Consider the following 72089-nt stretch of genomic DNA (forward strand, 5'->3'; position numbering starts at 1 on the left):
TAGAACATAATAAATAAACATATACTAGAACATAATAAACAACATAGATTTTAAGAATGAAAAAATCCAGATAAAATAAGAGTGAAATTTGCCTATAAATAAATGGTAGCACAAATAACAAATGTAACCAAATTTAATTCATCCTACAATCCACAATGTTATTTTTTCTTAAAAGTTATTCAGGTTGCTTTGTAAAATTTTCAAAAATTTCAAGTCACTGAAAGCATGTTTTATTCATATCTAGATAATAACAATTTAAGCAAATTAGTAATCACAGGAATGGTGACTACTGAACAACACCAATGGTCTGTCGTGGTTGTTGTTTTTAATAATATACAAAGTATTTAAATAAATATAATTGTTGTTCTAAATAATTTTGAAATCATAATTCACTAGCCCTCTGAACAATAACTCAAGCCACTATATGGTTACAAATTTCAAGTGACACTCACTTATCCACTCAAATTTCACATAGAAGAACAAAATGACTACTGGTACTACTTTCTGCTTCTTCTTCTCTGCAAACCCTACCAAACCCTTCCAATTTTGGTCCCCAAAAACCCATCCATCATTTTCCAAATCTAATTACAACTCCTTTTCTTCCCCAATTCCTCGTTTGGCTTCCAACAATTTCGCCCTTTCCAAGACACTCAATCCCGTTATCTGTAAAAGCACTTCTACAATCTCCACAAACACGACCCATTACGAGGTACTTTGCTTTCGATTTCTCATTATATGTTTTTGTCAAATGTAGGAAAATAAATGAATTTTGAAAATTTTGAGTTCTGTTTGGAAGCTGAGAATATTATTTGAAGCGAATTTTTGTCTCTCGTTGCACTAATTTTGAAATATTTAATAGTTTTAGACTTCTATAATGGTGTTTTAATACTTTGCGCCTGATATCTCATAATTTGCGGTTGTGGAGGGTAGGAAAAGAAAACAATTTTGAAATTTTTTTTATTTTTTATTTTTGTTTGGAACCTGAGAATATTAATTAAGATGAAATTTGTATCTGACTGCACTATTTTTGAAATCTTAAATAGTTTTAAATTTCTATTATGTTGTTTTTCTCTCTCAATTCATTTTCTGGTATAATTCATGAATTTCTATTGGCTTCAATATATTCAGTATTCTGATATAATTTTGATTTTTTGTTGGAACCTGAGAATATTAATTAAGATGAAATTTGTATCTGACTGCACTATTTTTGAAATCTTAAATAGTTTTAAATTTCTATTATGTTGTTTTTCTCTCTCAATTCATTTTCTGGTATAATTCATGAATTTCTATTGGCTTCAATATATTCAGTATTCTGATATAATTTTGATTTTTTGTTGGAACCTGAGAATATTAATTAAGATGAAATTTGTATCTGACTGCACTATTTTTGAAATCTTAAATAGTTTTAAATTTCTATTATGTTGTTTTTCTCTCTCAATTCATTTTCTGGTATAATTCATGAATTTCTATTGGCTTCAATATATTCAGTATTCTGATATAATTTTGATTTTTTGTTGGAACCTGAGAATATTAATTAAGATGAAATTTGTATCTGACTGCACTATTTTTGAAATCTTAAATAGTTTTAAATTTCTATTATGTTGTTTTTCTCTCTCAATTCATTTTCTGGTATAATTCATGAATTTCTATTGGCTTCAATATATTCAGTATTCTGATATAATTTTGATTTTTTGTTGGAACCTGAGAATATTAATTAAAATGTATTTTTTTTTTTTTTTTGTCTGATTGCACTATTTATAAAATCTTAAGTAGTTTTAAACTTCTATAATGTTGTTTTAATCTATGAATTCATTTTCTGGTATAATTCGTGAAATTCTATTACCTCAATGGAATTGGCTTCAATATAAAAGTAAGAATGTGAAAAAATGTGATGCAGTTTTCTGATAATTCTGATGAGGTGGAGTTGAGATTAGAAATTGGGGGTCAAGAAATTCCAAGTTCCAGAGATGTATTTGTGGATGCAGATGAGAGTTCTTTGACAATCAGAGTAAAGCACACTGGGTCTGTTAAGACTCTCATGGAAAATACTTGTCTTTACGAGAAGATAAAGCCTGGTGAAACAATATGGTCAGTGGAATTGATCATATACCCATTTTCATTAACAACAGTGGTTGATTGTTTGTTTCGAGCTCAAAGTTTTTCTTTTTTTCAATTCTCAGGTTTATAGACGAAGATCAACTGGTTGTTAATTTGAAGAAGCAAGACCCAGATTTAAAATGGCCTGACATCATGGAGTCTTGGGAGTCCCTCACTGTGGGAGTTATGCAACTCCTAAAAGGAACATCAATCTACTTAGTTGGGGATTCAACTGAAATAAACCAAAAAATTGCTCGAGAACTGGCAGTTGGTCTTGGGTACGAACCTTTCCTCCTTTTGGGTTCTAAGGCAAAAACAATTGGGTGGTAGTGGTGTATCCGTTCGTCTGACACCTTGATGTTAATGATTTGTCAATTCGTTATCGCTTGCCCTTTTTGCGCAGCCATCTGGTTTTTATGGCGTATTTCATGTTTACTGCATTCATCTTCACATGACTTTACTACATTATGTTGTTAATGACAGTCAAGATAACATTATATTGTTAATGAACTCACCAAAATATATATGATATTGAGCTTGTATACTGGTTTTCGTGCATGTATGCTTTCCGCTTACAGGACTCAATCTGGATTTAATCATATAACTGTTTTCATGGTTCTACAGTAATCATGGTACTGAAATTCCTATAATTTTAGTGGTCTTTAAGAGCACCCTATATGTTATGTTTTTAACTTATTTGCAGTGCTGACTCAAATATTTTAATCATATCACTGATTACACGCTTCTACAACAGTTATCATATATTGTAATTATGGAACCAATTTTCTATAATTTTTTAGTGGTCTTTAAGTGCACCATATAGTAGTGACTCAAATACTTCAACTAGACTATGGTGACTCAATTTTGGATAAATAATGGAGTCTTTCCAGTACATTTCTATGTTGCCATGGCTTTTCATATCTTGCTATGTCCTAAGAGTTTCACTGGTTTATATGGCTGTCAGGTATACGCCTCTTAATACAAACGAACTGATGGAACAATTCGCCAAGCAAACTATTGATTCATGTAAGTATTATTGATTGTACTGGCTATTCATCAACGCTAATTTTCTGCCTCTACTAGGAGCTCATTATATAATTCATTATTAGAACCCCAATAGTCTGCGATAGTTTAAAGCTTATGTGAGTATGATTGTACTGGCTGTTCATCAACGCTACTTTTCTGTCTCTGTTACTAGGAGCTTAGTATATAATTCATTATTAGAACCCCAATAGTCTCCGGTGTATTAAAGCTTATGTGAGACAGTTGAACCAGGTCTTGGAGAGACCTCACAAATGTTTCCCAAGGACTCTTGCGACCATATGAATGGGTCTTGAAAAAAGAGGTCTATGGTTTGCTCCATAGTCTTTGCTACATATATATATTTATATATCATCATCATCATCATTTTCATCCCATTTAAATCTTAGTTGTTTGTCGTTGCTTGGTGCAATGGTAAAAATCCAGACAAACTGTGGTAGCCATTTCGAATCTGATAGGAGCCACTTTATGCAAGATAATGCTATATGTTAGTCATGTCTCAAGTCTTCCCCTTCAACATGCTTGTTGACTGGATATACATGGGGTATTGAACATTATCATTGTAACAGTTATCAAATGCGGTATGTTTTGGCAGATCTTAATTTTTAAGCAATTTAAGAACACCTAAATTTGTCATCATGCATTTTCTTGTTACATTTTGGAGTGCGATCAACTAGCCATTTCTTTTATATGTTTACTTATGCTCATCCTTTCTTTTCTTTATTTTCAGTAAGTTGTTAATCCTTTTCATTTAAATACAATTGCATTGATAATGAAGATAAACAAATGAATTGTGTAATACTGAAGATTTTATTAAAGGAAACCTATCATGAATTTGTTGTCACTAAGCTCGTGCCCTCACAATAATAATTGGGTCGAGAGGCTGGCCTTCCACAATCTCTTGAGTCTTGATCCAACGACTATGAGATGCGAGCTTAGTGAGAGCCCAATCATGATAGACTTGCTCTTTATTAAAACTTGTTCAGATTACAAAGACAATAAAAATGTCAAGTGACCTCCTCTAGAATGCTCAAAATGATTTTATCCCTCGTCTTTCAGTGCATTAACAAGTCTAATCAATTCCAGGGGTGATTGCAGAGGGGTCCGGCTCTGTTGCAGAAGCCGAAAGTGCTATATTAGAAAGCCTTAGCAGGCAGGATTTTGGCTTGAATTGGTTATTATTCTTTTCTTAAGGATCAACACATCTTACATAGGACTTGGTTGGTATTGTAGTCATGTTCGTGCTGTCGTTGCGACATTAGGAGGGCAGCATGGTGCTGCTGGAAGGGCTGATAAATGGCGGCATCTTTATGCAGGATTTACTGTCTGGCTGTCACAAACTGAAACCACGGGTATGTCTTTGATATTCTGTTTGTTGTTTCATTTGGGAGGCATCTTATATGAGTTATTATAATTTCAATTATTTGATCTTGTTTTAATTATCTTTGGGTGCAACAGGAGTTTACATGTGAAAAATCATCCTTCATCTTTACTTTATTTATTTATTTTTTTACTTTTTCTTTTTTTTTCTTTTTCTTTTTTGTTTGGCAAATATACTCATATACACATGCCTCCCCTTTGTTGGTATCTTGACTTTTTGTGATCACATTGCATCACATCAATAGAAAATGAATACAAATCAAATCATAATTGCTAAAGAAGGAATTTACTTCAAAAAGGTGAATTTTGCTTTTCCTGATTGGCATATGAAATACATCTCATTGCATGGTTGTCGGATGTAAACTACTTTGGACTATGTATCTAGGATTGTCGTTATTACCTTAAGGGTGATTTCAGAAGAATGATAAGTAACTTAACTGTTTTTCTTCAAATCCGTGTTCTTAAGCAAGGATGTCGAGATACTAGATAGGAGTGCTAGTTGTTCCTGATATCAAATTATTGGATTACATAAAAAATTATTCTAGATTAGACAAAATGGGAAACAATTTAGTAAAAAATTGGAAAAATTGAACTAACTAAACATTCAGTTCACTTTTAACTTTTAAGATTGTTGGGAAGATAATAGTTGGTGCTATTTTAACAATAAAACAATAGATTAAAGTAACTATAACAACCAAGAACTTTTAATATAAATATAAAATTTGAAAGAATGCTCATCAACCAAGGCATAGAAACTAATATGCTATTCTTAAAAAATAAATCTCACCCCCACTAGGATCGCATTACTCTCGTTATGAATCCTCTTTGTAATACGAAGGCAATTCTGTTAGAAGAACAGTTAATCATGTATGGCATACTGCACCTTTGATGATATAAAAGTACTGGTCTACACAATTAAGAAAGCAATGCTGGATACTTTCCATTTTTGTATCTTGATCTTTTTTAGTGGTTTTAGTTGTACTGGTGTCTCTAATGACTTCAGTATGCCCCATGCATGCATTAGTTGTGCCTGTTTTGAACGCTTCTTCTGTACTATATAAATGTTTACTTATTGGTGTCCCCCTTGATACAGATATAGCTTTACATTGTCTTACATGAAAAAAAATAAAAAGTAATAATAGAAAATTAAATTATAGTCCCATTTTTCGCAAGGATAGATAAGGAGGTGAACTCTGCATATTTCCAGTACTCTTACAGTGAGTTTTCAATTTGTCGCCCATAGATGCCATAGATGAATTGTTTTCAGCAAAGATAATGTGGATACCGTTTGGTGCCTTAACTGCTTTGGTTGGTCAGCAGTGTCTGTATATATATACATACATATATATAGATGACACCTTACCGCTAGAAAGTGCTGGAGCTCTCCAGTTCTGCAATCTCCTAATATTTTGCTACACTTTGCGTTTCTGAGAATTCGCCTCTCAGATCATATGGTTCAGGCCTAACATAGTTGCACATATTTTAATCAGAAGGAAGACATATTAACTGGAAGCACATCATGTTGTCATTGATAAACCATATGTTAGAACAAGAACCAACATCCATCACATTGAAATCAAGGCGTCGTTCTGCTTGTACTCCAGTTGATATAATCACGATAGTGCTTTTCTTTTCTCGTAAAAAGAAAAGCATACATGCAGACGCTAGTTTATGTATGACTTGTGCATCTATTTAGACCGTCAAGAAAGTCGAAAAAAAGCAAAAAGGATAACTACTTTAGTATCTTCTGCTGGTTATATGAACAGTTTGTGAAGTATTTTATTATTCTGACGACCTAAAGCTTTAGTTTTGTGAAAAAACTTTCTAACAGGCCAATTTTTTGTTGTATTCTGTGCCGCTATATATTTTTGCAAGATGTCTGGCTTAGTGCATAGAGACTGTTATTTCAGCTTTGAAGCTCGGATGGAGCCACTCCTTGCTGTTATGATGTGATCGGGGACTGAATTTGTATTCAAGATTGTGATTTTTGTTTACTTCTATGGCAGATGAAAATTCAGCGAAAGAGGAGGCCAGGAGGCATATCCAAGATGGTAGTCAAGCTTACTCTAATTCGGATGTGGTAATCAAGCTTGGGGGCTGGGATCCCGACTACTCTAAAACTGTGGCTCAGGCTTCCTTGAGTGCACTTAAACGATTGATTCTGTCAGATAAGAAGCTCCCAGGTACTCGACCGTTCCTTTTTAATATCTAATGCTGACATTGTACCATAATGCATCATAATTATCATTTCAATATGGATGAGCTTTTGTTGACTACATTTCTACTAGCAAAAACTGCAAACATAAATTACAGGTCAATGTTGAAAGAAAGTGACTATTATTCTTCGGATTTCCACCCCTGGATATAATTCAGCTCAATTATAGCCACTCTTGTCTTTGTTTCTCATAACAAAAACAAATAAGATGAAGTGAAAACTAGAGAGATTTTACTAGTCTAGTTCGTGTGACTGGAAAAAAGAGAGGACTTGTTATCTTCCAACCTGAATTTTCGAGAACAAAACTACCCACGAAGCTCTGGTGTATTTCAGTTTTCAGTTTTCAGTCTATACTCGGGTTGATTGATTTATATTCCAAATTATTTCGATCCCTTATCAATAGTGATCTGCCTCGGCAAATTTTAAGGAAAGGATTTTCCTGATAGATAGACATGACATCGGAAGAAACCCTACTGCGAGGTTTGGGAAAATGAATTGTTTTTCAATAATGTAAACCAGAATACAACCTGGGAAAAAAAAGATTAAGTTTCCAGTATGATTTTGCAATTTTAAATTTATTTTTTTACTTGTATAAAATTAATATATATATATTAATCCGTTGATTAACCACTAATTTATTTTGCAGGTAAAAAGAGTCTATATATAAGGTTGGGATGTCGGGGTGATTGGCCAAACATCAGACCTCCTGGGTGGGATCCATCAACAGGAGCTGAATCCTCTCCTTCAACATTGTAGCACTGATCATAATACCAAAAAAAAAAAAGGGGGAAAAAAGAAGGAAAAAAAAAAAAAAAAAAGTCATAACAAAATGAATTTTGCTTTTCCAAAGCATTTGTGATCATCATCCTTGTAAATGCATATAGAAAAATCTTCAAACCCTGCCCTCATAGGATAGATCACGTAATTTTATCGCGCGGATTTTCCTCAATTATATACTCTAAAATCTCATATTCATGTTGTCTATGTTGTTATCATTATAGATCTTGGAATTTTTATTGTATTTTATTTATCTCATCAGTTTCCGAATTGGTGTAGCCATGTTCTCTCCCCATTCCCAGTTTGGGGGGAAAAAAAATTGAAAACGAGAACAATCCAACTCAACCGCTCTAGCAATGTGACAACTTTAGCTCGTAAACACAAAAGTACTGTGTGCACTTTTTTGAAAAGATTTCATTACGGAGGAAAACAAAAGAAAATTTGTAAGATGGCGCACTTCAGCCGAACCCAATTCTCCTTTCCAAACAATGCCCAAGACGGACTGAACATCACAACCTGAACACCATGGATTCTGCTACAGTTGCAGTCCCAACCTCACTTGTAGTAAGTCGCTGCAACAAGCACCATGCGACCTGTGTTGTCCCAAAATTCCATCCCATCCCTCAACATTGCAATTGAGCGACCCATGGATTGGATTGGTTTATCACACCTATTTACCTTCGGAATAGCTGACCTTGGTGACAACCTGAAGGAGCTCTTCAAAACACACTCCACCATTTACTCTCAACATCCTACCCATGAGAATGGTTAAAAACTGCTTCATTTCAAAACTTCCATTAACATACAACACACAAGCAGCAACACCAAACATCGCGCCAAACTGGGAAAGCTTTTCGCATTCAGCGGTTATATCTATTTGCAGGGTGAGAGCTTCCACGCCATGACAGCAACCGGACACCGAATCAACGAATATTCCACACTTTCTTCTTCCAAGCTACAAAGTTATTAACCACATGATTTCTCTGTTGTTACTTTTTATTTTATTAGAAGTTGTCTTTCAAGGTCTTTTCTAACAACTCATCTTGTGAGAACTTCTACAGCAGCAATTCAAACATGCCTGGGTGCTGACAGCCAATCATGGATCAAACAGTTATTTACTCCACCCAACAAGGAGATCCTAGTACTGAACTATATATCAATTGAATCTCTCTCAAACCTACTAGATGTTTCACTTTCAACCCCAAGGTGAGACACTCGCCGGAAAATTTTCACTGGAAATACCACATTGTTTGGGCTCAATCGGCTTGCCTATCATTTCATTCGAGGTTAACTCCCAGTTTTGACCTAAACTTGAAAACCACAACTCAACTCGTTTGTGGCCCGAAGTCAGACATCAAAGAGAGAAAAATAATTGGGCTCATCCCACGCAACCAGGTCAGCAAACATATTGTAGCATAATATATTTAAGGAAAATTAACAAATGTAACATTCAGAAACATAAATACCTGCAACAGACAGAGTTTGCATCAGTTGCGTACCCACAAGTACTACTACTAATTACCATGTATCAATCTATAAAGTCGGATAAACATCCATTAACAAAACGGAGAGGAAAGTTCGGACAGTTCCCAAACACCAAAACCTAAAACGATTCAACCATGTTCACTAAGATATTTCACAACTTCAAATCTCCGCCACAGAAGCATCAAAACACCTTGTCTTCAAGTATGTAAAGCGGTCTTTTGGAACCTACCATACCATATTGAAGAAAGAAGTGATTTTGATCATTCAGAGACCACCGGGACACTCTAGCTTATTTTTAGGTGCATCTGCTTCACATGTAGGTTTTGATGGTATCTGCAAACAAAAAAATAATAATATTAAATTCCAAAAGTTTGACACTCAGCAGAACCAACACACTTTTCTATATCATTCCAAAAGTTTAATTTTAGGAAGTAATAGAAATCATCAGAAAGCTTATTAACATTCTCGACACCTCCATTAAGAGAGTGTAGTCAGTCAAATGTTGTTTTAGTTAATTCCTCGATTCCTTACTAGAAATTATTTATTGCCTTTTTTACTAAAAAACACAATTCAATGTATTTCACCGAGGGTTTAACCGAGTGCCCTACTGCCCTCCGAAAACCCTCCATTAACAAACCAACATGAAATGCATGGTAGTAGCATAAACTGCCAACAAAGTTACTGCAGCAATAACCACAGAATCTCAAATAAGGATGGCTCACTGAACCCTATTCATATAAAAAAAACACGTGAGCAGATTATACCATGCTATCAATTTTAAAGAATACATTTTCTTTAGCACATTGATTCGCTAATTGGGGGGAAAAAATCATAGAAATTCCACCCCTTGGAGTGTTATCATCAAACAACCATTCTTGCCAAGTGCCAGCAATCTAGGAAGCAAAAACACGTCGAAAAGGTCAAAGTAGCCATGTTAAAAATAGCATTGCGTTACACATGGACACAAACACGCTGACAGACACACCCAAAAAAAACAAGTCCAAATATTTTTCCTTAAATAAAAGGACAAGCTGCAAATACATGTAGTATTCTCTTCACACTACGGGGTTCTTTGAAAGTATTCCTATTTTATGAAGTATTTTATAATCAACTTTCCAAATAAGTCCTCATACTTTTAGCCTTTTTATGTTCCAACCTCTCCATAATTTTGAAGTATGAGGACTCTTTGAAAAGTTCCAACAAAATAGAGGTGAAATATAAAAAAATTTAGTAGTTTTCTATTTTAACTTTAATTCAGTAACATCTCTATTACTTTGTTCAAAAGAGTAAAAGATTAAGAAGAGTAAACTCGTCCAAAAAAAGAAGAAAAAAAAGAGCAAATTAAGAGTCACTCCCACCCGCAACAGAGCGTCTAAAGCTTGGACACTATCGACTGTCGAAGCTTGACAGCCGCAAATCTTTTTCAACTTTAACAAATCAGTCACCTCCTCCATTATTCTTCTTTCTTTCTTTTCCTGTTCCATCTTATTCCATCACAAACCCCCCATTCATCCTCAGTAAATACTCACTTTAATTATCAATTAAGTCATATTTTTTTTCTAAACAGAACCCCAAATATCTCCCACTAGGGTCCATTTGGTTAACCGGAATTGATGTAAGAAAGTGAATAGAAAAGAAAGTGAAGTAAAATAAGATAAAGTGAGGTTTCTATTATGCATTTGGTTAGCATGATATTCTTTTGAGAAATTTGTGAGAAAATATTGTTTTATAAGTTTGGATAGTATGAAAGTGAAAAGAAAATGATTTCACGTACCAAAACTAACCTTATGAGTTCAATACTAATATACATTTGTTTTTTAATATACATCATCATGCAATAGGTCAGGTAAAAAAGGCAAAAAAAAAATGATAATAATAATAAAATAATATATAAAATTGGTTTACAAATGAATATATATGTGTGTGGAAATACATACAAATATATATATATATATATATACAAATTGGTATATGAATGAATATCTACATGAGTGCATGTATGTATATGTGTCCAATTACATACAAACATATATATATATATGCTAAAATTATGGATAATTTGGGTTTGTTATTTAAAAATATATTCTTTTACTGTATGTGTTTGTGTGTATATATATATATATTTGGTACTTGGCTCTTTAGATTTATTATTATTATTATTATTTTAAGTTCTCATTATATATTAGGACTCAGATATTAGATCGACTCACTTCTTTTGTGAGTCTGGAGACGAGTCCTAAATAAAAGAGAGTCCATAAGTTGTAACATAATAGTAGAGTCCTAATTTATCGATGAAGAACACTCACTTCTTAGAAGAACAAAGAAAAACAAGTAACAAGGGTATAACAGGAAATTTAAATATAACGATACAACTTTCACGGGAAACTAAAATTTTCGCGTGTTTTATGGAGGAAACTTTTTCTGGAAAATCAACTGTTATGAGTATTATTAATCAGAGAAAATGGAGTCAAAGCAGAATTTCTAATGATGGAAGATATACACTCCCTTTGGTTTTCATTACTATTTATATTACAAGATTTGCCAAACAAGTGGATACAATCAAGGAGGAGTAATTACAGTATATGTAAAAGGTAAATCACCTAATCAAATCCCATAATTACAGGAACTATATTAAGGTAGGTCAATGTTAGCTAATACAATCCTAAATGTAAGGCATGATTATTGTCACTATTTACAATGAAAATCCTCATTACTGTTTTAAATTTTCTGTTTCTTTTTTGTAGAAACTGAAGAGAGAAATGAAGATGGAGGCTGTACAATTCTCATTACTCAACCCTAAATAAAATAAGGGATATTTATAAATATAAGAAAGGCCTAATTTCATTATGGCCACAAACTATAAGTAATTACAATTTGATCCAACATATATATATATATATGTAGTCTAACACTCCCTCTCAAGTTGGAGAATATATATCATATAATCCCAGCTTGGAACAGATAGTTCTTAACCGATTATGACCCAACACTTTGGTAAACATATCAGCTAATTGATCTTCAAACTTCACAAACGGAGTGGGGATGCTCCCACGCAATATTTTTTCTCGAATGAAGTGACAATCAACTTCAATATGTCTGGTCCTCTCATGAAACACAGGATTGGATGCAATGTAAATAGCTACTTGATTATCACAAAACAACGAAATGGGAGTTTTGACTATCAAAACTCACAAACGGAGGGGAGATGCCCCCACACAATATTTTTTCTCAAATGAAGTGACAGTCAACTTCAATATATCTGGTCCTCTCATGAAACACAGGATTGGATACAATGTAAACAATCCAAGTTCCTCAAGAAAATGTTATAACCATGTCAACTCACTAGAGATATGGGTCATGGCCCTATACTCAACTTCAAAACTACACCGTGCTACCACTGTTCGCTTTTTAATTCTCCATGTAACAAGATTCCCTCCTACAAATATACAGTAGTTTGTAATAGATCTCCTATATGAGGGATACTGGGATAAATTAATTTCCCAACAAAGATATCTGCCAGCATCATTAAATAAATCACCCTCATTTGACAATAGTTTTGTATTTGGGTCCATAGGAGCATTAACCGGACAACTACCTAACATACATGTTTCTTCTAATAAGTCCAACACATATTTCCTTTGAGATAAACTTATTCCTTCCTTAGATCTAGCAACTTCAATAACCAAAAAATATTTGAGTTTCACCCTTAGTTTGGAACCGATTTTGCATAAACAACTTCAACTTGGCAATGCCTCGAGAATCATTAACATACACCGTAAGAAAAATGAAACTAGCTTTAGTGTGTTAGTGAAATACCGAATGATCTTTCTGGCATTTGCTAAAGACTAAATGCTAATGCTGCCTATGAGAATTTTCCAAAACAAGCCCTTGGAGATCGTTTCAATCCATACAAGGCCTTTTTAAGGCGACAAACAAGATGAAGGTACTCCCCCTGAGCAACAAACCTATGTGGTTGCTCCATATAAACTTATTCAGCAAAGTCACCATGTAAAAAGGCATTTTTCAAATCTAATTGAACTAACGGTCAGTTACGATTGGCAGCAATGGAAATAAGGACCCGGATAAAAGAAATCTTCGCAACAGGGGAAAAAGTCTCATCATAATCAACACCAAAGGTCTGAGTGTACCCCTTTGCAACAAGACGAGCCTTCAAACGCTCAATAGACCCATCATAAAGGTATTTCACAATATAGACCCACTTACAACCAACCGGTTTGGAACCAGAAGGTAAGGGAACAAGATCCCATGTCCCATTATGATGAAGGGCATCCATTTCATCTATCATTGCTTTACGCCAATCTGAATTAGAAAGAGCATCTTACAAAGTCTTGGGAACAAAAGTAGTAGACAGCTTGGATAAAAAACAGGATAAAGAGGGTGAAACATGATTATATATGAGACAAAGTTAGAAATAGGATGTGCAGTAACACAAGAGCAAGTACCTTTACGCAAGGCAATAGGAAGATCATCAGCAAGAGGATGAACCTCAATAGAAGTAGACAATTTGGTGGGATGCTTCTTGTAGTCGTCGACTATACATTTGAAGTGGTTTTGGTGTGACAGACTCAGTTAAAGTAGACAAAACACGCAACTGAAGTAACAAATCAATAGTTAAAGACGAACCACGTGAAGAAAAATAAAGAGTGTCCTCAAAAAAGGTGACAAAAGCACTACAAGTGCTAGGATCCCAACATTTATAACCCTTTTGAGTTCGAGAGTAACCAATAAAGACACATTTAATGGCACGAGGAGACAATTTATCAGTGTCAGAACGTAAGACATGAGCAAAGTGCGCACAACCAAAAACACGAGGAGTTAATGCAAATATCGGACGAGTAGGAAAAACAATAGATTAAGGGCATTTCCAGTTAAGAACGGAAGATGGCATACGATTAATTAAGTAGCAAGCAGTTAAAACAGCATCTCCCCAACATGCATTTGGAAGATGCATGTGGATCATTAATTTCAATTAAATGTCAATTTTTTCGTTCTGCGACGCCATTTTGTTGAAGAGTACAAGAACAAGAAGTTTGGTGCAAAATACCACAAAAGTCACAAAATTGAGAAATAGCACCTTTGACATATTCCATGGTATTATCAAATTGTAAAGTTCGTATAAAACACCCAAACTGGACCTCAATTTCTTTAAAAAATAATTGAAATATAAAAAAAAAAAAGTTAAAAACGATCCGTCATTAAAAATATTCAAGTCATCCTTGAATAGTCTATCAACAAAGGTAACAAAATATGAAAAACCTAAGTGACAGACATGATTCACATTCTAAAGTAGACACCGACTCAAGAAAAGGTAAGGCAAACTTCAAGTACCTCGAGGAGGGATGACCCAACCCATAATGCCACTGGTGGGCAGAGACCCGTGAATGGAGGACCATAACACCAGTAGACGGCTCACAATCCAAGTAATATAGACCATTTTTCACAATGCCGCCACCAATTGTCTTCTCTGTTTTGAGATCCTCAAAGACAAAAAGATGGATAAAAGGTCACAGAACAGTTGAGTGTTTGAGTCATCTTACTCGTAGATAATAAATTAAAAGGGAATTGAACCAGTTGCACAGAAGATAACGAGATGGAAGAAGTTAGTGGAACTGTACCCTCTTCCACTAATGGGACGAGTCCTACCATCAGCTAAAGTAACAAAAGAAGGAGAATTAAACTTGTGAAAATCAGAAACTAAAGATTCATTACACATCAGATGGGTAGATGTCCCAGAGTCAAGAACCCAAGTGGAAGATAAAGACTTGAAGTGTCAAAAACTCGCAATTGTACCTAACTGGGCAACGGTAACAACACCGTTAACAGATTTTTGTTGTGCCGAGTTGACTAAGGAATGGAACTCGGCTCGGGATAGTGTGACACTATCAGTGCTGCAGATTCTGACAATGTAGTAGAAAAAAAATGAAATGAACCAATTTTTTTTTTTCCCCACAGATTCTTTTTCCTTTTCTGTTGTTGTATTTTCTGGCAACACCAAAGATTGAATACAGAAAAGAGACAAAGGGAAGAAAGAAGAAACTCAGAAGTCAATACAAAGAAAATGTACTTTACTGCGAAGAACTGTCACAAAATATGCGCCTTCAAACATTGTTGTCCCAAGAAGAAAACAGAATGCACAAAGGAATGAGCCTTCAACCAAGAAGGCAAGAAAAATCTGAGATAAACTGGGTTAGATCAGACGGATCCAAAATTCGGGTCGACAAAACGGGTTAGATCTGAACCGGGTCAGGATAGTCTAAAACTGGTTTGGGACAACCATACGCCAGTAGCCAAACACCTCCTTCCTCCAACACAACAAACAGACGGGCGAGCCACAATGGAGCAACGCAACAGCAACAATAAAAGCAGAATCTCTGCCACTCCTAGTCAACAAGACAGAGTAACGATGAAGCCTCACCGCTGCAAACACCGGCCAACAAAATTAGTCGCCGACAAAATCAGTCACAGTGACAACACAACTCGCAACAGCCAACGGCCGACATATCAGAAGTAGCTCGAAGCTAGCAAACACCTTCACCGTCAACGGCAAAGTAACAAAAATGAGCAGTGATGACGATCTGAAATTTCATGATACAAAACAACTATGATGAAGAAGCCCCCACACAGGCAACGACACCCTCTTCACAGCGATGTCAACGAACAATTTTGGGAGGCACCGATTGGTGCTCTGATACCATGTAGAAATTAAAGAGAGAAACGAAGATGGAGGTTGTACAATTCTCATTACTCAACCCTAAACAAAATAGGGGATATTTACAAATATAAGAAAGGCCTATTACATTATGGCCACAAACTATAAGTAATTACAATTTGACCCAACAAACATCTTCTTTTCTGGCTATTTGATGCTAACCAAACGAACCATTAGAGAAATCCTAAACAAGTTGAACAACATTGAGTGTTGTGACCTAATCTTCTCTTTCCTTCGAAATGGAAGTTAGTGTGTTGAGTGTGTTATTTCTATCATATTTTCTTTGACGAGGTGAGCTGCTACAAGTCGATAGAAATTGTTATATACATGGAGTGACCAGATTGTTTGAAGAGGTGCGAAGAGCCAAGTGAAGAATTGAGAGTGAAGAAATAGAGTAAGAGAAAAGAGAGAAGAAAAATATAGTGGTCCAAAGAGTGAGTGTATTTCTCGAGTGTGGAATACCTTTTAGTGATCCATTGAGTGTTGTGAATTAATCATCTCTTTCCTTCGAAATGAAAGTCAACATGTTGAGTGTGTTATTTCTATCATATTTTCTTTTTGTTGCCAATGCATAATTGTTGTGTGATATTGGGCAAATAAATTCCTGACAAGTGGTATCACAGCTGATACAAAGGAATTAATTCATAAAAATACTCTGCGCCACACTAAGTGCAAAAAGCAATTGAATCAGTATGTGAAAACCAATACTACTCTGAGGTGGCCTAGCCTCCCTCCTTAACAAGCTTCTAGCCACACTGTACTGCTGCAACTTTGCATCTTCCTTCTCAGCCAGAAGCTGAACCTACTCATCATTCAACCGATGAGGAACATTCTCTAACCTACTTGTTTTAGCTCCACCTTCTCCTTGATACCCAGAACCCTCATTGAATCAACTACCTCCTTTTGCGAAGTAACCATCGCAGACTCATGAAAGGTCACACCCTGCAAACAAGTATATTCTTTCCTGACCCTGGGCTCTTAACCAAAAAAATATGCATTTCTTAGCTCTCGGTACAAGCTTTCCCTCGTTAACATGAGCATACGCAAGACACCCATATCTTCTCAGATACCTCCTCCGGAGTCTTTCAGTCAATAGGAATTGATGGAGACTGGTTCACCAAAACAAGCTGTAGAAACAGCTTCAACCTAGAACACTTTGTCTAACCTAACATTGGACAACATACATTGTGCCCTCTCGAAATTTTTTTGTTCATCCATTTTGCAACTCTATTTTGTTGTGGTCTTCCTCATTTTGCAGTGTCTCATAATCCCGTGAGCCTTTAAAACTCATTAAATTCTCTGTCACAGAATTCTAAGCCGTTGTCTTTCCTCTTTGACCTGTTTTTCCAGTCTGTTTCTCAATCAAGATCTTCCACAACTTGAACGTGACAAAAGCATCATGCTTGTGCTTCAGATTATGAAACCATACTTTCTGAGATAAATTATCAATCAAAGTCATCATATATCTACCACCACCATGTGAAGCAACCTGAGAGGGACCCCATAGACCAGAATGGATATAATCCACCGTACCCTTGGTCGTGTAAATTCTAGTACTGAACTACATTATGCACTATTTTCCGAAGACAATGCTCATAGAATTCAAGCTTCCCGATTTTCCAACCACCAAGCAGACCTTGCTTACTCAAAACATCCACCCCCCTCTCATGCCTCACATATATGACCAAGCCATATAAACCATGCTTCTTCAATCCCTTCATTGCCACGAGAGCAACTTAAAACCCCGAAGGGAATCCAGTGTACCCAGGGATATCAAATTCTTCATCAATTCTGGTACATGCTTGACATCAGTCAATGTCCTCACTATACTATACTGTCAAGTATCTTGATTCACAATTGTTACGTCTACCTTGATCATTGAATACGAACTCCTCATCATCGGAAGAATCATCGAAATAATCCGCATATGATAGAGGCCTACGTGGATAAACAAGAACATAACCTATATTCGGTTGGTTGAGAGACACATCATCAACGCGAACACGAACAGAACCACGAACCTGGTTGCCACCAATCCCAAAACCAATTGCATCAAACCGTTTTTTAGTTTGCATGGCTGCCCAAGGGGCCTGCACTCTCCGATCAACGTCGCGAGAGCGGTTGCTGCCAATACGATCAATCATCATCAGCCCAAGGTAAATCAAGGCTCTAATACCAACTGACGTAGTGGAAGCGATAAAATCGTTCACAAGGAACGGGTTTACCTTGAATCCACAAGGTGGTGTAGTTTGAATCCACAAACTATAAGAAAATTCGTAAAGAATTCTGAAATATTATTGATGAAAAAGTTATATTCTGATCTTGCAGTACATAAATATTTATAATAAAGAAACCCTAATGATATAAAGAAACCCAGCAGCAAAAAGGAAACTAAAATAAAAATAAGCCTAAAGATAAATTCTCTCTAAAAATCCTGAAGTAAATAGAATAAGAAATCTAATTACTAAAAACTACTGAATATAAAATTTGGTATGAATCCAACTTCGTTAAGGCCTCGAACAAAATTCCCAAAATAATAAGCAGGCATACTATAAAATAATAAAGCGCAATTTCGGAGCCCTAAACGAAGATTTTTAGCGGAAAACCAACATGGCCCACAAGCTAAAGCTAGTGGGTTTTTCTCAATACACGTTTCCACCCAAAAAAACTCTCTAACCGGGTCAAAAACGGACTTGTCAAACTGTTCACCATTCTGTCTAGAATTCTATCCTGCATCATGATGTTAATATCATGTTAATTTATGTACTACATTAGGCCCTTTGTTGTTGATGGAGTATTTACCAATATATGGGATGTTTCAAATCTCTATTCCACATACAGATGCTGCTTATTCTACTTCTACAACTTAGTACAACTGTTCATTGGATGTTTCAAAGCTCTATTCCACAAACTTTATGACAACCTTAGTTCACTTTAATTCATCTCCATTGTTGTTAAGGAAAAGGAAGGGTTCACTTTTCCATAGACTTCATGATCTTTCCTTTCTCTAAATGCCTCGTTTCAATCACCAGTTAGCCGCCAGAAATTCGTGAGTAGTTTCCAGCATCCCTTATAGTCCAACCCCTTCACAATGTGTTCTTTCCCTTTCACATTTATATAAGAACATTTAACATTAGCTTGGCATCCTCGATACCGGAACCCTTTGATTTGGGAACCCAAATCCCCTTCCAAGGATAAACATCCATCTTGAATATGTACCATATAAAGGTGCATACGAGAGACTTCCAATTTTTTCACCCATAAATGTATTTTATTCCAAACAAGGAGCAAAGCTTACAGACAAAGGAAGGATAAGAACCTTCTCAGGATGGGACCTTACATCACACTGAACAATTCTAAAGAATGAACAACATGAAAACAAGAGCATACAAACAGATTTAGTAAATTGATACCCAGAAAATACACAGAGAATCAAAAGGACCAAAACTCTATTGAAGACATAGGCCAACCAAAACCACATAATACTAGAGAGCAAACAGCTGCACCAAAGATCAAGTCTTGATCAAAGAACCCAGATCCTGAAACCAGATACCCATAGGGTCCAACACATTCCAAATGATCTGCTTGGCAGTCTTAGCAGCACTTGGGGAAGCACCACTGTGAAGTGATTGATTTCTGCACCAGCAAATTTGCCAAATGGTCGCTGTAAACACAATTCCCAGTAATTTATAATTCTGATTATTTCTGGTAGATTGATCAACCAACTGATCAAAACTCCTCACAGAAGCCCAATTCCACTGAAAGAAGTCAGTTAACCATTTCCACACTCCCTGAGTAAATGCACAACTGAAGAAAATATGCTCTACTATATTAGAGTACCTCATACAATTATGGCACACAGGCACTACACAGATACCTCTATTCTAAAGTTTAGACAAAGTAGAAATTTTATTTTGAAGACCCAAACAACCTACACAGCTGGTCCACCTACATTCCAAATTAGCTTTGACCAAGATTTTTTAGGGAGTTGGTACCTACACTGCTTCCAAAGGATTTGAAAGAGGCCTTGCCATGTTTCCAGCTGATCTGATCAGGACCTTGAAAATTCTGACTTCAGAAATTAAGTTCCAAATATTCTCACAGCTGCAGCATCACGAAGCTCAGGTTTCTTCCAATAACCATTGAGAATAACTTCACTCAGCAAAGCAGTATTTGAAAGGTCAAATTGTCTATAAATTTTATGGCCAAAAGACTAAGAGGTACCATTCCACCAAAGGTTTAAGAACAGCCTCAAGAGTTTTCCCATTTCCAATTTTAAAATTCACATTTTCAACCATGATTACCTGACTTCCATTAGGTTCTTCCAGAACATAGAATGGTTATGATACAAGGCCATATCCCCCATGTCTAGTAGAAATGAACAAGAGGAGGATGAAACACCAAAACGTTTCTTTTTCTTGTACCTCTGAGACTGTCCCCTACACGGTTCAGCGAGAATTAGTTCCTTTCTCCACAGGTAAAATTATGCATGTAAATAATCTATTTTCCTTGGATCCAAATCTTGTATGCAATTAAATTATGTCATCACTCACTAAAGAAATCAACGGTGTATTCATCTAGTAATAAATACAGATTGGCCCCCGTTGACACCACTCATAGCATCAACTGGACTTAAATTAATTGTCATCTCAATCGCTAGGCCAAAATAGCTTTTCCTCGCCCGCAAAAGCCATCATCGTGATAGAAACATATATGCTATCTTATTAACAATTCCACTAAAGCACACTTTTACACTTCTCCTTTTGGAAAAAAATTGAAATTCCTTTAAATTCTTCATCGAAGGTGATAGCTCCAACGTCAAATTTGACAAAAAAAGAAAAAAGAAAAAAAAAAAAAAGGAATGACAGGCCCTTGGAGTAACATGCACGAAGGCAGGGAGATTTTTGTTAAAATTCTAAATTAACCTCCCTCTTGAATAGATAGATCAGCCAGCCTACCACCCAGGAAAGAAGTTTGTAAGCCAAGAGAGAAATGAGCAGGCCCAACAGCTTGAATTCATAAAGCCCTCAACAAACAATAAGCTCACACTTGTAAATGAAATTAAACCTATATAGAAGTTTGCTTATCAAAAAAAATAAAATTATCCTAGGTGTGCAACTTATTGGTATTCTCCAAATTTCAGTGAAAAGGTTGATGACATCATTGAAATTTCAATTGGTAAGAATGACAAGCCAAACATACCTATAGATAGGCCACAAAAAGAAACCTCCCAAAACATCTGACGAGAATGAGGACCACAAACAACTAAGCAAAAATTTATTTGTGAAAAAAACATAGCTAGTCAGGAAAGGTGCATTCAGTAGTTCAATATTTAAATACCCTTTAACCATGTAGAAGACAAATTAGGTCAATTAACAATCTCGTCTATAGTAGCCCAGATCTCATACATAGCAAATGTTATGCTTAAGAACTTGGAATTATTAATTTAATGTGAAATATATCAGAAGCGATAGATAACCACATAGTACAACCTAAAAGAAAAAAAAATCACACAAATTAATTCACAAAAGAGTACAGACCCTACCTTGCATTGAAGGTTTGTAATTGTAGACCTCAACAAAGTGTCTCCGACTATCAACCTCAACTTTCTAATAAAGTCATCCCGACTCATCTTCTTTTTCTGAGAAATATCAATAAATTTTTTATTTAAAAAAAAACATTTAAAAAGAAAGAAAGAAAGAGAAAAAAAAAATGTCAAGGAAGAATTCAACCCAAACAAGAGAAGGAAACAGATAAAATCTCACTTGACATACCTTGAACACCTCATAATTATAACTAATTAGTTCCATATTTTCAGGGGAAACTTTAGTGGAGATGGCAGCAAACAACACAGGGAATGGCATCCAAGGGGATTTAGGAGTGGTCCTTGTACCAAGATTAGCATCTTGTTTTGGTGTTCTCTCGACTGGAACCTGTTGGAAAGAAAGACAGACAGAATGCCAGATGTTAAACAACAGGGAAAGTTTTGCAACAATAACATCAAATCCTACAAGTCACAGACCAAAGCCATCATTAAGTATCAAGTGAACATCAGATAAACAAGTACTGGTGATGGGACAGAGAAAATGATTGTCCAAACAACTCTAGCACGAACACTCCATGCATGTAAACAATGCACAAACTTCCTTGTGATGGTTAGAATTTCAGAACAGTTCCAGTAAGCAAAGCAGTGAGGGCTGAGATTAACCAGAGCACAGCCTGAAGAAAATACCAGATCAGAGCTTGGTACACCCTCAACCAAACCAAAATGAACTTCAGGCAGGCTGAAGCTCGACAATCAAGCAATTAGTCTTCTGTATTAAGTAACTGTGCTTCAAGCACATGCCTTTTTGACCCAAAAAGAAAAGATATTGCTTTGGTCAATTAACAAGAGTTAGTACCCTAAGCATTTGGATGCAATATACAAATAAGTTTGTGCAAAAGTAATTGCTTTGGTTAATTAACGAGGGTTAGTATCCTAAGCATTTGGATGAAATATACAAATACGTTGTGCAAACGCGAACATAATCATATCGCATTCAGATGTATACACGCTCGCGCGTGCGCATGAGAGAGAGAGAGAGAGAGAGAGAGAGAATGGAAAAGTGGATTTAGTTTAAACACCAAACCACTAATTTACCGCTTAGCTATATTAATCTTAAGATATATAACAAAGACGCGGTATTATAAAGAACATTAAGACGTGGTACTATAAAGTTCCTTGAAATTGAAAAAAACTACCACCATCCCACACCTTATTTTCCACATCCAATTGTTACTGCATTGACATTTATTCCACACATTAAAGCATATCCAAAGTACTCCAACTTCTCACAAAGATCACGTATAGTCCCCATCTTCATATAGGACACCTAGATTATACCAAGAGAAGGGGAGAAGAGAAAACAGAGACCCAGGCAATAAATAAGTCATATTAAGACAAACGAAGAAAATACATCACTAATATTCTTGGTATATAACTAGCAATTAAGTTTTAACTAATAAAGTTCATTAAATTTGAGCAGGAATCAGGCCAACACGCCTGTTAATTCATAGCACCTCCCAGCACTTCACCACCTAATACACATGTTTTACCAACAATATCAAATGCCTTGAAAACGAAAAAGGGAAACCAATCCCTGATGCAACAGGATTTTGCATTTCCGTGCAAGGCCTGTGTCATAAACACTAAGACTTCTCAACATATTCAGACCATTTAACATAATCCCCAAAAAAAAAGGCCAAGCCAGCAGCACTCAAACCCACAATTTAAATCCAGCCTATGGATGCTGAGCTCAGCAAATCATCCTTATGAACCATCAAAGCAGCACATCTAGTTTACTTGGTATTAATAAAACTCATACTTATTATAGATCCTCATTCAAAACTTTGCATTACAAGTCAAGAGAAAAAATAAGAACTAGAAAAAGAACAAAAAAGAAGATGAAAGCACAATGAATTTTTTTTCTGATAAATCAGGGTACTTACTGAATCAGCTGGAGAATCAGCTGGAGATGAACCTAACTGTAACTGAACCTGAGGCCCCTTACAACTAGAGACCCCTGAGACATCAAACTCGCCCTCATTTCCAACCGGAAACCCTGCAGATACAATACAAGTACAAGTGCTCAAGCGCTAAAAAAGAAATCAAACAAACAATAATATATACTAGGTTCAGGTCCAAAGACAAAAAAGAAGGATACAATCTTCTACACAAGACATAGGCCACTATCTCATTGATCCAGGAGATCCATTGAAGCTGCATCCCTCAAATGAAAAAAATCCATAAGCCCAACAGAGGTGATGGAGGAAAACCCTGATTACAATTCCTAGGAACTGAACTGAACTTTCACCATCAAAGTTTATTAGACATTTGAGTTAAACTAATTGGTCTTGGACAATCCAAATTATGTTTGCATGTTGCAATCACATACAGCTTGACTTTATAGCATATATAATATTCGACATAAATACCAGACTTGGCAGGGGAGAATAAATGCATTGACCATCAAACAAATGAGATTTTTTTACGGTAAAATTATCACCTTCAGCATTGGAAGAGACTTTGAAACTAACAACAAACTCTGGGTAAATATGGGTGTTCATATTCATATTCCATACTATATAATGTTTTGGATCTTGAAGATCATCGACTCCACTATCAAAGTCCTCGCTACTGGGATGAAACTGCTTTGATCCAGGCTGAACAAGCTCCATGTTTCCCATTATTACGTGACAGAATACCATGTATCGTACCCCATTTTCGTCAACATCACAATACCTTGCACTGTAGAAAGAAAAAAAAAAAAAAAAAGAAATACAACCCTTTACAAAAGCTACATATTAGAACACAGCTACATATTAGAACACCAAAGAGAGAGGAAGAGAGAGAGAGAGAGAGAGAGAGAGAGATAACAAAGAAAGCAACCAACAATAAAAGTTCCATGGTCCTCAAAAGGCGAGTGGCCAAAAACAGTGCTAAACACGCAAACTGTTGGTAGTAAATAGCAACCACTTAGTCATGTTAAAGATCTACAAAGGGGCAAGCGAATCCAATGGGTTGATCATGTCCAGATCAATGTTTATCAATTCAAATGACCAAATAAGAACATGAATCAAGATGACCCCCATCCCCAGCTAACCATAACCAAAATAAAAGTTAAGATGCTGATATTATTTATTAAAAAAAAAAAAAACATACACACACACACACACAGATATAAACCTTATCATTCTACCAGTATTAGTTAAGATTATACATGTTAGATGCGACCACGTAAAAGGTAGTGGAATATCTGGCAGTGTCAGTAGACACATACATTCTGGTCTTAATCTGCACAAAGATCCAACTAAGCCATGTCCAAATCCAAGAACGACAAGTCATCCTATTATACCGATTTATGTAATATATTACTCTAGTAAAAATGAACAAGGACTAATACCATACCCACAACAGTGCTCTAGCTATACTACTATAATAACCCAAAACTGCACTCACTCCCAACCTTTTTTATGATTTGATTAATCATTTTTGGTAGAATTGGGAAAGAGGGGGGAAATCCCATATAGCACAATATATCAAACAAGTCGCTCTATACATTGATCAAATATGCATCTTCCTCTCCAAGGCCTTGAAAATATACTTTTCATTTTTATTTCCTCGAAAATATTTCACTTTATTTAAATTTTATTTTCATTTTTGGACTAGAGCAACAATGCTATCTGAACATGCTGCAGGCCCCAATGCCTTATACGAATTCTAATCCAAGTTACCTTGAGCCGGACTCAAGTGAGGGAAATCAAACTCAATACTTCCACATTATATTTAGTTCTTTACCAACTCTTCCACTCCCTTGGAATTAGGCTCTAAATAAACTGAGCCATAGGCGAACAGCTCAGACTCGGCCTTGACATAGGTTCGGCTTGTGTTCTAAATGAACCAAGCTTGAACAAAATTATTAGGCTCATTTATTAAACAAGCCAAGATAAGCTCAAACATATATATAATCGGCTCATTCGTTCGTGACCAAGCTCATTTTGGACTGTGTGTGTGTGTGTGTGTGTGTGTGTAATTATATAAAGATATGAGATATGTTTAGCCCAACATATGAAAAGGCCCATTAAATTTTAAATCATCTTACACTCATCAGTTGAGCCCAACAAAATCCAACACAAACAGCTTCATTCCTCTTAATAGTTAAAAACTCACGGGTCAAGCCCATGACTACTACTCTCAAGCCTCAAGCCCATCATATATATTTAATATGTAATCCTAGTCTTATCACCATTTTCAATCCTTACAAACCAATACTAGCCACACCCCAAACAGAAGTTGTGCCTGTGAAGCTTCCCTTGGTTGGCAAGTCGAACACCACTCATCGGTGACCGCAACATCAACTATACTCCATCAACTATACTCCATCAACACTACAACAACTTGAAGGTTAGCTCGCTCGCTCGCTTGCTCTCTCTCTCTCTCTCTCTCTCTCTCTCTCACACACACACACAGAAATCTTGACCATCCAGCATATACACGCATATTAAATATATATATACACACACACACATACACACACGCACAGATTGCGTAAATTTACATTCAAATGAATTTGCTTGAGTCGAACTACTACTACATTCACGAGCCAAGCTTGAACAAGCCACTACACCGCATATTATATATAAACACGGGCACGCGCGCGCACAGATTGTGTAAATTTACATTCAAATGATTTTGCTCGAGTCAAACTACTACTACGTTCACAAGCCACTACACCGCTCAGCTTGACTCATTTTCAATCTTACTTGCGGTTACCCATATTTTACTTTGATGTCATGAGAAGCATGGACAAGCCTAAAAGGTAGAAGTGTCAGACACACAAGTCGGAAACGGCCTGACATGTGGGTTACACGCCAAAAAAGTGTCCGAATATTTTTCTTTTTGAACACATTGCGGAGCTAGGGACACACCCTGAACACGTGAGGAACATGCCTACACACTGCGGAAACAATGTGGACACACCGCCAACACGCGTGTGTGAATAAAAGAGGGTTTTTGAAAGAACAAAAAAACGAAAAGGGTTAAACTATAAAGCATGTACAATTTTTCAAAAAAGGTTAAAATATAAAGTATGTACAATTCTTTGAAAAGTTTCAACAATATGGAGGTCAAAATATTAAAAAAAACACAATGCTTTTTAAATGTAACTTATCAAGCATGAATTTTTATTTTTTTTTGACAAGTATCAAGCATGATCTTTCTATAGTTATTACTGTTTAAAATTCTAAGAGATCACAAAGAAAATGGTAAGAATCTCTCTCTCTCTCTATTTTCAAAAATATATATAGAGTTCAGAAATTATACTTCAGCCCAGACTCTACTTTTTTCTCTTCTGCTGTTGTAGTTTATAATTATTGTAATATGGAATATTTTATTTCTAATATATAAATATATTTATTCTTCCCCGTGATCCATAGATTGAAAAAACAAAAAAAAATCATTAAGGCTAATCTTGATAACTTCCATATCGGAACTCATAATCTTTGAAGCATTGTACTCCGACTGAGTATGCTAGCTCAACAATAGAATCTGACTGAGCCTAAAGCGTAAGTGTATATAGCATTCATAAATCCTATAGCCCTTCAGTAAGCTAAGTAGTATTTTTATTTTTTGGTGGATGTAGCAAGTTCCTCCAAGAAGACAGTTAATCTCCTTTCAGGCAACTGCCATGAGCATTGCAAATATTAAAGAGAGTTTATCTCCTTGCAGGCATATGCTACAAGCACTGCAAAAAATATTTGCACACAACTCCTACAGTTTAAATAAATTTGCAGATAAGGAAAACTCCGACCTAGTGTGAGTGCAGTTTGCAGGTGCGAGATGAACACCAACGCCGTAGGCCGGCTTAAATTTGGATGGTCCGGGGTGCCCAAGCCCATATGTCATAAGGCTAGACACTGCTTCTCCAGAAGAAGGAAGCCAAGCATACTGAACATTTGCATCCCCACGATACTTTTTGGTGATCTCAACCTGCTTCTGGAACATCTCCAACCGAGCTTGCAATATGGTACTTGAACCACAAAATATTTCAACAATACTTGCTTTGGTAAATGAGCTCATGCCCCTGGAAAACATTTCCCGCACACTATTGGAATCCAAAACTCCATGTGCAGAGACCAAGTTTTCTTCTATCCGTTGATTTTGCCCAAACGCCTCACAGACTTTTGCCACAGTTGCTCTGGGAAAACCATCGACTTCTACATCACAATGATTGCGAGTAGGCTGTTTATCAACTTCAATTTGTTTAACAAGAACATTTGACTCGCCACTAGATTCCTTCAACTTAGAAAATTCTGATCCATTTATTTCGATTTCCAGCTTCAGCTCGATATCATGGAACCCATGCGGATCTGAAAACTGGTTCTTGTGATCATTCTCACATCCATGGTAGCAGCTCTTGTGGAGTTCGTCATCATGAGAAAAGATCTCTGGAAAGAAGCAGTTCCCTCCATCATCAATCCACGCGATGGGCTGCTGAAGACCAGTCTTCAGATCCAGCCGCATCATATGCAAAAAGTCAAGCAGAAAAGAATGACCATTATACTCCACCTCAGTGGCTTCCTTTTTCACCTGAAGATCGTTCTTAATTAAACAAACAAAATCCTGAGGAAAATCGGTCCATTTGCCATTCTGATAAAACAACAATCGTTGTGGGGGGCCACTTTTTGTAAAATTTGAATAATTTTGAAGCAAAGATCTTCTAAAATGAGAAAGACAGTCAACAGACTTGATTTTGGTACCATCCAATTTCCTCTGCTTGCCAAGATTATGAATGGAAGAATTCAAGGTGGACTGCAGTGGCAACACCATGCAAGATGCTCCAGGAAAATTTGCTTCACATCGGGTTGGCCGTTTTCTCTTCAAGTCTAGCATAACACGACGGCCATTATCCAATACCTTTGCGAACTTTGTTTCCATTTCTACCCACAGGATCAATCCCTATCCACGGAATGAAAGCCAAAAATTCAAAGATAACCGATATACAACACTCTGTTTTGGATCTGTCTTAGAGAAACAATTCAATTGATGATGACTGGCAAAACCCTGGCCAATAACGACTCCGTTAAAACATACAAGAAATTTTGAAATAAACAAATTCTTGAGATGGTATGTACATAAGTTAGTGATAAATAAGGATCAATTGTTCTCCGCAGATTTAAAACCAAAAGTAAAATATAACAGATAGATAAAACTTAATCTTGGCAATGTCTCAGAGAAACCATGCCATTGACAATTATTGGAAAACCTCAGGCAACAAAAACATATACCAATTAATGATCACTATTAGTTGCAACACAAATAGATGTTGTCAATTCCAATAAAACTTGTCGGTAAACCTTGGAAAAAATTGCAGTAGATTACTTGTACTTAACCCTCCTTTAGGAGAGAGAAAAAACATTCCAACAAGTGGCATCATGAGTGTGATTAAAAATAACAAGCGGACAACAAACAAGATGCTTGATAGAAACGAGCAATGCAATGGTGCTTGGTGCTAATGGCAGAGAAGGACTTGGGTAAAGGGAGTTAGCAGTATAGCAATGGTTGTTAAACGCGCGCCTAGGCTCCAAAAAAACCCCAGTCTCATCAAGGCTCACCTTGAGCGCCTCAACCTACCACAGGCCAGGCTCCTTCAATCAGGCTCACGCTTTTTAGTAGGCTCCAAGCTCAAAAAAGGCATGTCTTGTATTTTTTAATCATTTATTCATTTCAATTTCTTTTTTACTTAATGACTACTAAATTAAAAGGTTCTATATCATATGTTGTATTGTTTAACCTTATGAAATATTTGACAAAATTCATAAATTTATGGTTCACTACTTACATTAACTGCAATTACTCCTTGATTCTGAATATATATAATAATATATGTTTAAACATGCATTATTATATACACGCGCCTTACTTCGATCAGGCTCACGCCTTATAGGGCGCCTTGCGCTTAGGCTCCAAAAGGCCGTTGACGCCTCAAGCCTTTAACAACTATAAATGGCTCTAAATGAGCTAATAGTAGTGATTAAGCTAGAGACATGTGATGATGTGGGGTTTCGGGCACAGAGGGATTGCAGCTATGTAGCACGAACACGGACACGAGATACAGACACGATACGAAACGGATATGTCGACACGTCAAATTTTAAAAACGTAGGACACAGATACGGCGTGGACACGGCTCATAATCATTTAAATTTTTAATATTATACATCTATTCAGTAATAGTATTATAAAACTTTAATTCATTTATAATTTCTATACTAAGAGTTGCTCTGAAATTAATTAGAAAATAAAATTATCTCATTATTGTAATAATTTTTATATCATATATACCATCATTTCATTACTTTGCCATGATAGTATTCATATTATTTTCAAGATTACTGAGTAAACTTGTGTTAGAAATGTCCGATAAATGTCGACGAAGTGTCCGAAATAATAAAATTAATTTTTATTTATGGACACGTATATGACGTGTCGGACTTGTATCCGAGGAGCGTCGGTGTCCGACATGAGTACGGCTCCTTCGTAGAAGTGTCCGTGCTTCCTAGGATTGCAGTGATGCTACCAAACTTGCTAGTAATAGTTATGAGTTGGACCAAAAAGCAGTAACACAGTGCCAAAGATTAAGCAGAAATCTAGATTAGATTTTCTTACGAGCAATATGATGGCTTTACCCAGCAGAAAAAAGTGAAATGTCAACAGACAACCAGTATGCTTATTAATAGTTTACTAAGGACAACAGGGGGGGGGGGGGGGGGGTTCGACACAATGCAGACCAGGGCTACCATTCAAAGTTTAAATGCATTTCAACAACTATGCATTTATCTGCATATCAAATACCAACCTACTTCTATTTGTATTTTCACACATTTTATTGTCTGATCCGGAGCAGATAGGTATTTCAAAGAGAACAATCTAAAAACAGTAATACAATTGTCAATATTTCCTTGTTTGTTTTCTATTGTTTGGTTAATAAATTGCTAACTCAATGAAAGAATACAATTGTCAAACAAAATAAAATGAAAAAAGTGTGACAATTACATTTCCTCACTAGAAAGAAAAAGAAACAGAACTAATTTTATTCTTCTAGTCATTGCAAAGTCTGACAATTACACTCCTATCCACATTAATCCACATTTGATTTCTGTTAGAAGTTATATATATAATAGTGGATCGTTATGTAATTATGTTTAGTTAATAGGCTGTTTGTGTTATTATGTACTTGTAACATATATAAGCCTGCATAGGCTTATTAAGTTTTGTAAGTTGTTTTTATATACAAAGAGAATACGATTTTGCTCTCTGTGTTTCTCTCTTGATTAAGAACATGGTCTCAGAGCACAATGATCATGAGTGTGAGAGTTAGTAGGTGGGTTGGTGGTGAATCACGATTCCAATCGTGATTCAGATCGTGAATGTGGTTTTGATGTCTCTGTCGGCAATTTCTTGTTCACCGTAATCAGATCTGAAGTGTGTTCGTCGTTTCTACCTTCTTCATCGTCACCGGTAGCTCCTCTTTGGTGGTCGTCGTCTCTGGCTTCTTCGTCGTCACCGGCAGAAGCTTCTTCATCTCGATTTGCAGAGGTGAGATTGGTTTTCGGCCGGAAGTTGATTCGGCCGCTGCTCGTGGTTGGGTTGCCGTCGCCTCCGCCGTATTGTTTACCGGAGTTTGTGACAGAGTGAAGAAGAAGACCCGTGTTTGGCAACACGGTTGTGCTATTCCAATCCCGGTTTACTAAACCAGGGATAGTCCAGATCTGGTCCGATTCCAAGATCCGACCCGTACCAGGATCCGATCCACTTCAGGATCCGACCCGGTTTCAAAATCCGACCCGTTACAGACCTGCTTCCAGGTTCGGCCAGAATACAGAATTTTTGTTTTCTCTCCTTTTTCTTCTCTATTTTGCTGGACTCAACATGGCCTCAAGTTCAACTTCAGATTTGCTTTCACCCACGAACAGTCTTAATTCTCCCATGACTTCAGTTAAGCTCAATGGGAAGAATTACATATTGTGGGCCAAATCTGTAGCCATTTTTCTCAAAGGCAGAGGTCTTGGTTCTCATTTGACTAAAGAGAAACTCAAGGCAACTGATACTTCCTTTGATGCATGGGAAAAGGAAGATGCTCAGATCATCTCTGTGATGATAAACAGTATTGAACCCCAAATTAGTTCAACGTTACTTTATTTGGATACAGCCAAGGAGATATGGGATAGATTGCAGCAGTTATATTCTAGGATAGGTAATATCACCCGTGTTTATGAGCTATGTAACAGTACTTCAATCTTGAACAAGGTACTCAAAGTATAGAAGAGTATTATTCCAAAGTTATAGAAGTCTGTGAAGAGCTGAATATGCATCAACCCATCACTGCTAATGTTTGCAGTATACAACAACAGCGTGCGGACTTTAATGTTGTCCGTTTTCTTACTAGTTTATCATCAGCATATGAGCCTTTTCGTGCACAGATTATGAGCAGTCCAACACTTCCATCTCTTGCTCAGGTGTTTTCTCGACTTCAGCGTGCTACACTAGCAAGTGATACCTCAAATTTGAATACTGGACAGAGTGGTGAGCGTTCAGCATTGGTAGTTTCAAAGGGTGAACATAATACTTACCATGGAGGTCGTGGGGGACGCTCCGCCCGTGGTAATCGTGATTCACGTGGAGGACGTGGCCGTGGCAGGGAATTAAGAAAGTGTACTCATTGTGGTCTTTCTAATCATACTGTGAACTTTTGTTGGGACCTTCATGGGAAACCATCTAGTTATGCAAATCAAGTTTCCTCTTCTCCGAATGATGTCGCTTCTGGATCGCACAATGTAGCTGAATCAGATACAGTTCATGTTCCACGGGATGAGTATACTCAGTTTTTGTCTTATAAGCAGGCATCTAATTCATCTTCCACGGCTACCTTTGCCCAGTCAGGTACTGCACACGCATGTCTATTGTCTTCCACTCGCAATCCTTGGATCATAGACACTAGAGCATCTGATCATATGACCGGATGTTCTTCTCTTCTATCTGATTTTCATTCTGTACCTACTTCTCAAAGTGTTACTCTTGCTAATGGTTCATCCATTCAGGTTTCAGGTTTGGGGACAACTCAACTTAGTGATTCATTGTCTCTCTCGTCTGTTTTACATGTTCCGCAGTTTCCTTTTAACTTAATGTCTATCAGTAAGCTTACTAAATCTCTCCAGTGCTCTGTTATATTTGATCCTACTTCTTATGTGTTTCAGGATCTCAAGACGACGAAGAAGATTGGTACGGGACATGAAGCCGGTGGCTTATATTATTTTGATTTCGAACCTTCTCCTGTGGCTCTTCAGTCTTCTCTGTCTCCATTCCAGTGGCACTGTCGCCTTGGTCACCCATCACTTCAAGTTTTGAAGCGTCAAGTTCCTAGTCTTAGTTATTTGAAATTCTTGTCATGTGAAGTTTGTCAACTTAGTTAGCATCATCGCGTGTCTTTCAAGTCTAGGGTTAATAATCGTGTTTCTAGTCCTTTTCATTTGGTTCATTCAGATGTATGGGGTCCAATAAAACATTCTTCAATCAATAAATTTCATTATTTTGTGACATTTGTGGATGACTATTCTCGCCTGACTTGGTTGTTTCTAATGAAAGATCGTTCTAAGTTATTTTTAATTTTTCAAAAATTTCGCAAAGAAATCAAAACTCAATATGGATGTCCAATTCGTATTCTACGTTCTGATAATGCTAAGGAATATTCTTCAACTCCCTTTGATACATATCTTAGGCTTATTATTATGTAAACCTTGTAACATATATAAGCCTACATAGGCTTATTAGGTCTTGGTAATATGTTTTTATATACAAAGAGAATACGATTTTGCTCTCTCTGTTTCTCTCTTGATTAAGAACAATTTCAATTTACAAAATTCCTATATCCTAATCAGTTAGGCACTGTTAACAAATAACAAATATTGGAAAAATCATATTACCAAGACCCTTGCATAGGAATTAGATAAACTTCTTGAGCAAAAGTGGCTAGCATTAAACAGTAAACACACGAGGACACCAACATCCATTGTACTGAACATCCTCTACCATTAGCCAATTGTCAAATCCAGAAGTATATTAGTGAGCACCTGATTGTGAAGGGCTTACATCATAAAATCAATAACAATATGAAATCAATAAATAAATAAATATATACACGTATGAATGTATATATTTATGTTTGCACTTGTGTGCGCGCTTGCAGAAATAAAATTTTGATCCAGTTAAATTATTAGTCACAAAAAACTAATGTCCCTTCAGATACTAAAATCAATAAATGGTTGGAATAACCATGGTAACAAATAAGGCCCAATTTTCATGTTACCTGAAAGCAAGATTTTTCTGCTATCAAATATGCACCTTACCTGAAATGTACAACAGGGAAGACGGGGCTTAAATAAAAGACAAACTGACATATAAAGTAGCTTAAAGATAAGATTGGTATTCTTCTCCTTCACTAGAGGATTGATGAAAAAAGAAACACAATGATTAAAAGGACAACTTATTCACATCTAGAAGGAAACCAACCATGTAAGGCCCTCCGTTTACTTTCTATTTGCCTTAATCATATACTGATACTTGGAAGTGCTTAAGAAAGATGGTGTGTCGTAGCTTAAAAAAAATTTTGTTTAATAGGACCATAATAACTAACCAAAAAGGAGAAAAAAAAATTATGAGTACCTATTTATAAAAACAAGGGGTTTCAAAAATGTACAATTATTATGGTATTGCAATAATGAGTGACACAACAAAACTACGGAAGAGTGATTAAGCAACAACTAAGACTTGAAGTTAACAATTAAAACTATTTACTTAATTTGAAGACAAATGGAAACCGGAAAACGTGTAGAGAAAATAAAAAAGATATCCAAGTGGTTATTATGCATCCAGAGATGACCTATAAGGCGCCTACTAAAAATAAAATGGTGGGTTTTAGGAAGGAAAAAAGAGAGAGAAAGAAGCAGCAGCCACAAATAGATGTATCCACAACATAGAAGGATATGAATGGTGGAATTGTATCTATTGTAACTATTGTAACAACAGTTGCAGGATAAACAAGACAAATTCCAATTAATGAAGGTGCCACGAACTCTTTGCTTCTATAGGTGAAATGACAAAAGCCATTCAGTGTGAAGTTCCATTTTTTGTGCTATTTACTGATGATAGTGCTTCAATTTATGAAACTATAACATGTATATGTACTAAAATAAAGTTAAGTAGGACTAATACATATAAGAAAATTAGAAACACAAATGGGTTGGGTATATTCGCAAAAATCAAGGGTCAAGATAAGCCAAAAACTGAACAATTTCATCAAAAAAAAAAATTTATTTTTACTTATCAAAAAAAAAAAAACTGAAACAATTTCGTTACATAGACTAACTTATTCATAGGGGGGATTTAAAAAGTGAGGGCATACACTGGATAAAATAAATTGCTTTCAAAATAGTGTAATAAATAAATATACCTCCAAAACTGTACAGTAAATTCCATAAAATACTTGCTAGACCATCCAATGTTGTGCGGCTAAGAAACAACATGCCCAAAAATTAAGTGAGCCTGAATTACAAATTTTGAGATGGACAAAAACAAAATCAAATAAGTACTTCAATTAGAGTGCTGAGAAGCATCAATTGGTCAAAAATGACAGAAAATCAACAAAGATAGTTTATTCTTGTACCACAAAGACCAATAGCAACAGCAGTGAGACGGTGAAATAATCCGCATTGACATAACACTAGGGAAAGGAGAAGAGAAAAGCTGACAAAGGTTCAGGGAAAAATGTGATACCGTTAGTTTAAGTAAAGTTACACCTTAAGATACAGCAGAAAGGAAAAAGGATTCACGTAGCCAATTCCCCCCACCCCACCCCAAAACACACACACACACACACACACACACACACACACACACAATAAAAATCAGAAGACGGATTTGTTGAGTACAGAAGAGTTGTATTGGTCTTCAAACATGCTAAAGTAATTTTTTACCTTTTCTCCCAGAATCGTAGGTCCTGTTAAATTTAATTTAAAAAAGAGGAAGATATGGGTAGACATTGGATGAAAAAAAACTTTGGAGTTGACAAATTCAATGATATATTGATACCACATTCATGCAATCAGGGACCAAATCAGGTACTGGTCAATTGCGGTAACATTTCCATGACAGGACAAAACATCAAGTTTCCCTAAATAATCAAAATCAAAATACAAATAGACTTGATTTACAAAAATAACTAGCAATTTAAGTATTTATCAAATGTCATTAGTTACACGTACGGTAGGGGGGGAAAAAATTTTGACAAGACAGAACCTATAGCGAGTAATAACAATATTTTTTATAGAACAATATTCATAAGTGAATTTTTTTTTTTTTTTTTCGGAAGATAAATTCATAAGTGAATTTCATTTCATAAAGAGAACAACAGCATAACGCTACCCATATAACTTTTATCTTGGTGAAAACTGCAAGGGCACAACTACTAATATTCTACACCGCTGGTCATTTAATGTGATATAGATATCCTTATCCCCAAAATTTCCTATCCCATTAGGTCCTGCTTCATTTCACTTAAAGCCATCTAGGAAGAGATAGATAAGAAAAAAAAATACAAGAAAATTCATAAGAAATATTAGGGGCCGCCAATTTAAATAATTTGAATGAAAAAAAAAAAAAAGCAGCACGTATCAAATCAAATACTACCCAATTGTGGTATTTTCCTATGGTGCTACCAAATTGTGATTTGGAAGGAAGGAGAACCACATTGGATCCGTAACCTTATGCAGCTAGCCAATTGTGGAACTATTCCATGGCCTAACCTAAAACCATTAGTAATATTTCTAGATAATAACAACAAAACATATAAATATTCAAGAAAAAGTATCAAAAAAACTCAAGGATTGACTTGCTCTTTATTTGAAAAACAAAAAAATGAAATAAAATAAAATTCTTTAATGGGTCAAACAATTTGGCCGCACCTTTAAGGCACAAAGTAGTACATGAGCATCAGAATCTATTGGTAGAAATAACAGTATTTATGTGAACTTCATATCTGAGTCTTCACCAAGATAGCAAAATGAGATGGATCTACACTAGAAAAACAAAAGGACTGTGAACATTTAGAATCACATTAAGAAAGAAGCAAAAGCAAAATCTTTCAACATGCGAAATTCAAGAAGAATAACAAATAACTTTACGATTGCATCAAAAGAGACAGAATACCTGTTCTAACTTTGAATGAAAAGATACACATAAAAGTTTCTTAAAGGCCATAACACAGATTCCAAATTTAGATGAAAAAATGCATATAAAAGTTTCTTAATAGGACGTATTTTAAAGAAAATTTGTCCCATGCCTCACAGTTACACCAGCCAGCCAACCAATGATGTGATACTGGGTTCTTCTACTTCATCCTTTATTTATTTTACTTATTTTGTTTATTTTATTTTCAGTATATACTTTTACCACTCTTATTTATTCCCTCCCATCAGTCCTTAAGACGCATAGGTTTGATCTTGCTGCAACTCTCCTAGCACCCAAAATCTGCAAGGCTAGGAAATCACATTTTCCTTTTTTCCTTACGCTATTTCCTTATTTTCTTCTTTTCTTATTTTCCTTCCTTTTTTTTTTTTTGGAAAACCAACAACTAGCTATCTCATTTTATTGCACATTTCCAAAAACTGCTTTATTCTACATTTACATGAAACAGCCAGTTACCTAAAGGACAACATAAATAAAGAAGACAAAAGCACTATCAAATGGTGGCAATGGAACGCATCTATCATCAACCATCATGTCTAACTAAACTTGTTTTCCTGCATTCTAGGAGCTGTGGGTCTAACTGCTTGGCTATAGGGATACATAATTATAAGAATTATAAATAAATAAATAAAAGAGAGGTAAAATTAGAATTCTTTGTCTTTCCAGTAACCATGGTAAAAAGAACTCTCATTCCACAAACTTTGACTCCTCAAACACAGGACATGCATCTATATCCAAATTTGTGTTATACGTTCACTAATAGAAGAATTGATGGTAAAAATATGAAGGTCAAAATTTCCAGGTTTTTTAGCAAAGCACATCTTATCACTTTCTCCTGCTATTTCTCCAATGAAATCATCCACATTACCCAAAAGTAAACTCCACATGCTCTAAAGGAAAGTGCAGCGAAAAAAAAAATTGATGAAACATTTCTTTTTGCATTAGCAAGAAACTCACGCACACTCTGGGAAGTAGAGGAGATACCACTATGTTACAGTCTTTGATGGTAACTAATTTCATTTTTCTTAGGTTGTCGGCTGTATGAAGAAAATATATAGAAGATAGAATATTGCACCCTCCTGTTATCACAAGAACTGCCAAAATTTTTGCACCCCTTTAATATATTCTGAGGTACAAGCAAAATGAAATTGGTTCTTCCAATAAGTAGAGGAATATTGGTGGAGCCAGCAAAGAGTGATCCTTTTTATGACGTAAGAGACCACTTCAGAAAAAGAGCTTAGACGGAAGGCTGCTAACATTAATAATTGTTATTTTACTTATTTAAAATTACACGTCTTAAAAAATTGTAAATTTATACAATAATGCTCTACTAACGACCTAAGAAGCACGGACACTTCCACAAAGCGCCGTGTCTGTGTCTGTGTCTGTGTCCGAAACTAACACTACATGGACACTTCTGGACACGTGTCCAACACTTTATGGCCGTGTCAAAATTTAAAAATAATTTTTATTATTTCACACACTTGGCCGACACATCTTGGACACTTCGCCGACACATCTTGGACACTTGGGTAAACACATTTTGGACAATTGACCATCACATATTATATAAAACAAACATATGACATCCTGGAGACAATATTATCAACATACATCAAAGTGTCAAACCTCTTTTTCTTTAGAAATACTAGGGGTGACCAAGGATCGGATTAGGCATCAATCCTAATCCAATCTGGTCCCAATGGATTGGTAAATTTTGAATCCGCCACCAATCCAAATAATGGATCAGATCGGATCCGTGGAATAACAGATCAGATCCACACATTGAAGTTTTCCAAATAGCCCAATATTGTTATTTTTTTACCATGGCACAATAGATAAAATTTCAATTTATCAACATTAATTCATACATTTAAATGATCATTAACTAATACATTCTTAGAAGCCATTAAATGATCATTAACTAATTTTAATTTACACGATCATTAACTAATACGTTCTTAGAATATATATCTCTCTCACGGATCGGGTCGAATTTTTAACAGCCTGGCCCGTAATTCGATCCGTGAACTATGGATTCCAAATTATTGAATCCACCACCAATCCGTGAGTCTAACAATCCGATCCGATCCGAAAGCATCGGACTCGCGGATTGGCGGATCAAATGCCCACCACTAAGAAATACGTCACTGTAATGAACAAAAACATAACCATAACGACATCAAAGTCGGCTATGGTTCTGATTTCTTCAGGAAAGTTATGCTAGTTTGCACCAAAATCTTCTACACCTCTTTCTCCTCTTCATGGTTCTCATATAGAAGACCTTGGTATTTTAATCTCCACCTGTTTTCTTGCCAGTATTATTCTTCACTCTTCCAGACTTCCTTCAACTGGAGCTCCATGTCATCCATAACAGCTTTATCAAATGATACGGACTTTCTTTTAACTTGGCCATCTTATGTTCTATAGTTGCTTTATTTGCCAACCGAAATTCCACTATTTTTGTTTGAACCAATTTTTTTTTTTTTTGAAGTTTTTTATTTTCGCCTCCACACAAGATAACATATCTAATTCTTGCTCGCCTTACCATGCTTCAGTATCATGGAGCCATCTAGCATTGAAATAAAATTAATGGATTCCTTTATGAAGGAGCATTTCAGATTTTGGTCTCAGTTTTGATTGCCAGCTAGTGTGTAGATTCCAGACTGCCTAGTGGGTTGCCCCACCAAGTACTTTGGCAGCTCGCAAGGATTGCAATGGTGGGACACTCGTATCCACTCCTATTTATTATGGCGATGCAGGCTCTCAATAGGCTAATGAGGAGGGTTATTGAAGATGCAAGAAAATGTTATTCTATATTAGGAAAAGATTTTCTCACACTCCAAACAATCTGCCTCTCTTTCCTTTTCTAGCTTCTATTTATAAAGGCTTACACTTGCCCTAATTTCTTACATTTTGCCCCTAGGTTGTAGGTTGGTGGGCCTTCTTCCTTTATGGGGCAGTCCGTTTACACTAACTAGTTGACTAAATACAATTTGGGCCTAAGCTATGGATCTTCTTTTTTTTTATAAGTAAAATGTATTAAAGAGCGTTCAAAAGGGGAACGCGTCCCAAACTATACAAAGACAAAACGAAATCCATGAACTCAAAGAGCCCATGAAGTCAACAATCTCCTCAAGAGAGGAGTAATCTCAGCCCAGTCGGTCGGATCTGTTGGGCTGTATTTGGCCCGGCCCAGACTCGTTCGTATTTCTCAACTCTTCATCTGCCCCTTTAATCTCGCCATAATGATTAGGGCGAGATTAATATGTAATGACGGCGACAAGGGTTGTGATAGGACATCACGGTGTGGGGGGATGTGTACGGGCGAGACGTGCTAGGTGCTTCGGTTTCTGAAACGCCATCATTGCTTTTGACTCCTGACCTCCCCACGTGAACGCCTCAAGCTTCTATAAATAAATTGAAGGTTGCTTTGTCCATCTCTTGTCACTGTCAAGTTCATCCTTTGCAATCTCTGTAGTCTGTACTCCAATCCTCAAGCTTCCCTCCGGCAAGAATCTGCGTTTTCCGGCAATCTTTTCTGTCTTTCTGCTTTCTTCATCTTCAAGGTTAGTTTTTCCTCTTTGCAGTCTCTTCTCTTTTTCTTTCACCCTTTCCCCATTACCATGGGTATCAGCATCGAAGCCCTTCGTATTCGTTGTAACATTCCTGACGATGTCACCACTCATCTTTATTCGAACGACGAGGGTGTCAGCACCGGGAGGGGCCTTGAAGACGATGAAATCTTGTTTACCCCCTCCCAACTTTGTGTGGTTAGGTTTCCCCTTCATCCTCTATTCCATTCGGTCCTCAGTGTCCTAGGATTGGCCACACTTCAGCTGGATCCTAACTTTTATAGGAGATCCTATTTGCCATGATACTCTTAAACCTAGAACGAGGTCTTCAACTAGACGCGTTCGACCTTTTCTTTTGTTACGAAATGATTAGGACAAGAAAAATTGCCGTTTGGTACCATCTCCATCCAATCACCGATCTGAAGATCTGCATTGACACTTCTGATTTGGACAAGAATTGGAAGAATAATCCTATTGTTATTAGGGGCAATTGGAAGTCGCCTCAGACCCCTCTGCCTGTCATACCTAGGGAGTTTGGGATGAGCGCCCTTCCAAACTTTACTCCTTACAAAAAACACACCTATGAGTGCACATGTGAAAAGTGCCTTCCACATTTTTGTGGTTTCATTGCCCATCACCTGGGTTTTCTTCTGATTTCTTTGACTTCTAGATTTGCAAAGCAAGGCTTAGGATTCTGCAGTCGTCCATATGGAACAATATCCCTAAAGTCTCCATTCTCCTAGCAGAAGAGGCGTTAGGGAGGATTGTAGCTACAGCAGGACCAATCCTACCAACGGAAGATACTTCTATTCCCATATTTGGCAAGACAAGGAGGAATGAAAGGCATGCACTTGTTGATCCGAATGGCTCTCCTGCCCCTCCATCTCTCCCTGCCTCCACCCAGACCACCTCCACTCAGGCTACCCATCCCCCCTTCTGCTATTTCTAATAAAGCCCTAGGCAAAAGGGTTGCCGAAGGAGATGCAAGGGGTGACGACAAAGAGTTAACCCAAAGGCAGAGGGGGAGTCAAGGGATAGTGATCAGAGAATGTCGTTCAGACGAACCCCCTCGAGGTCCCAATGCCGTCTATCCCAACGCCGAAGCTACTATTCCCTTCAGGCAAGTCTTCATTAGAGATTATGGCTCCACAGTGTCTCTCGATGACACCATGTTCAGGGATGGGCCTACTGCTTTGGCCTACTACAAGTATATGTGCACTCCAAAAGACTTGGAGGCCCAAGCTAAACTGAGCAGGGAGGAGATGTTTCGCCAGATCCCCCTTAGAGCAGTTGAGGTATATAATGCCCCTTCTCTTCTACTTCAATTCATAATTCTTCTTCTCTTTTTTTTGGATTAACCCATTGACTTATTTATTTTAACTCTCTAGATGCCTTTATTGGCCTTGCAAACTCTGTTCGGCATTGCAGCCATGCAAAGGACGATCAAGCATAGTGACAAAACGGTCAGCCGGCTAGCCTCCCGAGTAAAAAAGGATGAGGAAGATCTGAAGGGGGCTGAGACTCGGGCCCAACTGGCTGAAGAGAAGTTCACTGCCACAGACAATGCTCGGGCTGAGCTGGTTGGTCAGCTAAAGGCAGTGAGGGCTGCTCGTCTTGCCTTGGAGCAAAAGAATGATGAACTCCAAGGGGAGAGAGTCTGTCTTCTTGAGGTCCTGGGCTACACACGAATAGTTCTCTCGGATTGGGACCATTCTTTATGCCAATGGTTACAGAGATGGGTTCATGGACCATAGCGATCCAACTGACCCTGGTATGGCATATGATGGTCCGGATGACTGTGACCAGGATCTGAAGATCGACCCCCTTGGCACCTGCGTGGATCCTCTTCTTAGCGATCTTGAAGAGCTATTTGCCGAGTGCAAAAGGTGGTTGAGGCTGCAGATGGCTCTCTGACCCCTCCCCCTCCTTATGCTGGAAAGGGTGATTCTGCTCCTGCCCCTGCTACTCCTATCCCTCATGATCCTGATGAAGTGGAGGTCATTGAGGACACGGCCTAGCTTCATTTTTTCTCTCTCCTTTTTTTTATTTTCTTTTATCTCCTCTCCCTTTCAAGATGTAAGAGAGAGAAGACTACATGTAACTCTGATCAATTAACAGAAGAATTTTTTGTTGAATCCAAAGGTTTATAATTCTTATTTGACTTTCCTGCCAAGTGTTTTCGTTTGAAAATTTTCAAAGTGGTTGGCGATGGGCTATTTTGCCACTTGCCACTTCACTTTTATTGAAAATTTTCTAAGTGTTTGGCAACAGTTATTCTACCACTTGCCACTTCACTTTTATTGAACAAAAAATTAAGTGTTTGGCGATCGGCTATTCTGCCACTTGCCACTCCACTTTTATTGAAAATTGATCGGCTATTCTGCCACTTGTCACTTCACTTTTATTGAATTTTTACAAGTGTTTGGTGATCGGCTATTCTACCACTTGTCACTTCACTTTTATTGAAAATTTTCTAAGTGTTTGGCGATCGGCTAATTTGCCACTTGCCACTTCACTTTCATTGAAAATTTTCCAAGTGTTTAGCGATCGACTATTCTGCCACGTACCACTTCACTTCTTTTTGTTTAAAGAACCTCTTTTCTCAACAAAAGGCACGTGCCTTCCTTAATTTTATTCATGCTAAAGGTGAATACACAAGTAAAGGAAGATTGAACACAATTTAAATCAGTTGATGATGCGATACTACTAGCAGTACCTTTTGAGATAGATTGCATTCCATAGTTTGCCAACTTGCCCTCCGGCCAACGTTTACGATGACTTCTGCGATTCTGTAGGGCCCTTCTCATAGGGGCATCATCTTTGGGACAATGCCTACTACCCTTTTTAATACTAGCTCTCCGAGGGCGACGCTCCTGTGTCTTACCCTTTTGTTGTGGCTATTAGTCAGAGTTTGTTAGTATGATGCAAATCTAATTGTTGTTACATCCCTCTTCTCCTCTATTAGATCGAGGTTAAACTCTAGCATCCTGCTATTCTCGTTCGGGCTCAATGTTATGCTCTGGGTGGTTGGTACAACCTACTCAGTCGGTATCACTGCTTCTGTGTAATAGGTCATGGCAAACGGACTCTCGTCAGTTGGCCTTCTTGGGGTCGTCCTATAGGACCATAAGACGTTGGCCTTCTTGGGGTCATGGCAAACGGACTCTCGTCAGTTGGCCTTCTTGGGGTCGTCCTATAGGCCCATAAGACATTCTAGAGCTCATCTAATCAGTTGCCCTTCTCTTTCTCCAATTTTTTCTTTATGCAGCTGAAGATCGTTCTATTAATGATTTCAACTTGGCCATTTCCCTGCAGATGGCTTTACTGCAGCAAGTTTCTGGTTTATCCCATGCTCGTCGAGTAGCTTTCTCACATGATGGTTATCTAGGTTGGTGCCGTTATCCATGACGATCGACCTGGGTACCCCGAACCGTAAATTGTGTTGTTCCATATGAATCGTCTCACTTGTGTATGGGCAATGTTGTTAAAGGCTCGTGCCTAGGCGCGCTTAGGCTCGAGACTCAGGTTTAGCGCCTGTTGTCATCCCAGACTCATTGATGTTTACTAGGCGCGCACCTCGATTGCACCTCATCCTATTTGTGAGGCGCGCCTCTGATATTTGTTTAAAAAAATACGATTGTTCTATTTCTTAAGCCAAAAAGGGTACTTTTGGCAACTTAATAAACAAAAAAGAAAGCCCAAGCATACGATAAAAGGAACTTTTGTACAAAAGAATAAAAAAATAAGAAAGCCCAAGAGTCAAAGTGTTAACCGAACAGCGATAGAATGAAATTGTGAGACGAAGATGAAGCCCTAGTTGCAGACATGAATGACGAAGCCACGTCAGTTCTTTCTTTCTTTCTTTTCTCTCCTCCTCTAGATCTCCCTTCTTCTTATCTTTGTTTACATTTCTCTCTTCGTCTAGTTCTCCTCTCTGTCTTTTTTTTTTTTTCCCTTCTTATTAACAATTTTTTTTTTTTATTTTATTTTTATAAGTAAAATGTATTAAAGAGTGTTCAAAAGGGGAACGCGTCCCAAACTATACAGAGACAAAACGAAATCTATGAACTCAAAGAGCCCATGAAGTCAACAATCTCCTCAAGAGAGGAGTAATCTCTCCCCTGACCCCAACAAAAAAGGGTACAAATAATAGAAAATTTCAGCATCCCAATAGAGGACTCCTTCCCATCAAAAGATCTACAATTCTGCTCTTTCCAAAGGCTCCACCAAATCCAAAAAGGGGTCACCCTCCAGAAGACTCTCGCCTGAGCCCCCACCCATTGGCCCCTCCATATATCCAACAACTCCCGAGAGGTCCGAGGCATGACCCAATGAATTCCAAACAATCCAAAAATCAAACTCCAACAATCATGAGTCACTAAACAATGCAGCAGAAGATGGTCCACTGACTCCCCATTGCTCTTGCAAAGACAACACCGATTCACAATTATATGCCTTCGCTTCGTTAAGTTGTCCAAAGTCAAAATCTTACTCCAAGCTGCAGTCCACACAAAAAAAGTTACCCTAAGAAGCGCCTTAGACATCCACACCGTCTTCCATGGGAATGTGGTACCATGAAAATCAGATAGGCACATAAAAAAGGACCGAACCTGGAACATCCCCCGAGAAGAAGGCACCCAAATCAAGGAATCTGTACCAGAACCCTCCACCTCCTGTCTGTAAAGGAGAGCTAAAAACCCAGTGACATCATCCAACTCCCAATCCTGAAAGGCTCGCCGGAAGCGCACATCCCAAAATAGCCTTCCGCTATCAAGGTGATAGCAATCAGCAACCATAGCATGTTTGTCAACAGCAATCCTGAAGAGACTGGGGAACAAAAGAGCCAATGGCCTATCCTTGCACCATGAATCCTCCCAAAATCGGATATTTCTTCCATCCCGAACTCTAAATCTAATATGATTGGAAAAAGCATCCCACCCCTTTCCAATGGCCCTCGACACCCCCACTCCACTGGCAAGCCCGACTGGTCTAACTGACCAACCTCCTCTCTCCTCCCCAAAACGACACGAAATAACCCTTTTCCATAATCTGTGTCTTTCACTACCAAATCTCCAAAGCCACTTGCCGAGAAGAGCACTATTGAACGGGACCAATCTTCTAATACCAAGCCCTCCCAACTGAATTGGCCTGCAAACCTGCTCCCATTTGACAAGATGATACTTGAACTCCTCTCCACGACCCCCCAAAGGAAATTCCGTTGAAGCCTCTCAATTCTTCCAACAATAGAGACTGGAATCCGAAATAGCGAAAGGAAGTACGTTGAGAGACTTGACAAAGTACTCTTCACAAGCGTAACTTTACCACCCTTTGACAGATATTGCTTTTCCATCCAGCTAATCTTTTCTCAACCCGCTCAATCACCGGGTTCCAACTTCCCACCCTCCTGGCCGAGTCCCCCAGCGGCAAACCCAAATACAAGATAGGAAAACTTTGCGTCCCACACCCTAAAACAGCAGCCAGGGTGTCCACCTCCTGAACCTCCTCCACAAGAACGATAACGCTCTTTCCCACGTTAACTTTCAAGCCAGAAACTGCCTGAAAGCAAACCAAAACACATCTCAAATACCTTAACTGGGACATCTCTGCCTCACAAAAAACGATTGTGTCATCCGCAAAAAGTAAATGAGAGATCTCCATCTGCTGAGCTGAGGCAGGGCCAATCTTGAAACCCCTAATAAAACCCAAATCCACTGCCCTTCTCATCAACCTACTAAGAGCCTCCATAACAATAATAAAAAGGAAAGGGGAAAGAGGGTCCCCCTGCCTCAACCCACGAGAACTACCAAAGAATCCCGAAGGAGACCCATTCACCAACACTGAAAACCTAACAGTGGAAACACATGAAATAATCCATTTTCTCCATTTCTCACCAAAGCCCATCCTCTCCAACAAATAGAACAGGAAATTCCAGCAAACATGGTCATAGGCTTTCTCGATATCCAGCTTGCAAAGAACACCCGGAGTCCCACTACAAAGTCTAGAATCCACACATTCACTGGCAATAAGGACGGAGTCCAGGATCTGTCTACCCCCAATGAAAGCATTCTGAGACTCAGAAATAACTCTATCAAGAACCACCCTCAATCTGAGGGCAAGGGCTTTTGCGATGAGCTTGTAGATACACCCAATCAGACTAATAGGTCTAAAATCCTTAATATTAGAAGCACCACCCTTCTTAGGAATAAGGGCAATAAAAGATGTGTTAAGCAATTTCTCAAACCGCCCCGTGGAATGAAACTCATGAAAGGTGCCCATAATCTCATACCGAACCACCTCCCAGCTTTCCAACAAAAATCTCATCGTGAATCCATCAGGACCTGGGGACTTATCACCATTGCAACTCTTCAGCGCCTTCAGCACCTCCTCCTCCGAAAAGGGACTTTCCAACCCATCCCTTTCCAAGACAGAAATAGAATCAAAGTGAAGGCCATCAAGACGTGGTCACCAACGAAGAGGCTCTGAATACAGCATTTGGTAAAAAGAGACGATGCCACTTCGCACCTCCTCCTCCGAAGTCAAAACCGCCCCATCCACACACAACCGCCCACTATGATTACTCCTCCTATAAGCATTGGCAGTTCTATGGAAAAACTTCGTATTCCGGTCTCCCTCTTTGAGCCACAATGCCCTAGATTTCTGACGCCACGAGATTTCCTCCAAAAGAGCAATCTCCACACATTCTGCCTGACAAGCTGCTCTCCTACTGCGTTGAGATTCAGAGATACCACCCTCCCCTTCCAATCTATCAATCTCAGCCAAAGCCCTGTTCTTCCTCCACACCAAACTCCCGAACACCTCCTTATTCCACGTTTTGAGATTATTTTTCAGGAATCGAAGCTTTCCTACAAGAACATGGCTCGACGTACCCACCACCAGATTATCCTCCCACCAAGTATGCACAAGACCCTGGAAATTATCTGCACGAAGCCACATGTTCTCGAATCTGAAAGGAGTGTTGCGAGATCTCAAACCTCCACAGTCCAGAACTAAGGGAATGTGGTCCGATGTCACCCTAGCCAAAGCAGCCTGAATAACATCCGAGAACTTCTCCTCCCATTCACCAGAAACCAAAAATCTATCAAGACGAGAAAAGGTTAGAGCTTCCCTTCCACTGGACCAAGTGAAATAAGCTCCCTCAAGAGGGAGATCGATAAGCTGGTGACCATCAATAAAATCAGAAAAGTGCATCATGGCCCGAGTCCACGGACCATCTGTAGACCTTTCTGCCGGGGATCTAACCACACTAAAATCCCCTGCCACACACCAAGGAAGAGACCACCTCCCCTTCACCCCACTCAACTCCTCCCACAAACCATCCCTTGCACCATCGTCAACCGGCCCATACACCCCAGAGAAACCCCAAGAGAAGCCATCTTCATCCAACACAAACGCACAAGACAGAGAAAAACTTCCTCTGCAAACATCCACCTTGGCCAACCATCTCCTGTCCCACATAATAAGCACACCTCCTGAAGTCCCTACAGCATCCAGCGCCTCCCACTCGACAAAATGATTGCCCCACAAACTTTTCACCACTCGATCAAACATAGAATCAACCTTAGTTTCTTGAAGACACAGCAAATGCACCCCCCATTTCCTCACCGCCATCTTCACCACCCTTCGCTTGCCCGGGTCATTTAGACCTCGGACATTCCACAATAAAATTCGAAGCTTCATAAGGAAACAATCACCCCCTTACCCCTCCCTCCACCTTTAGCATTACCCCTCTCCTTCACCCCACCAATCACCCTGTCATAATTCACATCACAACACAAATTCCTTAACTCCCTTTCCCCTTTCCCCGGAGTAAGGTTTTTCATCTTCCTACTTCTTCTTCTGGAAAATTGAATCATCTCCCCTTCTCTCCCCTCTGCCGTGGGCTGAAGGATTGCTAAGGCCTGATCACGGTTGTCCTTGCAAGAAACACCCAATAGATCGCTAGTAACCCCAATATTAGCCTTGACCCATTCCATTCCAGTGTCCTCGCCTTTCTACCTACACACCTTACTGCCCAACTCCTCTGGATGAAAGTGGCCAAAGGGTTAATCACCCCCAAATTAGCAAGACCCTCCTCCTCCCACACAATCAAGTCGAGAGAGTTGCCCTGTTCCAACCTGCTACCATCTGTCACACCTTCCTTTGCCTTCACTGCCTCCTCAACAGGTGACATGCAGTCCTCTCCATAATCCAACACGCCGTTCTGGGTGAACAGGACTGGGTTGCAGTCAACGATTTGATCATCATACGAAAATCTATGCTTCTGTAACTCCTTCACCAAAAGGGAAGCTGATTCCTCACCAAAGCTAATCGGAAGTCTTTACCCACACAGACAGTCACCACATCAGGCACATGACCCTTCAAACAGGCCACTGGGTCTCCCTTAAAGGCAGGATACAACCCTTCCGAACCCCCCAAAAGAGACTTAACCGTCCCACCCATCTCCTCCCCTGAAGAGTCATACCGAGAGGCTGAAGAAAACTCCGAACAAGTCTCCGCAATTCCGACACAATCAAACTCCCTGTCACCAGACAAGCTAACTGTCCCATCCCTTTCTGACGGCCCAACAGTCCCAAACTTCGAGCCAACCATAGACCCTTCCACCGCATCAACTTCAAGAACAGGCGAAAGCACATGCTGTCTCCCATCAAGAACCTCCCCCCCTTTACTATTCAACGACTCACAAAAAGGAGTAGAAGCAAAGATAGAAACAGATGAAGAATTTCGATCGTAGGGCGGGACCGACATACCTGGACACGAAGGATGATCCTTCCAAGCTACCCACTTTTGCTTGTCTTTCCTAGTCCACTTCTTACTAGGTTGCTTAAAGAGATTCCGAGAGGGACCATCCGTCTTTACGGAGACACAGTCGCCTTTCTCGTCATCTCCCAAAAACCCCGACTGAAGAGGCTCAAATCTATTACCCCGGAGCCGGTTCTGACAGCACGACCCACGTCAGAAAATCTTCGGACAAGCCCCATCCCCTTTCTTCATACTCGAACTCACCTTCACCCAATTCGCCTTCTCCTTCCTCGACCAAAAACGTGAGGTCGATCTCCTCTGTATCATGTCCGAAGCAGGTTCTAGAATGTCAAGATCATGAGCCACCTCTGAAGATGGGTTGAGCTGCCCACCTTGAACTGCAATAGAGAGATGATTATATGGGCCCCATTTGACCATCCTGTCCTTAGCCAACCTTGGTTTCACCGGATCTGGTCCAGAAGAGAAACGAAGCCCAGATCGCTTAGATTGACCCTCCCGCTTAACGGGCTTTGCAAAATACCCTGGTACAGAAAGTGGCCCAGGCCCACCCCGATCCTAAGAGTCCTTCCCATTCACTTTCGAGCCCACAACATGAGCCCCACGCGAGCTAGGCCCAAACCCTTCCGGCCCAACCGAAGTTGAATTCAAATAAACTTGAGGAGCACGTGACTCGGCACGAGGGAGGGCAGCTGTCTTCCACTCACAACGGCCAACATTTCCCCTCCAACCACGTATCCCAGACGCAGCCTTCCCACTTCCACTCTCCTTAGGCGCGTGACGGTTCACGCATCCCTAACCTTGAGCCTAGCTTTTCTGCACCTCTTCCTTTTGGTACTCCGACTTAGGTTCGATCCCACCTCCATGACTGTGTGACAAACGAGGAGCACTAGCCGACGCCACCGATGGGCCCAAATCACCTTTTCCGGAACAAATCCCAGTCAACGGAACCATAACCGGATCAATTTCTTCAGATAACGAAATTCTGAAAGCCCACCTCCCATCCTCCACAACGACACTCGCCGGAATCACTCCGCCACCAGTCACAGTAAGCACGATTATTTTCGTATCACTCATCTCAACGGCCTCCACGTCCCTAAACCCACCACACACATCGCCAATAGCAACGAACAACTTCTGACACCAAAGATGCAGCGGCAGACCATACAAAATGACTCGCCGGAAGTTATGTCTCAATCTCAATCGAGAACATCCAACCCTAAAGTACCAGGGATCGATAAGAAGTTGGGCCTCGCCCCAAGATTTCTTACCCCAGTCCAGAACCTTACAAGCCTCCAACACCAACGGGAACCGGAACAACAAAAGCCCGTCCGGCAAGGAGTTGACCCTAACTCCACCCGAAATCAACCAAGTCTTCGTAGCCCAATCTTCAATATTTTACAAAGACCCCACCTCTCTGTCAAATCTCCCAACGAGACAAGGCCTAAGAACCCGTTCGCGAGAAGAAGTGCTGAGATTATCCACCCTAAACACATGATCCCTCGAAGAGGAAACCCGTTCCACCTCCCCTTTCAGATCCAGGCGAGGTAAACGAGTAACCTCCAAGTAAGACTGCTTCTCTTTGTGCTTTGTTTTGTCATTCAAAAAAACACATTTTGCTTTGCCTTTCAAGAAAACAAATATGTGCTCTGTTTTATGGTTGTTGGATGCTTGATTGCTTGTACAATTAATGGATTTACTTTTTTATATTTGATATTAATTTTTAGAATATTGATATGACTTACGAGATATGAATGCTATTATGGTAGTTTAAATTTTCCATTGTGCGCCTCACTTCACTCGGGCGCGCGCCTCGCCGTATGCCTCGCGCCTAGGCTCCAAAGGACCTCTAGCGCCTTGGGCCTTTAATAACACTGTGTGTGGGTGACACTAGGATAAGCTTCTGCCTCTACCCATTTGGTAAAATAGTCTATTGCGAACAGGACGTACTGATTTTAGACCTCGCCTTTGGTAGTAAACCAACCACATCCAACCCCCACTATACACCCTCGTGAATGGACCTCTCTGGCTTCTGATGCGGTGATACATTTCAAGTAGGGCCCGAGAATGATCTCGGAAAAAGCTGGTTATGAAGGAATGCATACTTCGCGGCATTCATTCGGACTTATCTTGCCACTCCCTTTGACTCAGGAAGCACGCCATCCCTGATGTATAGCGTGACAGGGTCGATCCAACTTGGCTCATATGGTATCATGCACACCTGCAAATGGTCAAAATGGGATGGAGTGACGGATGGGCGGTAGAGGATGTCAATTGGTATGACCCTAGTCAGTAAATCAGCCAAACTGGATGCACTGCAAGCCAATTGATCAGCCTCAAAGTTCTCTTCTCTAGGTATTTGTATGAACTTGACCTGGTCAAACCCCTCGGTTTCTTGTTCGACTGTCAAGCAGTATGCCTCCATCATAATGTCCTTCATGTTATACTCTCCCATCACCTGCTTCACTATGAGTCGTGAGTCGCTGCACACACGTTCTTGACTCTAAGCTCCTTAGAAAGTCTCAGCCCTGCTAGCAGTGCTTTGTACTCTGCTTTGTTGTTCGTTGCCACGAATTCAAGCTTAATTGCCAGATGCAGGCTTGTTCCTTTGGAAGTTTACAGTTTTATTCCTACGCCTACCCCCATCTAGTTTTATGACCTTCATGTTATACTCTCCCATCACCTGCTTCACTATGAGTCGTGAGTCGCTGCACACACGTTCTTGACTCTAAGCTCCTTAGAAAGTCTCAGCCCTGCTAGCAGTGCTTTGTACTCTGCTTTGTTGTTCGTTGCCACGAATTCGAGCTTAATTGCCAGATGCAGGCTTGTTCCTTTGGAAGTTTACAGTTTTATTCCTACGCCTACCCCCATCTAGTTTTATGACCCGTCAACGTAAAGCTTTCATGGTGGCTCTTCCACCACTTCCTCTTCGTCTTCGGCCTCACACTCAAGTAGAAAGTCGGCTACAGCTTGGCCCTTTATGGCCGTTTGAGGCTAATAAGTGATGTCAAACGAACTCAGCTCAATTGCCTATTTAGTGATTCTGCCAAACAAGTCGAGCTTGTACAGAATGACTATTATTGGATAAGTGGTAAGGACGTTGATTGGGTGAGACTCAAAATACTGCTAAAGCTTCCTTTTGGAATGGACTAGTGCAAGTATGACCTTCTCTGCCTTCGAGTACCTTGTCTCAAGGTTGGTCATTGTCTTGCTCACGTAAAACACTGGGTATTGCTTTGTTTCTTCCTCTCTAATCAGCGCAACGCTTGTTGCAGACTTCGATACAGCAAGATAAAGATACAGTCGCTCATTCTGTCTTGGTGCGGAGAGAATTGGTGGGATTCTTATATACTATTTCAGCTCAAACAGGGCTTGTTGTTGCTCGCTCCCCCAAGTCTGTCTACCACTTCTTCTGATCGTATTAAAGAATGGTCTGCATCGATCTGAAAGTCTCGAGATGAACCTGCTGAGTGCTACTATTCTCCCCGTTAGGGTCTGGACTTCTTTAAAGGGTTTTCGGCTCCTCGCTCCTTATTAATGCGTCTACCTGGGTGGGACTTACCTCAATCTCCCGGCTATTGACAATATGCCCTAGGAACTGCCCAGAACCTACCCCGAAAGAACACTTGAAGGGGTTCAATCTCATTCTATGCTCACGCAATGAGTCGAACACTTCTTGCAGATGGGGGAGATGATCTTCCTTCTTCATACTTTTCACCACCATATCATCAATGTATGCTTCCACCGTTTTTCCCATTTGGGCCTTGAAAACTTTGCTAACCAATCTCTTATAGTCCGAGTACGCATCTTAGAAAGACAGGCGCTTATATCCAGTGGTTGCATCTATCATTTAGTCGATTTTGGGCAAAGGAAAGCTATCTTTGGGACAAGCCTTATTCAAGTTAGTGAAATCAATGCATACTCTCCACTTTCCATTCTTCTTCTGAACAACCAACACATTGGACAACCAGGAAGGATATTGAACTTCTCTAATGAACCCTGCCTCCAATAGTCTGTCCACCTCGTCAGTAATGATCTGGTTTCATTATGGGGCGAACCTTCTTTGTCTCTGCTTGACTGGCTTGGAATAAGGGCAGTGACGTTACAGAGATGGATCAACTCCTGGCATATCTAGATGGCTCCAAGTGAATATGTCTGAATTCTTGGTTAAGATGTTGACTGACTGTCGTTTTTCCTCTTCGGTCTGCAGTATCCTATCTTCGTCATTCTTGTGGGTTGCATGAGGTCGATTTGTACTTCTTCCAATGGCTCCATTGTAAGGATTGGTTCCTCCACCCTCAACTTCTCCTCCTGGACGAAGGGATTTGTAATTGCTATTTTGGGCTCGTAGGCTGGGCAACTGCCTTGCCCTTCCCATTGGCGTTAAGTGTCACCACATAGCACTCTTTAACAGCAACCTGGTCTCCGTGGATGTCAATCACCTCTTTCCCGTCTAAACTTAAGCATCGCATGACCTGGTACAGAGTGGATGTTGTACCTTGTGGATCCACCCTCTTCCCATCAAGAGGTTGTATGAAGGGTGCACATCAACTATGACAAAGTTCTCCTTCGAGTTCCGTCGTGCAGCGCACACGGGCAGCTCAACAACTCCAATAGGTTCTACTCTCTTACCGTCAAAACCCACTAAGGGAATCCCTGTAGGTTTGATCTGCCTTGGATCTACCATTAGCTGTTCGAACGCCACCTTGGTTATGATGTTGGCGTTGCTGCCCGAGTCCACCAAAACCCTATTGATCAAGCAGTTGGACGCCATGACACTTATCACCAATGGATCCTCAGATGGTGTTTGCACCCGCTAAAGGTCGTCCTTGTCAAATCTTATCAAGGGCACGTCTCCCGACGGACCGTATTCACGCTTCCTATCCTTCTCATCTTGTAAGCATGCCTGAGTCGTGTTCGTCTTAACTCTTCTGACTCATCCTCGGCTTCAGGTCGTCCATGGATTACGTTAATTACACGGACTGGTTTCCCCTCCTGAGGGTTCGTCCTTGCATTTTGCCTTGGATGGTCATCCTGTCAGTTCTGATCCTTGCCCTGGACATAGTTTGCCAAGTCTCCCTTTGCAATCAGCATCTCAACTTGTCTCCTCAAATTCCTACACTCATTTGTCTGGTGTCCAAAGTCACTATGGAATGCACAGTGCTCGGTTTGATCTCTTTGTTCAACCAGTTTGATTGGTTGAGGTGCTCAGAACATGCCTTTATTCTCTTGATACAACCGTGCCAAAGTGACCTTAAGTGGTGTGACTATCTCATCCTCTTGTTGCCTCTTTTCTGCCTTTTAAAGCGTCACTCGGGGTTATGATACGGGGGTCTATAAGCAGTTATCTTTGCTCTTGACTTGTTTTCCACTGTAACCATCATGGTCCTCCTTGCATTGATTGTCTTATCCTCCTCGAGAAGCACATAGCCTTGCGCTCTCAAATTGAGTTTGTCCATGGTTTTAGGCGTTGCCACCACCAAGGACGTATGGAACTGAGTCCCTCTGGTAATTGATGGCAGGCAATCAATTACCATGCTCATCTCCAGATTGAATCTGGTGACAAAGGCCTGGAGGCGCTCTCCCTCCTGCTGCCTCATAGTGAAAAAACACGAAATATCCTCCTCAATGCACCGATAATCAGAGTATTGACCAATGAATAAGTCACAAAGTGTGCGAAAGCTTCCAACCGACCCCCTTAGTAGGTGCTTGAACCAGTTGAGTGCAGATGCAGTGAGGGTTGTTGGGCGTCGTCCTCAGTGTCCAAGGCCATCGCCGCAATCTTTAATTGGATCTGATAGATATGCTCCGTTGGATCCTTCGTTCCGTCGAACAACGTGAATACTGGTATTGAAAACTTTCTAGGTTTTGGCGATTTCAATATCTCTTCTGTGAAGGGTGAGTCAACTGTCCGAGCTGATGATCGGTTAGCCTCAGTGATCGCGGGGGGCAACTTCTGGTCCAACTGTTGCTTCCCTATGGCACTCAAGTCATGGGTACTTACTTCTGACTGGCGCAAATCATCAAACACCTTGTCTACAGTGGATTCTTTCTGCCATGATGGATCGGCTTCAACGTGTTCCACCTCCTCCTCTAGTCCGAGCATTCTGTGCTGAGGGTCGAGATGGACGGATCCTGCTCTCTCCGCTCACCGGTTGACGTTCGTTAGCTCCACTCGCTCATTTGCAACCGGTGGACAGGGGAGCGGTTGAGCGTCTCTCCGTTCCATTCTGGATCTCAACTCGGTGTTCTCCCATCGTAGAGTCTCTACGATCTACATCAGGTCGTCATGCCTGACCCGTTGGTCCTCTTCCTGCTGGCAGGAGCCTTCATCTCCGATCATAGTTCTCGATCGAAGTTATGTCATTCGTTGTTAAAATCAACAAGTCCTTCTATCGTTTCCCTTAGACAATGCCAGATGAAGATGTAAGAAAATGTTGTTCTTTTCTCACACTCCAAACAATCTGCCTCTCTTTCTTTTTCTAGCTTCTATTTATAGAGGCTTACACTTGCCCTAATTTCTTACATTGTGCCCCTAGGTTGTAGGTTGATGGGCCTTCTTCCTTTATGGGGCAGTCCGTTTACACTAACTGGGCCCTAACAACGGCATGTTTTAATTATTTTTGACTAAATACAATTTGGGCCTGAGCTATGGATCTTCCGGATGATGAACAGCCCAGTCGGTCGGGTCTGTTGGGCTGTATTTGGCCCGGCCCAGACTCGTAATTTCTCAACTCTTCAGTTATGAAGCTGGGTTTCAGCAGAGGGTTCATTGTTCATAGAGGAGAGAGATTCCCCTCATCAAATTGAGATATCTCAACTCCTTATGATACCATAGTATTTATCGATGCAGAGGAAGCGCAGCTCGGACTCTTGTGGTGTCTTGGTGCGTATCCAGGCAATTTTTAGGCTAAAAGTTAATCTATGGAAGAGTGAGATTGTTCCATGGGGGGACATGGTCGAGAGCGACTTTTGGCTAATATTCTGGGATGCAGTATAGTGAGCTGAGAGTGAGATTGTTCCGTGGGGGACATGGCCAAAAGTGACTCTTTGGCTAATATTCTGGGATGCGGTGTAAGGTTGTTTCAGCCTTCTTAATTGGGGTTGCTGCTAGGTTCGAGGAGGATTTCCATTTAGAATCCTGTGGTTGAGAGATTCGTGAGGAAGTTTGTTGGGTGGAAGAAGCGTATCTTTCAAAAAAACGAGTGAGTTACTCTTTCCCTTTCAAATCTTTCCACCTACTATCTTTCACTTTTTCAAATTCCGGCCTCGTTGTGGCAAGACTTGAAAAGTCGCAGCAAATCATCTTATGGAATGGTATGTGGTATGAATTCGAATATCACCTTATTAACAGATTTGTTGTCCTATTTAACTGGGGATCTATGAGTGAGGTTGGCAAAGTTCCACAAGGCGCCTTTTAGGTAAAGTGGTTGTGGAGGTTTGGGGTGGAAAGGCTAAGCCTTTGGAGAAGGATCATTTGGGGCAAGTTTGGCGAGGGCAGGGGAAGGGTGGTGCTCTTCAGAGGTGAGATGCCGATAAGAGTGGGCGTTTGGGAATTCATCCGGAAGAGATGGGATGAATTCTTGAAGCATATTCATTTTCGTATGAGTGGGAGGCGTGTTGATTTTTATATGGGTGAGTGGTTCGAGGATCAAGCACTAGCATTTACATTTTTACGTCTTTTTTGGATTGTCGTGGAAAAGAAGATTTTAGTTGCCTACTGCAATCGTCTTTGTTGGGAATTAAATCCCCTTCGTTCGGCATGGCAAAAGCAAATCACATCACAAGTATGGAGATCCAATCACAAAACAAACAACACAATAGTTTACATGGTTCACCCAAAAACTAAGGTTACATCCACGGAGAGAAGAAATTTCACTATTATGAATCAAGAAGAGAATATACAACGGTAGAGAGTGCCCACCCGCTGTTTTGGGGCATCTTTCTACTCTCACCCACTCTCTTCTCTCCTTACCCACTCACTCTTACATCCTCTTTTCTTCTCAACCTTCTCCAAACAACTACCTTTGCACTTATAAAGCGTTAAAACATATTCCGTAGAGGCTGAGACATAAAATTCCTTAAAGGCAACCCCAAGGGGTTGGCCTAGTTGGAAAAGACTCGGGCTCTAGTGCGTCATGAAGCATCAGGTCTCACGATCGATTCTTACTAGGTGCAAACTATTCCTGGGAAGAGGGTGAGTACCAACTAAGGGAAAAAATCCTTAAAGGCCAAGACTTTCCAAACAAGAAATTATCATAAAATTATGACTCAAAAAAAGGAAACTAAAAAATTGATAGAATTTGAGAGACAAATCCTAACGTTCTGCACCTTGCCTCAAACTCCATCAGATCAATCATCGTGCTTGAACAATCACACCTCTAACGCTCCACCTTAACTGAAGATCACCAACCATCTCCTCCTTTTTTTTTTGTGTTTTTTGGATTGCTATCACCCAACTTTCAAACTTCATCAGGAGGAACCATTAGCTCAAACAAACTCTCCACGACAAACCTTTGGCTCTGACAGATTCCCCACAACGAACCTTTGGCTTTGACAAACTCTTCAGGACAAACCTGACTCTGATACCACTTGTTCGGATTAAATCCCCTTTGTTCAACATAACAGAAGCAAATGACATTACAAGCATGAAGTTCCAATCACAAAACAAGCAATCAATTTGCAACACACGATATTTTACGCGGTTCATCCAAAACTAGGGCAACGTCCACATAGAGAAGAAATTTCCCTATTATGAATCATGAAAATAATATACAACTGTAGATAATGCCCACCCACTCTTTTGGAGTAACTCTCTACTCTCACCCAATCTCTTCTCTCCTCACTCACTCTTAGATCCTCTTTTCTTCATTAACTTCTCCAAATGACTCCCCCTCTATTTATAGAGTTTTAAACACATTCCTTAGATGCCTTACAAGAAATTCGCTAGAGCCCAAGACAAGAAAGACTTGTAAACAAGAAATTACCATATAAAATATGACTTAAAAAAAGGAAACTTAAATATTGATTGAATTTGAGACACAATATCCTCATAGTTGATAGCAAGAAACTACCCTGGGATGTTCGGTTTGAGAAATCCTTTCAAGATTGGGAGGTGCGAGACGTTTGCAAGTTTTTAACGCTTATTTACAGTCAAGAGGTGTGGATAGGACGGGGATAGAAGACTGGTGTTGGAGAGATGACAGTCATGGATTGTTTTAGGTGCATTATTTTTATCATGGTGGATGCTTGCGGGCCTTCTTTTTCATGGAAGGCGGTTTGGCTTACCTGGGCTCCCTCTCTCTCTTTTTCTTTTTTTTTTTTATAAATAAAATTTCATAGAAGGGCGCCCAAACGGGGACGCGGCCCAAAAGTACCAGGGCCCCTCTCGAGGTGGCTTAAACGGGGTACGCCGCCCAAAAGTACCAGGGCTCCTCTAAAGGTGGCTTTTTTTTAAGCTTGAGGCTTGGAGAGGTTGTATAATGCGGAGGCAAGACATAGAGGCTAGGAGGCCAGCACCCCTTTTGTCTTCGGTGGGGACTGTGACAGGAGCAAAAAGGGAGATCTTTAGATGGAGATGGGTGCTTAAGTTCTCGATCCTCGGATCATTATCTTTTTGGGTACGTGGTGTGAATTGTAAGTATGTGGGGAACTTGGATATTGTGGATACTTTTATCAGTATATAGGGCCTTGTTGGTCCTCTGTGAAATTGTTTTTGGGATGCGCTCTACTTTTGAGAGCTCTTTAATGAAATATTACTTGCAAAAAAAATTTAAGAGCAAAAACATCCCGTTCAACATGAACAGACGAAATGTAAATTCAGCAATTTAACACAGAATTCACTCATAAACATTAATATCTGACGGGGAAAACATTGGAAAAACGAAATTTAAGATCAGATATTAAAACTTTGGCCAAATTGACGTTTTAACATACCTAAAATACATTCATTACTAAGTTAAAAAAAAAATATTCCACCATACTCAGATCAAAAGGTTGCTTTATAAATTTCAATTAGTTAAGCAACGCTAAATTGAACATAACTATGGAATTTTCGACGAATTGCTGGACAAGTTAGATCAACAACGGTGCAAACATCTCTCAGAAACATAAAAACAACATAGATCCAGGGCACCTTCAAAATCAACGCAAGTAAAAAACATATATAGCAAAAGATAACAGATGATTTTCCATATACATAAATATATATTTGTGTATGAGAGAGAGAACAGTCGATCGTACCTGGATGTTAGAGAGAAAAAAAGTCGACGAATGTTTTTCCTTTCTTCCTCCTCCTCCTACTTTCAAACCCTAATAAACGAACATGGGACCGCCTTTGTTTTTCTCTTACTTTTTCCCTTGGAGAGTAAGACAAAAAAAAAAAAAATTAAGCGGTTTGACGATTATGTCCCCCTGAACGGTCTTAAGACTCAAATAGAACGAGGTATTTTGGAAAAAAGGTAGGGGTAGTTTGGTATAATAGAAATAAAAGTGAAATCTAAAATTTATGGGCGCTTGTCCGACCGAGCAGCATGTAGTTTTTGTAAACGGAACGAAACTACCCCCCAGTCCATAACATATACATATATATATAACGATATATATACACAATACATACACATATATAGAACCAAGTGACAAGGATAAATCTCACCTTCACACGTTACAGTCCAACGTAGGGCCCACATTTGCTCCTTAAAAATATTATTTCAGCAACCACTTGAGTATTTTTTAATTCGGGACTTCAAATAAATTTTTTTTTGAGAAATGTTATAATGGGTTGCGTCTCATTATAACACAGATGGGCTTCCCTTTTTCTTTTTTTCTTTTATAAGAGCATTTTCGATGCGCTCTTAAAATACCTGTCATATTTTGAAATTGTTAAAAATAATATCATATATAGCAACTTTCAAAAATTTTTGAAAGGTGATGAAAATAATAGGGGAAATTTAAAATATTATTTAATTTTTTATATTTAAAAAAAAAAAAGTAATTTTTTTCAAATTATTAAATTTGACCACTAATTTTCTGGAACTAACTACAAAAGTATACAAAAACACATTTTATCTTTTTTCATGATCCAAAATGCCCCTCTCTTCTTTTCTTTGCATACCAATTTCTTGCTAATCTCGGGTCTTCTGATTTCCTACCAAGCCATCACCTTCATCCCAGTCTTGTCACAACATAGCTTCCACTAAAAAGAACTAAAGACCCAGTCCTAAGAATGAAAAAAAAAAAAAAACACCAAACCCATCACCGCCGTTCCTTGCTCGTCAGCGTCGGAATCTCTCTAGCAGTCGTTATTCACCACCGTTTCAACTTGCCGGTAAGTTGTTTAGTGCACCGCCGTCTGCCACTGGTAGCCGACCATCTTTGCTAACTGTTGATAATTTCTGCAACCATCTATGTTCATCACATAGTCACCTTCGTGGAATCGCATGCACCACAACAAAATTTATTTTTCAAATTCCATTGTCAGTGATAAGATTGGCACTCTTTCTATTAAAATTCTTCTCATTTTTATTACCAAAAACAAAATGTTTTTAACTTGAAATCCTAAAGATCATAAGGAAGATTATGAATAATTTTGACAACTTATAATCAGAAGACCCAAGATTAGTAATAAATTTGGTATGCAGGTTAGAGAGAAAATAGAGGAGAGAGTATAATGTAGATAGGGACAATTTGGACCATGAAAAAATGTAAAAAGTGGTTTTTTGTATATTTTTGTAATTAGTTTCACAAAGTTGGTAGTCAAACCTAATAACTTGAAAAAGTTTACATATTTTAAAATATGAAAAATTAAGTAGTGAGATTTTAAATTTTCCCAAAATAATACTCTCCAATGGGCTCTCAAACGACCTCTCATGTTTTAATATTGTCAAAAGTATTACCATATATGGCAGCTCTCAAAATTTTTTGAGAGGTCTCTTTTTTCTCATACGATTCCGTTTCTTAAAATATAGCAAGTGGAAGAAAATAATACACTCCAAATAGCATTTTGGTTGAAATGCACCATTGAAATATAATTGCTAAAATATATCATTTTGACATTGTAGCTCATCTCAAAATATAAATTTGACATACAAAAATAACATTTTGCATTGAAGATGTGTTGACCTTAAGAATCTCATCCAAGGACAATCTAAATGTTTTGAAGATAACAAACCATTAATGGTGTTTAAAGACTAATGTTTACATTGAGTGTTATATAGATTATTCACATTCAAAAATGACCTCGATGAAGTTATAAAGATCATTCCAAGTATTCTATTACTCAAGATCACATAAAGGAAATAAATGAATACAAAGAAGACTTGAAGTTGTAAGGAAAGATAGCATAAACTACAACAAGTAAGAAAGCAACTCTAAGAAAGGAAGAAAGCAAGACTACCTCAAAACCTACACGATCATAGACAAAGCATGAAGAAAGGGGTAGATAGGTTGGTGAGTGTTTAGGATTCATTGTCAATATATTTATGAATCAATTTGAAGCTCATGTCTATAGGACCATGCATATCATTCATCATTCATATGTTCCTGTATCCATTAACAATAAATTATGCACTTCATTCATATATAATTGACATGTGAAGTCTTTGCTAAAGAATGAGTTACTTCAAGCTTGATTAAGATTTGAAAGAACTCAACACCTGTGTTAGAATGCTAGGACCGTACACATCAATTACATAATTCACTATGGTCTCTAAAAAGTAAAGGTTAAGGCTTAGAACTTATATTGTTCATCTATATAAAAGTCTCCATCACCATAACTTGGTAACCGACTTTAGGACCCTGGAATACACCACATAAAAAACTACTCCCTCTATCCCTTATTAGTAGTCCATTTTCTCATTTTTTGCTATCCCATTTTAGTTGTCATATTTCAAAGATCAATACACTACTTTTTATTACATTCCCAATTTACCCCTAAAAGATTAAACTAATTAAAATTTCAAAATAAGTGGACCCCATTAAAAATAACTTTTCCATACTTATTTTTGAAACCTATTTTTTCAAACTAAGTAGACCCCATTAAAAGAACACCATAATCTTCTTTTACATTACACAGTTCCATTACACTTTTCCCCGCCCAACATGAGAAACTCTAGCTAGATTGGTGATTGAAAAAGCCAACTTCCCTTCTCAGCACCTGTTATCTTTAAACAACTAATCCGAGCCAAAAAGTGATCCAACTGAAGTTGCTAATGGAGAAAGTCCCTATAGCGGGCACTACGCAAGCTTCAAGCATCTAAACATAGTCAGAATCCGAATCGTGGTGAAAAACACCCAGGTTATGTATTTGAATGAGAGCTCAAGTGTGTATAAAAAAACAAATAATCCTTCAAAAGTTCCAACAGTGCACAACATGAAGCTTCAATCATTGAACCTAACAGCCGCTTTTCCAACCATTTTGACAGGCAAAACAAATCCATGGTAAGGAATTTCTCCTGTATTTTTTGTTTAATAATAGAACACATTCTCCTAATAAGAGATCAATACACAGATTTAGAGTTACTGTACATTTATCCAGTGAATCGATTAGAACTGGTAAATCACCGCATTGTGAGCCATACATAGATGAGAAAATAAAAATACAATCTTCTTAGCAGTTTTCACATAAGTTTTACTCCGTATTTCTTTTATGTGAAGAGTTTTCAGGTTTATTCATTGTAGGCTTCATCATTTTCATATGCATGAAAATAAAAATAAGCACTACAAAAGTCCCAACACTGCATAATATCTTCTCATCCTTAACATAAGTAACCCAAAATTTTCTTCTTAAAAATCAAATCATTTCCAAATAGATGGAACAGAGATTCTTTTAACACCATTCTTTACAAAAAATTTTATACGTATTGTAGACACTAAAATTTTAGTGGACTTTAATTTGGACAAATGGACCCATTAAATATGGGCCCAATGTTTAATTAAGTTATTTAATTGGCCCAAGTATGGTCCACTTAAATTATTTAATTAAGCCCAGTCTAGAGTCTAGATGGTCAAATAAAAAGAATAATCATTCCTAATAAAATATATTTGGAATAATTATTTTTAAGGATAATTATCATAATATATCCGGCCCGGCCCAATTATAGTTTTTTCCTTATCAGGAGATGACACGTGTCATCATCCTATTAATCCAAGAAGCCTATAAATAGAGGTTTGGAGGAAGAAAAAGGGGAGAGGATTCAGAATTCAGAAGTTTACAAATTCAGACACAAATTCAGAATTCAGAAGTTCAAAGACTCAGAAATCCAGAGACTCAGAATTCAGACACAAATTCAGAATCGAAACCCAAAAGCGAAGAATATCAAGTACATCCAACAACGTGCCGTTCTTCATCAAATTCCACAGTGATTCAAGAACAAGCTCGTGCAGCCCTTGGATCCAACCAACCAAAAACAAGGAGATCGAATCAGAGGACCATTCTTTTTTTGTAAAAGATATTACAAAGGACTGTACTCCACATTCATAAATTAATAAAATTCTATTTGCTCCATATTTTGTTTCTATTGCAGACTTACAAAATTTGTGTGTACAAATTTGTGGCACGCCCGGTGGGACAACCTTTGCCTCTCATCTCTTTCTCCTACCATCACGTTTCTTCTCTAACAGATTCTATGGCTCCCCCTAAGATTCAGACAGACAAGAAAGCCCAAAAGAACATCGCTATTGCAAAGGTCGACGCTAAAGCCACCATGAAAAGTGGCACGAAGACCAAATTAAGCGATGGAAGTACCTTGACGGGCCCTGTGACACGTAGCAAGTCCGAGGCGATGGCGTCATTCAAACTTCAGCAAGATGTGGTGAAAACTAATCCTGCAACACCGGCAAACGTGAAAACTCAACATGTCAAAAACCTTGACATTGTTCCAGAGGAGGCTCCACCACCAAATTCACTTCGTTCTATCTATGATGCTCACTCTAGTGTCGGTTCACCCCCAGAGTCACCACGTCAGACTTCGGAGCAATCAATCACTTCAAGGAACGTGGATTCTCAAGGCTTATCATACTCAGATGTGTTGCTGCAATGATGACCGGAACTGCTACGGTGGAGGAACAACTAGCAACTATGGCTCATTCCATTGAGAACCTCACAAAGACTATTGAAGAAAAGGACTTGTAAATCGCTACACTAATGAATAAATTGAAAGTTCAGACCTTCGGTGAAACACCAATTGCATCCGGGAATCGTGCAACTTTCACACCACCACCGTCTGGGAAACCTACATCTTCCACAGCAATACTAACGGAGAATCCTAATTCTACAGCACAAGGTACTCACAGGGAGAATCCCAAACAGACGCCGGTGACAGAACAAGCGACCAGTCAAAACCAGACGCCGGGGATAGAATAGGCGACTGGTCAAACCAATCATACCTCTTCTTCAGTCTCTTCATTATCTGTCGAACAATTGCAAGATATGATAACGAATACAATCCGAGCTCAATATGGTGGTGTCTCACAGAGCACTCTCATGTACTCAAAGCCCTATACAAGGAGAATCGACAGTATGAGAATGCATGTAGGATACCAACCTCAGAAAATTCAGCAATTTGACGAAAAAGGTAACCCCAAGCAACACATTGCCCATTTTATCAAGACTTGTAACAATGCCGGAACAGAGGGGGACTTACTAGTCAAACAGTTTGTCCGGTCCCTTAAAGGAAACGCGTTCGAGTGGTACACTGACCTAAAGTCAGAATCAATTGATAGTTGGGACCAGATGGAACGAGAATTCTTGAACAGGTTCTATAGCACTCGTCGTACTGTTAGTATGATAGAGTTGACTAACACGAAGCAATGGAAGGATGAACCTGTAATCGACTACATTAATCGGTGGAGAGCCCTCAGTCTTGACTGCAAGGACCGTTTGTCAGAAGTATCTGCTGTGGAGATGTGTATGCAGGGAATGCATTGGGGCCTGTTCTACATTCTGCAAGGCATAAAACCTCGCACATTTGAGGAATTGGCTACACGTGCCCATGACATGGAGATCAGTATGAAATCCCATGACGGCAAAAGTCCCATGACTATAGAACCACGCAAAGATAAGAAGGACTGGAAGAAGGGCGACAAGTCATCAAAAAATGCGGCTAAAGATTCAATGGCTATCTCAACCACCCCAATTAAGATATCTGTTAAAGATGACAAGAAAGATGATAAAAAGCCTCGCCAGTTTCAAGAGAGGGAGAGACAGGGTCCTACGCTAAAGGAGTTAGAGAAAAAAGAATACCCCTTCCCCGATTCTGATGTTCCTGGCATCTTGGAATGTTTACTTGAAAGTAAAGTTATAGAACTCCCTGAATGCAAACGTCCTCCAGAGATGGGACGTATCAACGATCCAAAATACTGCAAATATCATCGCATTATCAGTCATCCAATTGAGAAGTGTTTTATCTTCAAGGAGGTGGTGATGAATCTGGCAAAACAAGGAAAAATCTTGTTGGATACAGACGAAGTTGTAACTTCAAATCATACTACTGCTACTTTGACAACCTCTGTCGTGGGGAGTGCTCGTTCTCAACCTTTAACTTCGGAGGTATCTTGCACAACTATCCAGTTTGGTTCATTGGAACAAATCCCAATCTATATTGGCCAAGGGAGTGTACGGGACAAATGCTTCTTAAACGTACCTCTGACTCAAACGTACCTCTGGCCACTTATATATCTTGGCTGTAACTGATTATTTTTCAAAATGGGCGGAAACTGCACCCTATAAACATGTGAAAAAGGAAACAGTGGTTGACTTCATCAAGTCCAACATTATTTATCGATATGGTGTCCCTCGATACATCATCACTGATAACGGGACGAATTTTAAAACCAGTTGGGTAACTGACCTTTGTGAGAAATTTGGATTCAAACAATGTACATCCTCCATGTACAATGCCCCTGCAAATGGTCTCGCAGAAGCATTCAATAAGACTTTATGTGAGCTATTGAAGAAAGTAGTCAACCAAACAAAGCAAGATTGGCATGAGCGAATGGAAGAAACATTATGGGCATACCGCACTACGCATCGGACACCTACTCAAGCAACTCCATATTCTTTGGTTTATGGCGTAGAAGCAGTTCTTCCATTGGAACAACAAATCCCATCATTAAGGATAGCCATACAAGAAGGTCTTACAAGTGAAGAAAATGCCATCTTACGTCTTCAAGAACTGGAAGCATTGGATGGAAAGAGATTAGAAGCTCAACAACAACTAGAGTGTTATCAAGCTCGACTTTCTAAAGCGTTCAATAAGAGAGTTCGACCTCGGTCATTTCAAGTTCGAGACTTAGTATTAGCTGTTCGTAGACCGATTGTCATAAATCGCAAGGGAAATAAATTTGTATCCAAATGGGATGGACCGTATGTTGTTCGCGAAGTTTATACTAACGGCGCATATCTCATTATTGATGAAGACGGAGTAAGAGTGGGGCCCATTAATGGCAAATTCCTGAAGCACTACTACCCATGAAGGCAATGCTCCTGATCGTACGAGCTTAAACTGCACTATGCTCCTGGCCTACATGAGTTAAAACTGTGATTGCAAAAAAAAAAAAAAAAATTCTTTATAAACTCCTGGCCTGCAAGAGTATAAACTGTGAACAGTGAAACAAATAAATAATGATAATATCTTTGTAAATAAAATGGAGATAATAAATCATTTGTTTTATTCCTAAAATTCAAAGTTACAACTTTGTTTTTGAGAAAAAAAATGATGATCAATACTAAAATTCCATAGCGATAATTTCATCACGTTCTTGCCATAATATCTCTTCCAGTTGCTTCACTACTTCAAGATCGCGATTCGAGATGACGTTAGCTTCTTCTATTGATTTTCGATCTTCCCAAAGTTTGGTGATGGCTTCCTTCTTCTGAGATAACTGTGCATCCGTTGTCGATATGAGGACTTTAAGCCCTTGAGTCTCTTCCCTGGCTTCTTGCAATTCTTTCACTAATCTAGCTTCTTTAAATTCAGCTTCACTCAAACTAGATTGAAGTGATTCTATACGCTTAGCACCATCATCTTTTATAGACCTAGCGTTGGTGAGCTGTGCATCAATACTGGCCAATCGTTGGGATTGAGAGTCTGAAGTCATCATACAGGCATATGAAGAAGATGTAGCAATATAATTGGCCGCATTATTGGTATATGAGTCAATTCGCTTCTTCACAGCTGAATGGTCTCCAGGGAGTTTTGCGAGTCCTTCATAAAGTGTTTGAAGTTTAGGTGCTCGAGACGGTATTTTATCGGTAGGAGTATCGCGTATGATATTCTTTATGAAATCAATAAAGAATAAAGCAGCACGACGATGAACATCAAGAACGATCTCTTCCGCATTGAAAATTGACATTTCAGAAGGGGCAACACGATGCAAGGGTGGACCCTGTTCTCTTAAAATCAAAGAAGGGATAACTACATGATCTTTACCAATATTTTCAACCGCCTCCATAACTTGACTAGTCACTTCAGCAACCCCCAAAACATCCGAGTGTTGACTAACTCTGCTTCTTTGTAGTGACATCTCTGTACCTTTTCCTATCGCAGTGGCCAACTCTAAGGCAGACGGTCCATAAATAGATTCTTCACTACATGTTGGGTTAGCAACAATGACGACATCTTCCCCAAGAAATCCCTTGCTGTCTTTTATCTATTAAAAAAATAATAATAAATAATGGTAATTTGCAGTACACAAAAAAAAACATATATATATATATATATCTAAAATAACAGTTACCTGTATAGGTTGTGAACTGCTAGATACCCCAGTAAAAAATTGATCAAGAGAAGTGGCAACACATTCCTGTACTGAATCAAGTCTCACTTTGTCGGTGGCATGCTTCCAGTTACGATCCTCATCATAAGCTTTCACATCCTCATCTAACTCCATTGACAACTGACGACGGCGACGGTTATTGATTAGTGGTGGGACATCTTCTGCTGTTTGGTGATGGCTACTAGATTCTCCAACAACGTCACAATCATTATGAGATTTGATGGTTAACTTTGGCACTGGCTTAGATGGGAGATTTGACTTTAGCCCCTTAATTAAAACCTTCCTGATTTTCGTTGGTTTCTCTGGTGGGGAAATCGTGCGTTTAGATTGCTTTGAGGTAGTTTCTTTCCGTGTAAATGGATCAATATATACGCTGGACCACCATTTGGCATATGCTCTGGTAACTGAGGATTTTTGGTGGCTGAAGGTTAAAGGAAGTAACGCATCACAACCAGAAGAATAATGAACGTATGAGTTCCAATGCTTTAAAAATTCCTCTAAGGTGCAAGTACGAAAGTCATTTTTTAATTTTCCAGGAATATCTTGATGGTACCCAAATTGTCGGCTAAATCTATGTGGACTATACGGCTCAATGATAAGACGGTCATTTTGGCACAATGTCAAATAACATGATCGAAGATTGATTAGGGTGTCAAAGTCAGCCTTTTTCATCTCGCCATTATCTACAATAAGTCGCTCTTTTGCAGATCTTTTAGCCATTCGAGTTAAGTTTATTCCTTTACATGATCTGAATAAATTTTGGGCTTCAAAATGGTCAAAGTATCTTGCTCCTCCTTCGCCTGCATATAATGTCATTCTAGGCCAATAGTTGGTATTAGGAATGGTGAAATTAGTTCTGAAATATTCACTCAACCATCCGAATACATAGTGAATAGGAAATATCGCAGAGCAGCTTCCAGGATCTGGTGAGGAAACAATCTCGTTCAAGCCTCTGTAAATACTGGCCAGAACCGGGATGGAATGCAGCCATCTGCTAACATGCTTGCGACCTTGAAAGTCCCAGGACGAATTATGTTGCCAGGGTGTGCAGGTAAGGCAAATTTGCAGAGCCAACAGGCTAAAAAAGCAGCTAGATAAGAGGTGTCTCTCGATGTTTCATCTACACCAAGGTTGATAAATACTTCTTTCTCTTTGGTGGACATCGACCGGACAGGAGGGATCACACCAGACGGATTTTGAGTCCTCATAGGGCGGTGAACTTTATTTTTTGTTGATTTCTTTGAAGGTTTGGCATGTCTTGATGCACCTTTAAACCAGAAATTAATCCAGTCAGATATCTTCACATTCTGATCTCCTTTATACTTCTTGGAAAGTCTGTGGAAGGCCAAAAATAGGTGTTGACAACTCAAAGGGATATAATTTTTGTTATTGCCAGCTCTTGATAGTTCATCTGCACAAGGAATAAGTTCATCATAAATTGTTCCTTGCTGAGGGAGACCACCTAGCATATATAGATCTCGAAGAGAAATTGATAGCTCGCCAATAGAACAATGAAGTGTATTAGTGGCTGGGCACCAACATTCAAGGAATGCTTTGAATACATCTTCATGATGATCATAGGAAAATAGGGAGGCGAATAAAGCACCATATAGTTGTTGTTTTGATAGAAAGTCATGGAAACGCGCCAAGACATCTTCTAACCACTCCCAATATAGTTCGGTGTATAGTAATTCAGCAGGAAGTTTATAGGGAATACTCCATGATATTTCCTTCGCCTGAACATTAAGACCCAATAGTGAAAACTGGTTTTCTTCAACAACTCTCTCATGAAGTGAAGAATTTAGTATCAAGGCTTTAGAGACAATAGATTCTTTATTAATCTGATCAGGACCAAAGTCGGTGAGTTCGCATGTGGCCGTGCATGTCCAATGAGATGAACAATGTTTATTGTTAGAATCAGGCACTTGAATAGCATTGTGACCAAAAAGTGAGTCATATACACTTAATGTCGTTCCTTGGACTAGTTGACTATTTTCGCTCTCTAAGATAGTCAGCTTTTGCTTTGCGAAACACTTGAACACCACCATGATGGATACCAAAGCTCGATCGATGTTGTTCAGAAAGAGGATTTCAATTTCTGTTATGGCTAACAAAACCAATTTGCTATACCTTCTTAAGTCCTTAAAAAAAAAAAAAAAAAAAAAAAAGAAGAAGAAGAAGAAGAAGTTAAAAAGCGTGAAAAAAATCTATAGTGAAAAAAAAACAGAAGTTAGAAAGCGTAAAAAAAAAAAAAGAAAGAAAAAAAATATATAGCTTGAAAAAGAAAAAGAGGAAAAAAAAATAAAAAATAAAAAACCGTGGGAAAAAAAAAAAAAAAGAGAAAAAAAAAAAAAAAGAAGGAAAGGAAAGAAAAGGAAATTTAAAAAAAAAAAAAAAAAAAAAATTGCTATTCTCAATCCTCCAGGAAACGTGGAAAAAAAAAAAAAAAAAATTGTTCCCTCCAACAACAACAGGCAACATGGAGGAGGAGAAAAAAAAAAAAAAAAAAAAAAAAAAAAAAAAAAAAAATTGATTCCTCCAACAACAACAGGCAACAGGGAGGAGGAAAAAAAAAAAAAAATTGTTCCCTCCAACAACAACAGGCATGAAAAAAAAAAAAAAAAAAAAAAAAAAAGTAGAAGAACATTCATACCTATGTGTTCAAGCAGATGCCGCAATCCAACACAATCTTCAGAGGCCGCAATCTTACAAGTTCTTCAGAACTGATTGAAATTGATCTCAAACCCTATGACTTGGGTGGTATATATAGGCAAGGGATTTGTATAAATTGGAAAGTAAAAAATCCAATTAAAAAAAAAAAAAAAAAAAGTTGGATACTTCAAGTCCCACTTGAAAAAGGAGACAAGTCCTGTTAAGCGTAGAACTCGAAGTGGGGGTAATTTGTTGACACTAAAATTTTAGTGGACTTTCATTTGGACAAATGGACCCATTAAATATGGGCCCAATGTTTAATTAAGTTATTTAATTGGCCCAAGTATGGTCCACTTAAATTATTTAATTAAGCCCAGTCTAGAGTCTAGATGGTCAAATAAAAAGAATAATCATTCCTAATAAAATATATTTGGAATAATTATTTTTAAGGATAATTATCATAATATATCCGGCCCGGCCCAATTATAGTTTTTTCCTTATCAGGAGATGACACGTGTCATCATCCTATTAATCCAAGAAGCCTATAAATAGAGGCTTGGAGGAAGAAAAAGGGGAGAGGATTCAGAATTCAGAAGTCTACAAATTCAGACACAAATTCAGAATTCAGAAGTTCAGAGACTCAGAAATCCAGAGACTCAGAATTCAGACACAAATTCAGAATCGAAACCCAAAAGCGAAGAATATCAAGCACATCCAACAACGTGCCGTTCTTCATCAAATTCCACAGTGATTCAAGAACAAGCTCGTGCAGCCCTTGAATCCAACCAACCAAAACCAAGGAGATCGAATCAGAGGACCATTCTTTTTTTGTAAAAGATATTACAAAGGACTGTACTCCACATTCATAAATTAATAAAATTCTATTTGCTCCATATTTTGTTTCTATTGCAAACTTACAAAATTTGTGTGTACACGTACAAACCCAAACTTTATACACAAAAACTCCTTTATGTAACCCCTTCATAAAAAGGTAATAGAGCAAACCAAAGCACCCATTTTCATTTATACTCTAACATATTCTTTACAATTTTTTGTAAGTACATAACCAAATTTCTTACACAAAAATTGTTGGGAAACTCAAATGGCTTACAAAATATTTGTACGTGGAATGAGATACTTCCTTCACATCATTCTTTAGACCTTCTGGGTATAAAACCAAAGTAAGTCTACAAAAGTCCCAAGGTTGCACAATACATTCTCCCATATTTAAAATCAAAGTCTTCTTCTTCTTAAACAGAAAAACAGGTCACCCATCTTCATTTATTACAGCACAAAAACCTGTAAAAAAAAAATTAAATCTATATATATTGATATACTCACGTTACAACTAACAACAAAATACTGTATCAAGAGAAAAAAAACTCACATTGCTGTCACAAAAGGATGATCAATATCTTAGGTGACTTAGAGCATTTTCAACCACATAACGTTTACAGTAAAGCTGAGAAGGAAGATTACCTTGATTCCTCAATTGATTTTTTTTCATATGTGGCAATTTGTAGTTGGTTGCCCTATACACCTTCATTATTTCAATCACGTAGCCCTGCAATGTTAAAAAAACATTATCAAGAATTTCTATCAATAATTCATTGAAAGATTTTTCCACTGCATCCACCAACTCATCAACAGTAGTGGGAGCTTATTGGTAGTGAAGCGATTGGATTGCTCTAAAGTGTCCAAGATCAAGAACATTCAAATCTGGACTATTAGGAGGTTGGAAAGTTA

The 72089-nt window shown here is 38.6% G+C and overlaps 2 protein-coding genes across 18 annotated transcripts; one reads left to right on the forward strand and one right to left on the reverse strand.

The window, feature by feature from the left end:
* The first annotated feature begins 319 nt into the window (after positions 1–319).
* Positions 320–7754, forward strand: LOC132303581 (probable inactive shikimate kinase like 2, chloroplastic). The gene is made up of 8 exons (XM_059800896.1): positions 320–709; positions 1898–2088; positions 2181–2375; positions 3062–3123; positions 4225–4291; positions 4372–4490; positions 6525–6701; positions 7380–7754. Exons 1-8 carry the CDS (start codon positions 485–487, stop codon positions 7487–7489), a joined length of 1146 nt encoding a protein of 381 aa, XP_059656879.1. The 5' UTR covers positions 320–484; the 3' UTR covers positions 7490–7754.
* A 1152-nt stretch (positions 7755–8906) lies between these two features.
* LOC132303580 (inactive poly [ADP-ribose] polymerase RCD1-like) lies at positions 8907–59271 on the reverse strand. Of its 17 annotated transcripts, none has more exons than XR_009481290.1 (13): positions 59160–59254; positions 36282–36390; positions 34985–35064; positions 34772–34863; positions 33629–33668; positions 27074–28326; positions 23771–24012; positions 23214–23326; positions 21500–21658; positions 21271–21366; positions 20030–20164; positions 19725–19829; positions 8907–9328 (listed from the first exon to the last, which is right to left on the reverse strand). XR_009481290.1 is itself a non-coding variant. In XM_059800880.1 (12 exons), the coding sequence occupies exons 6-11, from the start codon at positions 28198–28200 to the stop codon at positions 20066–20068; spliced, it is 1836 nt and encodes a 611-aa protein (XP_059656863.1). In that variant the 5' UTR covers positions 28201–28326; positions 33629–33668; positions 34772–34863; positions 34985–35064; positions 36282–36390; positions 59160–59254; the 3' UTR covers positions 8907–9328; positions 20030–20065. The 17 variants fall into 17 exon arrangements, 14 of the variants coding, with proteins under 14 accessions (XP_059656863.1, XP_059656867.1, XP_059656869.1 ...); XR_009481288.1 differs by having other exon boundaries at positions 19725–19854; XR_009481289.1 differs by having other exon boundaries at positions 19725–19877.
* Positions 59272–72089: the final 12818 nt, after the last annotated feature.

This window comes from Cornus florida, unplaced genomic scaffold (assembly GCF_030987335.1).
Source record: "Cornus florida cultivar Cherokee Brave unplaced genomic scaffold, ASM3098733v1 CherokeeBrave_3.0.0_Hap2_Chr04, whole genome shotgun sequence".
NCBI lineage: Eukaryota > Viridiplantae > Streptophyta > Magnoliopsida > Cornales > Cornaceae > Cornus > Cornus florida.

Excerpts from the sequence above, each read along its gene's own strand:
- LOC132303581 (XM_059800896.1), top strand. The coding sequence starts at position 485 with ATGACTACTGGTACTACTTTCTGCTTCTTCTTCTCTGCAAACCCTACC. Across the intron at positions 2,089-2,180 it reads AAGCCTGGTGAAACAATATG|GTTTATAGACGAAGATCAAC; the intron begins GTCAGTGGAATT and ends TTCAATTCTCAG. Across the intron at positions 2,376-3,061 it reads GAACTGGCAGTTGGTCTTGG|GTATACGCCTCTTAATACAA; the intron begins GTACGAACCTTT and ends TATGGCTGTCAG.
- LOC132303580 (XM_059800891.1), bottom strand. The coding sequence starts at position 28,200 with ATGGAAACAAAGTTCGCAAAGGTATTGGATAATGGCCGTCGTGTTATG. Across the intron at positions 24,013-27,073 it reads GCAAACTGCACTCACACTAG|TGCAAGGTATTGTGATGTTG; the intron begins GTCGGAGTTTTC and ends TTCTTTCTACAG. Across the intron at positions 21,659-23,213 it reads CTGATTCTCCAGCTGATTCA|GTTCCAGTCGAGAGAACACC; the intron begins GTAAGTACCCTG and ends TCTTTCCAACAG.